This window comes from Denticeps clupeoides, chromosome 3 (genome assembly GCF_900700375.1).
Source record: "Denticeps clupeoides chromosome 3, fDenClu1.1, whole genome shotgun sequence".
Taxonomy (NCBI): domain Eukaryota; kingdom Metazoa; phylum Chordata; class Actinopteri; order Clupeiformes; family Denticipitidae; genus Denticeps; species Denticeps clupeoides.
Genome location: NC_041709.1, coordinates 31,195,115 through 31,264,256, shown reverse-complemented (window position 1 = coordinate 31,264,256; position 69,142 = coordinate 31,195,115). Strand labels below are relative to the sequence as shown.

At 40.8% G+C, this 69,142-nt stretch overlaps 7 protein-coding genes and 1 long non-coding RNA gene across 11 annotated transcripts; 5 read left to right on the top strand and 3 right to left on the bottom strand.

The window, feature by feature from the left end:
• Window positions 1-250: 250 nt before the first annotated feature.
• On the bottom strand, window positions 251-10,734 carry spast (spastin). Of its 3 annotated transcripts, none has more exons than XM_028972246.1 (17): window positions 10,213-10,734; window positions 7,928-8,011; window positions 7,438-7,521; window positions 6,198-6,266; window positions 5,900-6,048; window positions 5,122-5,258; window positions 4,675-4,768; window positions 4,515-4,589; window positions 3,164-3,235; window positions 3,002-3,077; window positions 2,836-2,927; window positions 2,676-2,755; window positions 2,542-2,584; window positions 2,374-2,453; window positions 2,181-2,251; window positions 2,063-2,103; window positions 251-1,605 (listed from the first exon to the last, which is right to left on the bottom strand). In XM_028972246.1, exons 1-17 carry the CDS (start codon window positions 10,550-10,552, stop codon window positions 1,480-1,482), a joined length of 1,713 nt encoding a protein of 570 aa, XP_028828079.1. In that variant the 5' UTR covers window positions 10,553-10,734; the 3' UTR covers window positions 251-1,479. The 3 variants fall into 3 exon arrangements, with proteins under 3 accessions (XP_028828079.1, XP_028828077.1, XP_028828080.1); XM_028972244.1 differs by having other exon boundaries at window positions 6,198-6,269; window positions 10,213-10,732; XM_028972247.1 differs by lacking the exon at window positions 6,198-6,266 and having other exon boundaries at window positions 10,213-10,732.
• dpy30 (dpy-30 histone methyltransferase complex regulatory subunit) lies at window positions 10,192-12,843 on the top strand. The gene is made up of 5 exons (XM_028972545.1): window positions 10,192-10,775; window positions 11,215-11,255; window positions 11,706-11,753; window positions 11,844-11,983; window positions 12,683-12,843. The coding sequence occupies exons 1-5, from the start codon at window positions 10,766-10,768 to the stop codon at window positions 12,753-12,755; spliced, it is 312 nt and encodes a 103-aa protein (XP_028828378.1). The 5' UTR covers window positions 10,192-10,765; the 3' UTR covers window positions 12,756-12,843.
• A 205-nt stretch (window positions 12,844-13,048) lies between these two features.
• Window positions 13,049-17,608, bottom strand: psen2 (presenilin 2). Its single transcript, XM_028972318.1, has 11 exons — window positions 17,476-17,608; window positions 16,370-16,508; window positions 16,084-16,301; window positions 15,854-15,995; window positions 15,690-15,757; window positions 15,200-15,420; window positions 14,843-14,941; window positions 14,691-14,759; window positions 14,438-14,554; window positions 14,236-14,351; window positions 13,049-13,934 (listed from the first exon to the last, which is right to left on the bottom strand). The coding sequence occupies exons 2-11, from the start codon at window positions 16,499-16,501 to the stop codon at window positions 13,779-13,781; spliced, it is 1,338 nt and encodes a 445-aa protein (XP_028828151.1). The 5' UTR covers window positions 16,502-16,508; window positions 17,476-17,608; the 3' UTR covers window positions 13,049-13,778.
• An 858-nt stretch (window positions 17,609-18,466) lies between these two features.
• On the top strand, window positions 18,467-20,874 carry srd5a2a (steroid-5-alpha-reductase, alpha polypeptide 2a). 2 transcript variants are annotated; one of them, XM_028972484.1, is made up of 6 exons: window positions 18,467-18,629; window positions 18,733-18,924; window positions 19,237-19,400; window positions 19,479-19,580; window positions 20,314-20,464; window positions 20,642-20,874. In XM_028972484.1, the coding sequence occupies exons 2-6, from the start codon at window positions 18,740-18,742 to the stop codon at window positions 20,706-20,708; spliced, it is 669 nt and encodes a 222-aa protein (XP_028828317.1). In that variant the 5' UTR covers window positions 18,467-18,629; window positions 18,733-18,739; the 3' UTR covers window positions 20,709-20,874. The 2 variants fall into 2 exon arrangements, with proteins under 2 accessions (XP_028828317.1, XP_028828316.1); XM_028972483.1 differs by having other exon boundaries at window positions 18,472-18,924.
• A 22,036-nt stretch (window positions 20,875-42,910) lies between these two features.
• On the top strand, window positions 42,911-45,043 carry LOC114785842 (microfibril-associated glycoprotein 4-like). Its single transcript, XM_028972475.1, has 6 exons — window positions 42,911-43,057; window positions 43,410-43,442; window positions 43,538-43,744; window positions 43,837-43,933; window positions 44,017-44,184; window positions 44,418-45,043. The coding sequence occupies exons 2-6, from the start codon at window positions 43,437-43,439 to the stop codon at window positions 44,729-44,731; spliced, it is 792 nt and encodes a 263-aa protein (XP_028828308.1). The 5' UTR covers window positions 42,911-43,057; window positions 43,410-43,436; the 3' UTR covers window positions 44,732-45,043.
• A 2,701-nt stretch (window positions 45,044-47,744) lies between these two features.
• On the top strand, window positions 47,745-49,402 carry LOC114785840 (microfibril-associated glycoprotein 4-like). Its single transcript, XM_028972474.1, has 6 exons — window positions 47,745-47,849; window positions 47,998-48,031; window positions 48,116-48,328; window positions 48,424-48,520; window positions 48,612-48,779; window positions 48,861-49,402. The coding sequence occupies exons 2-6, from the start codon at window positions 48,026-48,028 to the stop codon at window positions 49,166-49,168; spliced, it is 792 nt and encodes a 263-aa protein (XP_028828307.1). The 5' UTR covers window positions 47,745-47,849; window positions 47,998-48,025; the 3' UTR covers window positions 49,169-49,402.
• Window positions 49,403-54,192: 4,790 nt separating this feature from the next.
• Window positions 54,193-56,025, top strand: LOC114785844 (microfibril-associated glycoprotein 4-like). The gene is made up of 6 exons (XM_028972479.1): window positions 54,193-54,295; window positions 54,606-54,641; window positions 54,842-55,051; window positions 55,159-55,255; window positions 55,342-55,509; window positions 55,597-56,025. Exons 2-6 carry the CDS (start codon window positions 54,639-54,641, stop codon window positions 55,896-55,898), a joined length of 780 nt encoding a protein of 259 aa, XP_028828312.1. The 5' UTR covers window positions 54,193-54,295; window positions 54,606-54,638; the 3' UTR covers window positions 55,899-56,025.
• A 1,946-nt stretch (window positions 56,026-57,971) lies between these two features.
• LOC114785909 (uncharacterized) lies at window positions 57,972-62,106 on the bottom strand. Its single transcript, XR_003749105.1, has 3 exons — window positions 61,969-62,106; window positions 59,431-61,841; window positions 57,972-58,391 (listed from the first exon to the last, which is right to left on the bottom strand). It is a non-coding gene; the product is annotated as an uncharacterized LOC114785909 (long non-coding RNA).
• Between the last annotated feature and the right edge of the window lie 7,036 nt (window positions 62,107-69,142).

Below are 69,142 nucleotides of genomic sequence, written 5' to 3'. Positions count from 1 at the left end.
AGATTTATTAGACTACCATGCTTCAAAAATCAAAAATCTGCTTAAGGCTCTTCTGTACCTGTAACACATATTTTGGAGAACAAGACCTTTCAGCCCCAAAAAATACACTCATTACATATTTATGTATTATACGAACAGCGATGGTCAGACCACACCAGGTTGAGGCTTGATCTCAAAACCCTGTTACAGAGCTCACAGATAATTTGTGATAACTTGCAGCCTCAGAAACACAAATTCTACAGCCAGCCCACATATTTATTCAGATTTTATTGCAAACCAACACACATTTTCAGAAAAGAGCTGTTATGAAAGACAGTGTCTATATTCAGAGCATCGATTCATTCAAAACGCCGTCCACTACGCTGTGAATGAGCCTAAACAAAGTTCTGGCCAGTGAAGTACATCCATTGTGTTGTTCTTACTGCCCTCTTGTGGACACGACAGAGAAGTACATCCATTGTGGTGGTCTTACTGCCCTCTTGTGGACACGACAGAGAAATACATCCATTGTGTTGTTCTTACTGCCCTCTTGTGGACACGACAGAGAAGTACATCCATTGTGTTGTTCTTACTGCCCTCTTGTGGACACGCCAGAGAAGTACATCCATTGTGTTGTTCTTACTGCCCTCTTGTGGACACGCCAGAGAAGTACATCCATTGTGTTGTTCTTACTGCCCTCTTGTGGACACGCCAGAGAAGTACATCCATTTCTTACTTGCCTCTTGGATACTAGACTAAAAAGTATGTTCCATTACGTTCTTATTCATTCACCAATTAACATTTAGGGCTTGTCAGTCGGCACTGCAATTATTCAGCCCTCTTAAACAAACCACCAGCAATTCTGTACCCAAACTGCTCATCTTTCCAAAGCACTGCAATTTAATTTCATTTTTTCAAAACCCATTGACTTTACAGCCTGTTAGTCACAGCATTCATTGAAACGTTTGTCTGTGGTTTCTTTGGCACAATCCAGTTATGGGGACTATGAGGGCTTTTGACCAAATACCAAGGCACAGAGGCTGGTTCTATCATGCACACCCCAAGAACCTTCTTGTTCTGGTACTTCAACATAGACATGTATTGTTAACATGTATTTGTACACCGATATGTCCCTTGATTCTCAGCGGAGCTGCTACTGCAAGGTCAGACATGCCAAGGGTGGTGCTGTAAAACACCATATTGCTGTTACATGTTCACAAAACAGCTGCTTCATACACAGTCTGTATGAGAGTGTAGAAAACGGAGCACCTAAAATCTGAACCATGTTTGAGCTTACAGTTGGATAAAAATTCTGTTTGTGATCTCTCTCTCTCACACACACACACAAACACAAACAATTAAGAAAAAGAGAACAAAAGCCTGTCCTGTTGTTGTCGTCGTCTTCCTCTAATAGAACATGTTCCACACAATCCAAATAAACAGTTGCTCTGAGGTGTGGGCATGAAAGACAGGGTCCAGGAGGATCCAGGTCAGCAGGTTTCATATGGCTGCAGTGTCTCCGTATTCTTTGTTCCAGCGCATGTAAAGCTGCAGAGTCTGAGGGCTCACGCTACGTTTAATCTTCTTCAGCGACTCCACAAAGTCACTGAGCCTAATGTTCCTCATCTGCAACGGAACACAAGCACAGATGAAAGGTGTCACACAATATTACACATTGCAGGTTTTTATTTTTATTTTTTAGAAGTCAGATTATATTTTATATTATATATTTATATTATATGTAAGACATTCAGTGTGTTCATATGTTCAGTTTACAGAGCAGGACTCAAATGATCCCAATTAGTGGAAATGCCACAGGCCAGGGTTCCTGGTTTCATGCAGACCTTTTCCATAAATTGTCAACCCAATCCATATTCACTTTCCATATAGCTGAGCAACAACTCCTGAAAACTAGTGTGGTCATCCTATGGTTAGCTAGACTATAGGGCTTCTGAGATTTATAAAAAAAGTCCACGTCAGGCCTGGTTAAGGTTCACCAGAGCATAAGTGTAGTTTAATTTTGTGTTTTAAAAACCCCACGGCATAAACAATGATCCCCATTCAGAAGACCACATGTTCTCACCTCACTGGCAGCCATGTTCTTGACCTGTTCAGGGCGTAGCTCTGGAAGAAACAGACTTTGTGAAATGAAATATCTAATGACCCGAAAAGAACCAGAACCAGACCAGAAGCAAACCCACCTCTGATGGGGCTGAGGGCAGCATCTTTAGCCAATGAAGTCAGATCACTCCCCGAGTATCCATCAGTCATTCTGAACAAATCAAACCACAAACTTCAGCAAAAAACTTTGGGTAACAGACATTGTACGCCTAAAATGGCACTATAGACCATGAGCACAAGACCACACAAGCATCAGAGGCCACACGCTGTTACCTGGCGAGCTGGGACAGCTCTCGCTCAGTCAGCGGGTTCCCATGCTTCCCCAGCAGACTGCTCAGAAGTTTCAGTCGTGTCTATTTGGTTGAATGATTTAAGAACAAAATGTTCACACTGTGCAAAAACTCAAGATGTGATTAGGAACACTGGATCTGTTAAACACACCTCTTCTGTTGGCAAAGCCACATAAATTCTTTTTGCAAATCGCCTGCAAAAAAAAAAAAGAAAAAAAAAATCAATAATCTTCTAGGGCTGACTGTCATAAACAGAAAATATGAAAGATGGCGAACCATCAGTACCTGAGAACAGCTTCATCCAGCTCCTGAGGCCTGTTAGTGGCTCCCATCACCAGAACTCGGTCATCACCTCCAGACTGAACCTACACACAGACACACACAGTGTAATTATGTCAGTGTGGTGCCACCCTAACGTGAACCCACACACAGACGCGGACCTCACCCCATCAAACTCGATGAGGAACTCGGTCTTCAGCCGCCGGCTGGCGTCGTGTTCCCCCTCCCTCCTCTCACAGAGCAGACTGTCAACCTCATCTTGCTCAGCGAGACAATACAGACATGAGCAGCCGCACACAGAGACACGAGACCACGCCCAGGCAGACCCTCACCTATGAAGATGACGGAGGGCTGCAGCTCCCGGGCCACGGCGAACAGAGCGCGCACCAGCTTCTCCCCCTCACCCACCTGAAGCAAACTGCGAATCAGTCAGGGCGCACAGACGCCAACCACACAACGGGCAAAACAGACACGGGCCGTTTAAACTCCCTTACGTATTTGGATGTGAGGCTGGCAGCGCTGATGTTGAAAAAAGTGGCGTTGGACTCAGCAGCAACAGCTTTGGCCTTTAGAAATAAAACAGAAAATAGACATTTAGTTATGATGCATCACAAATTACATCAAATTTGCTAGAATATTCATCCTCTTGAGGGTCTTTAAATATATGTTTTGGGGGATTTTTACATGCCATTGCAAAAGACCTGGAAGGAAACGTCAGACTCACAAAAAAAGAGGTAAATACACATTTCTGTATGTAGATAACAGCTTACAATGATGCCATTATGTAACCTAACCAAACAGAACACACGAAAGAAAAAGAAAATTAAACAAATAAATAAAATAAATACACCCATGTCAATGCCAGTAATTAACGGATAAAAAAACCCCAACCATATCAAGCTGTGTACTCTCAAGGATTTTAGATTATCTTGAGGGTTTTACTGTACACCTGTTGGTGGGACATTGGTGGCCTTGCGGGTAACGAAGAGGACTCATAACTGAAAGGTTGTGGGTTCGAATTCTGAACAATCAAGGCGCCACTGAGGTCCCCTTGATCAAGGGACCGTCCCCACACACTGCCCCCTGGGCACCTTTCATGTCTGCCCACCAAAGATGATGGGTTAAAAGCAAGCGGACAAATTCCTTTTTGTCACCATGTGCTGTGCTTGCTGTACATCACAATGACAAGAACAATCACTTCCACTTTAATATTTATGTACAGCTGTTATAAATATAAAGACTTTCGAATCCCTAACCAAGAATGGTTGTTCCTAAGCAACACCCTTCAGGCAGCAGCTGGTTACACGAAACAAATGCATAAGGTGGAATTAAAGCCATGAGTCAAGAGTAACATTATGATAAGATCGTGTCACTCCCAGCTCGTCCGTTCATCTGGGTGTGAAGAGGTGAGTTCTGTCACCGTTCATCAACCTGGAGAGGGTGATCCATGCTTTTATAACCTCCTGGCTGGATTACTGCAATACATCATCATCGTGTGAGCCCCTCACTGCATAGCGTGACCATACATCTCCAGGATTGGCCTCCCTTCACTGTCTACCATTAAAAATGAAAACAATTGTCATTGTGAAACACTGCAGCACAGCACACGTTGACACACAACAAAATGTCCTCTGCATTTAACCATCACCCTTAGTGAGCAGTGGGCAGCCATAACAGGCACCCGGGGAGCAGTGTGTGGTGACGGTACCTTGAACAAGGGGACCTCGGTGACGTCTTGACAGTTCCAACCTCAGTTGTTTTTTTATTATCAGGTATAATTGATCAGGTATAATTGATGGCATGTAGCTCCAATTTCATATCCTTCCCATAGTATCCTTCACTCACCAGCATGGTCTTCCCATTACCAGGTGGACCAAAAAGTAGAAGGCCTCTGGCTGGAGACCTCAGACCTGTGAAGAGCTAGAGAGAAGAATAAAGCATGAAATCCCCACAGTTGGAACAAAGTTCTATTTTGTTCCCTTTTGTCTGTTGGGTGGCCGGTCACCTCCGGCCGCAGGGCGGGGAGGATCACTATCTCCTGCAGGGCCTGCTTAGCCAATTCCTGGCCGGCCACATCATCGAACCTGATGACAGACCCACTGACACAGAAAGAGGAAGAAATGTAATATTAATTAGAGATAAGGAGATAAGAAATCTATGTTCATACAGTCACCTATTTTTCTTTTTTTGTGCTAAAATGAATATTGCTTTGATTATTGCAATGTGGTTGAGTCATGTGGACTGAAAATCTGTAAATCAAATGACAAGGCCATTAGATTTGAAAAGAAATGTCTGAAAATGCTGCCAGATTATTTAAAACATTCAGACTAGAGGTGATAAAGATCTGAGTTGAGTGTGTGAAGCAATTCTACAATGTGGATGGATCCTGATGTTCCAAGCCGAGGTCCAATTAAAGGTTTCACTAGTACCTCATACAGTGCTGTCCTCTCACCTGTCCATAATCTCATTCAGAATCAGGCTGGCCAGCCTGCTGTCCACATTTTTAAAGTTCTTCATTTCCTTCTTCTTCGGGGCCGTAGATGTGGGCGTGGCAGCTTTACAGTTTCCACGGTTACCTGACTTTACGCCCTTTGAAAAAAATGTGTTTTTACCAAAAATGACGCACTGAACAACGGTAGGATAATTTTGACAGCCCTAAATATTTTATACATAGTTGTTTATCGGCTACAGCAGGGTTTCTGCAGGTTTAAGGAAGCCAAATTAAAGACTTATAGAGGACCTTTTTTATTTTTAAGGTCACCTTCAACAAATTTAAGACCCTGCACTGGTGTTGTCAACTACATTTATCCAAGGGTCAGAGTTTTTCTCAGCAGAGACTGTGAAGGTGCTCTTCTAAAATACAATATTAATTGAACTTTATCTTAAGTAATACATTTTTTTTTGATATATTAATTTTCCTCCCAGAGTTCTGTTATTATGTACAATGCACAGGCCACCAAACAGGCTAGAACGGCCCCTGGACATTTCCAAGGGGGACATTTAATCCATGACCAGCGGATTATTGACAGATTGAACGTTTGATTAATTTGATTTATTGGGTCTGCAGTATTTTTAAGACCTCTGGATTTAATGATTTGTAGTCATTTTTAATGAAGGTCTTAATTTTAAGGGTCTGCGGAAACCCTGTACAGATGTATATGAATAATTGCTTAAAAACCTATATGTATGTTTAATATATGTATGAGCGATGACAAACTGTTGGCTCCTACCTTGGGCTGAGAGGCTGGTCTGATGTTGGTGCCTGATGGGCCGCTGGGATTTGGGATGCGCTGGACGCCTGACTGGTTCCCTCTGGGCTGCTGCTTCGGCCTGCTGGTGTGTGCGAACGAGTCCCTCTTTTTGGGAACAGCTCCACTCACTGTAAACCAGACAATCGCCTTGATGACTTGCTATTCTGACATGTCTACAGCGTGTTTAGTGACTGAACGAGGTGTCCGAATTTAACTTTACAAGCAGGCAGGTATCTGTGATGCTCTCCCACCGGAACATGCCCCGAGCTGCACCCACCTGAGCGGAGATGGTCGTTAGAATAGTGCAGAGTCGACTTGTCTTTCTCAGAGGACCCTGAACACAGCTCTGCTGCACGATTACAAACACGACAGGGGAAAAACAAAAAAAGGAGAAGCAGATATTGGCCCAAAAGTAGGAAAGAGGGGAAAACTGCAGGTAACCAAACAGAAATGCACCAGAAACAAAGTTAAACACCCAAAATGAACTTGTGGAAAATGTGGAAAAATTAGCAACTGGATGACCAAGGAAATAAAGTTGAAAATTAAGTAAAAATCCAAGCACAGAGTCAGCACCACACAGGACACACACACCAGGGAAAGAAGTGACCTCGCAGCAAACTGTGACATGAGGACCACATGCTTCGGCACTCATTCAGTTCCAAAAACCAGTGCAGAAAACCATTTCACAACCATATGAACACAAAAATGTCACATTTTGCCTGGCTTGTTCACCAGCGATGCAGGGGTGGCCTAGGAAGGAAGTGCCCCGTAATCACAGGGTTGCCTGTCATGGCTGCCAACTGCTCACCAGAGGTGATGGTTAAAAGCAAAGGACACATTTTGTTGTGTCACCGTGTGCTGTAGTGTTTCACAATGACAATCACTTCATTTTCACTTTCAGTGTAAGGTAGCGTGGCGTCCTTATGATTTACATTAATAAATAAATGGAACAAGAAAGACACAATATTTAACTGATGATTGCACATGTGACGTACTGGCGGGCATCATTCAGAATGATGAAACATCACCAACCATAATCAATCAATTGCTTGGAGTATAGCACAACATTAAGAGTATTTAAAACCTACTCTGCACTGCCCAGTACCTCCAAACAGGGACAGATGCTCTATACTGTACTTTGGAGTTTTCCACCACTACAACTGTAGGACTTTTTCTCTTTTTAGACAAATAATCACCAACCCTGCACTGACCCCAATTGCAGGATCACTCTACCCTGGATGGGCGTCCCTGTCTGTATCACTCCTTCCTAAGGTTTCTTCCTTTCTTTTTTTCTCTCTCCTAGAGTTTAGTGGAGTTTTTCCTTGTGTGCAGAAGGGTCAACTGAAGGGTCTGTCACAGCCCACTGAGACATACTGTGATTACGGGCAATATAAGAAATAAATGTTGTTGTTATTTAGATGAATGCCTCAATCATTAGATGGATGAATTATGAAATAGTTTTCTGAAAATGTTATGCTACAAGACAATTTACATGAAGATGCGGAAGACAGACCAACCTAAGAGCTCCAGGCGTTCTTTCGCCATGTTGAGGTTAGCGGTCATCTTTCCCTGAAGTCGCCGGTCCTTCTCAGCTTTCTCCCCTGTACCACAAATCAAAAAGCATTTCAGGAAGAAGGCAACAGGCAATTAAATGAATCTAGAGATTGGATTGTATGTCACCTTGACTAAAACTACATGCTTAATGTCATTTTATTCTCACATATTGCGCCTAATACACATACCCCATGATCATTACTTCACTAGTGCGCCTGACAGAATTAGTTACCATTCAATTTGCTTTCACTACCTTTGCTTTTAAATCTAGGCTTAAAACTCAGTTTTCATCTTTAGCCTTCCCAGACTTGTAAAGTTAGGACTATGTATACTCTCTTTGTCCTTTTATGCTTTGTACTGCACTTTGGTTGAATTGCTGTAGAAATAAACTTGACCTGGTTTGACAGCAGCCAAGATTTTGATATACCCTGCGTACAACAAGAGAAAACAAACCTGTTCCTGCCACCTGTATGGCTATACCCTTCTCCAGCTCCGCTATGCCTCTCTTGTACCACTGGACCGCCTGGTCCTTGTGTCCTACAAGACCAGAGAAGGAACAAAACCACAAAGACGTCAGAAGAGGTTATCTGGTACCGACTATTACGTAACAGGCAGTGACCAGGTCAGCAGGACGTTTTTTTGGTGAGATGGCAGGAGGTTTCCTGCAGACAGCTGGTGCCTTCAGAACCGATTTTTACATCAGAATCAGTTTGGATAAGACTCAGACGGCAAGCACCCTGTCTGCAGTCAGAGTCTTGGGTGGAACCAACATGTCCAGCAGAAGCAGCATTTTTCGGATCATTATATTGAGCTTTATTGTCTCTTAGCCTATTTACATTTACATTTACAGCATTTATCAGACGTCTCACACCAACTCAAAATTGCACCATTTTGCATTGTTTTGTTTGCACGTCGTCTATTGTCAAAAATCCAGTTGTTCTATGCCCTGATATCATTTAGAAGCCACGTTGGCATGAAATTTAACACAACAGTACATAAATAAAAAAATATCTGGTCTGCCAGGTGTTCGTCTCATTGAACCAATTTATTTACCTTAAAGAATTCACCCTACTCAAGGTAAGTATCCCACTTACTACCATTGTGTCCCTGAGCAAGACACTTAACCTTAAGTTGCTCCAGGGAGACTGTCCCTGTAACTACTGATTGTAAGTCACTCTGGATAAGGGCGTCTGATAAATGCTGTAAATGTAAATGTAAAATGTCAGTACTATAAATACTCCACAACCAAAAATTCTCAATCGACAGTGCATTTCTCTGGATCTGCTACAGGTCCAGGCAATACAATATTGGTCAATTTCATTCTGTCAGGTAAAGGTTTTAAACAAAAACACTGCTCCCCGGGTGCCTGTCATGACTGCCCACTGCTCACCAAGGGTGATGGTTAAAAGCAGAGGACACATTTCGTTGTGGCACCGTGTGCTGTGCTGCAGTGTATCTCAAAGACAATCTCTTTCACCTTCACCAGGGAGGTGTGGAATGAAGAGGAGTGAAGTACTTATTTCAATAAGTTTGTTTCAGTTTCAAATGGCCCTCACTTCTCATGTCATGAAGACACAGCTTACACTGTGGGGGCACAGCCGAGGAGATCCTGGACGTATAACCCTGCGCCTGGGGGTCCAGAGACTATCCGCACATGGCAGCCAGAGGCAGAGGCAAGCACAGTGGACCAAGGACTGCTGCTTTATTTTTTCCGTCTCGCTCCTGTATTTGTAAGAAGTGTGCCGTAGAGTGGACGTAGAAATATTTTACAGTGCGCAACCTTCAGATTACGGGGCCGCTTACTTAACTGCTAGGCCACCACTGTTTGTTGGTAAGCTGTGTTGTATTGTTGTGAATAAGTTGTGACTTTTCCTCGGCCACCTGTGCCTGCTGGAGGAACCTTGGCTGGATCCACTACAGTTTTGTATAGATGTGGAAGATGCCATTATATACCTGCTGCATGAAGCCTATTCTCACCTGGACATCACAAGAATCATGTTTTTATTACTTCTCCACTGCCTTAAAGACCAAAGGCACATCAGAGCTGGAGGACATGCTGACGGAAATGCAGGTAGATTCTTCCCTCACCACCATTATGGATCGCTAGCCAGGACGACCACATCTTGCTCGGCTGAAGAGCTGCTGCTCAGACATCATACTCAGCAGCACAGGGGACTGTCCCACCACCATTCCATCAGATTTCAGGTACAGATCAGTCATGCCATGTCCAGAGATTTTGTGGCATGTGTTACTGATGGGCAGGGGGAGGAGTGTAGAGGGGTACTGTACTTTAGATGCACTTAATATTACTTGTGCTATTTTTGTCATTTAAAAAAATCTTAACTATAGTGTTTTTGTTTCAGCTCTGTTTTCAATCTTTGTTGCACATGTTGAATTCATGTTAAATGTATATTCTTATACACATTCTATATTTAATTTACACTAAAGTAGATGAGCACAAATGATACCGAATATTTGTTGCACTGGGACAGAATTGCAAACCCCAGACCTGATGCTGATGGTCCCTCCTCCACAATGATTTAGTTCTAAACCCTGTTCAGTGTCATTAATTGGTGGTGTCAGGGTGGGTCCCCTGCCAAAGTAAGGACAAGGCCACTGAAACCGACATCGGTGTCTGTTTAAAGTTTATATTAGTCCACGATCAAGCGCTTATTTTCTTCGTGACATCACGTGATATTCGTGTCGTGCGTTTGGGCCTAGGGTAAATGGACTCATACCGGTCTCGTCCTCGTCGATCCGCAGGGCTACGGAGATGTACTCGAAGGCCTGTTTGTGGTGGTTCCGGATGCGCTCCCCGGTGTCATCGAACCCACTTCTGCTAAAATCCTCGACTCGGTCCGGTCTCGCCGCCATGGTCCCGGAAATGCGCCCACAGAGCCAGGCTAACAAGAACCAGAAGCTCAAAGCGACGACTCGGGGCAGAGCGACAAGCTGGCAGACGGAGTAGCGCAGGGTCCGCTTATGAAGCGCCACCTGGGCGCAGGTGTTTCGGTCCGGCGAGGGTCCGGTTTCGGCTGCGCCGCTTCCTTTCTTCCCTCTTCCGCCCGCACAACTCATTCACCTGAGTCTCGCCGGCCTCCATAACATAACTGCGCTCGACGCACGGCTGTGTTTCGTCCCCGAACCCGCTTCGCGAACCCCAAGCGCCGAAGACGACGAGCGACGCGACGCGCCCTTTGCGACCGGGCGGTGACGTAGCAGCTACGTAAGGGACGCACGTCGAGCGTCGAGCCGCCATCGGCGTAACTTGCGTACGAACCAACAACAAACATGGCGGACGGTGCGTGGCAGCTGCGTCTCCGTTGTTGTTATAATGAAATTAATTCGTGTACGAATACGTGGCTACGCGTGCATTCGCGGTTTGTGTGTTTGAAGGTAGCATTAATGTTCGGACTTTGCGAGGTGTATCATCCGATTCTTGGCGTTTATTTTTGCGCTAGCTAATGCGGCTAACGCTAGCCCATTGAATCCATCCGCCTTACAGACAAGACTTTCAGACTTAAAACCAAGTGGTTGAGCCGGTAGATATTCCAACAACTTCTCGTTATTATTTATGCATCGCAGTTAAATAGCAAAGTACAATACTTTGCATTGGTCGGGGTTCGATTTTAGCCAGTAGCAGGAGGTGCAGTGTATTTGCGGGTTTGTTGCGATAAGTAAATGTTCATGCACTAGGACCGGGCGGTGAGTGAAATGTAACGTTGTACTCTGTTGTTCAGATCACACGGATGCTGATCAAAGCATGGAGGGGCACACACCGGCAAGTCTGGCATTCATTTTTTTCCCGGCGTGAAAAATTACCTAACTGAAAAAAAGTTAACTATGTGATTTATACAGTAATTATAAACCGGGCATTTAGGGGCTTAAAGTAGAGATGTCAGGTGCACAATTATTATTTAGAGCCACTTAGACTCTCAGGTTTAAGTTTCTTGCTAACACCCATAACATGCTGCCTAATGCAAAAGTAACACTCATGAATACTACAGATGTGTGATTAGTAGTAGTACTTTTTGCAGTGGACATCAGCCCACTGACTAGCTAACCACTCAACCCCACTCTCCTGGCTACTCTTAGAGGCAGGCACATGCAAATGAACTTGGGCCTATTGGATGCAAACGCTACAGTGTGTGTGTGTGTGTGTGTGTGTGTGTGTGTGTCCCTCTGTATATGGGTCAGATGAGTTTAAACTCTTTTGCGTAAACATTCTCAGGTTGCTGAAAACCCTCATGCAGACTATGGCCTAACAGAAAACATCCAGGTATGGGATTTCCCTTCATATACTCACAAATAAATAAAACGTATTTGTATTCTTAACTGTGCTTCTTAAAGATGCACTGTTTCATTTCAGAGAATAGTCGATGAGAAAGCGAATGTGGAGAAAGTCGCTAAACAGAAGGTGGACCTGCAGTCGCTTCCAACGCGAGCCTATCTGGATCAGACGGTGGTGCCAATTCTTCTACAGGGTCTGTCTGTGCTAGCCAAGGAGAGGTGCGTTCAGTCCAGACTCAAGTGTATTTGATGGGATTATTTACATTCAGTTCTATTATTTGAATATTGTGACACATTCTAAACAGTTTTTTTCCGTTCCTAGTAATGGACCATTCACATCAAGTATCTATCTTTATTCCTGTGTTCTTCATTTTCATGACCATTTACATTGGTACAATTAAAACTATGAATGAACACGTGGAGTTATGTACTAAAAGGTGAAATAACTGAAAACATGTTTTATATTCTAGTTTCATCAAAATAGCCACCCTTTGTTCTGATTACTGCTTTGCACACTCTTGGCATTCTCTCGACGAGCTTCAAGAGGTCGTCACCTGAAATGGTTTTTCCAAAAGTCTTGAAGGTCTTCAAGAGGTGTTTAGCACTTGTTGGCCCCTTTGCCTTCACTCGGCGGTCCAGCTCACCCCAAACCATCTTGATTGGGTTCAGGTCCGGTGACTGTGGAGGCCAGGTCTCCACTTTTTGTTAAGTACACAATTCCACATGTGTTCATTCATAGTTTTGATGCCTTCAGTGAGAATCTACCAATGTACATGGTCATGAAAATAAAGAAAACACATTGAATGAGAAGGTGTGTCCAAACTTTTGGCCTTTACTGTATATGAATTAATTCAGAATTAATTCAAAAATTTCGTGGTTTGTGTAATGATATATTTCCCCTCGCTGCTTCCTTTGTAGACCTCCAAATCCAATTGAGTTTTTAGCTACGTTCCTCTTGAAGAACAAGTCACAATTTGAAGATCGGAATTAATCCCTGGGATTACAGCCACAGTACACAGACACAGTATGCTGTTATGATTTACACACAAGCCTCACAAATTAAATTTCTTTGCAAACTATATGCTTTTGTATTATTCTTGCCATTTGATTTTTCGTCCCGTTATACTACCTATTTTATACTCATTCAACAAACATTAGTATATTGACTAGTGCATGTCAAAAGCTTTGACCACTCTGTATAGGTTTATCAGTCAAGTCATTAATGACTTTAAGCCTCATCTCATCTGACCTACAAAAAGCTGTTTAATTAAAGTTCATGTGTAATTAGATGTAGTAAGGATTTATTTTACATGACACTGACATCAGCACAACACCCTCTCATCAGTGGTTAAATAAAAAAAATAATTTAAATATTACACTTTAATTCTATAAAATACTGTATATATTTCCTCTTGAATAGAAAGCCTACTATCTATTAAACTATATATTGTTCTACCTTTAAAGTATTCCTCATGAGCAGATTCCAGTCTTCATTGTAGGGTAATGTAGAGCCATGTTTTGAAGATAATAAACTCACAGAAAAGTAAAGTTTAAAAAGAAATCTGAGGTTTGTAATGTGAACAGAATTCCACTGAATACAACAGTCAGTAAAATTTCCCATCAAACGCACTTAAATCCAATACTCATGGTTAAATCTATAATAAAAAGAATGCTTGAACTAGATTGCAGGCACTGTGCAGCTGAAACATGAACGCAGGACTAGAGACCTCAGGAACTGACTTCATCACACTGTATTTACAGTAGCATTGGCAGGGATGGACATAGTGGCAACGGCTGTAGTCAAAATCCTGGTACAGAGACTCATTGACAGTGGCAGGCGTGCGCTGTTGCCTTGTGGCAGTGGGAGTAGATCACTTGTCTGCAAACAAGACAAATGGCAAATAAACAAAACTGAGGCATTGTCAAAGTCAGTTTCCTCATGTCCCAGATCACAAAAACCACAAGTCGTAAAACAACACTGCCTCATCCAAGCTTGGACCTCCTTCACTTTGTGTCAGATGTAAAACTGGTGTCCAGCAAGGTTGTCCATGAATGGGCGGACTAGGTTGTCGGTGGAGAAGTAGAAGACGAGCCCAAAAGTGATGGATATGGGCAGTGCTGGCAGGGCCTTCTTAAAAATGGCAAGCAGCAGGAGAGTGAGGCAGAGTCCCTGAAAATGTACAAATATATCCTTGTTAAGTACAAATGCAATGCCTGTCCAATGCAACCCAAGGTCACATAAGGTCATAAGTCAAATAATGGGGCAGTGGTTGGGCTAGTGGGTAAGGAAACGGACCCGTAATCCAAGGTTTGCACTTTTATATAACCTGGCCATTTCATTCTAATGGCTTTTGCAAGAATAACTGTGGAGTTAATGAGTAGAAAGAACATAATCTTCCACAGCGTGGCTATTCATTCTATTCTCATGTGACTGTAAGATGACCCTATACTCAGCTGAACATCACACTCACTATGAGGATGGCCACAAAGCAGGCAAGTGTGGTGTTCCAGTCCCCGCCTGTAGCTGCAGCTTTGCCCACCAGTACACTGTAGAAGATGAAATCTCCCAGGCCGAGCTTCACACCTCCTATAAACACAAGGGTCTGATGAATTAATAAACCGTTGTTTATTAAAACGGAGAAACTAAATTCTAACTAGTAAAGAGTCACTGACTGTCCTCGTCTTGCTCCTCTTCAGCTGAAGTGTTTCTTATACTCCTGTGTGCTTGATGGACTGACTCCACCCCATCTCGCTCAATGGCTCCTCTGTCATTCTGATCGAGCTCCTCATCTGACAGAGGACAATTAAAACAGCTTAGACTAATGCCAATTCAAATTAAGGGTGCTCATGTGTTATGAAGAAATATTTGTCAGGTAGTAGAATCTGAATAGATGCACGTGATAGAGAAAATGCTGTGAGATGGTACCAGTTTCCTGGCTCAATGGCTCAGCTGCACTCAGTGGACTTGCCATCCCAACCAACCACACCATAGCAGCTGAAAAAAGGGGGACATCTGTTATGGTCCATGGTAATTCTAGGCTTGTTAAACATGTGGAACAGATTCATGAAGAAACGTACAGGAGTATATGAGCGCAGGGAAGATGGGTTCGTTCCGCTCCTGTGCGGTTTCCACCAGCATCCTCAACGGGCCCTTTGGACTCAGCACTGCTATCAAATCTGGCAACCACAAACACATCTTACTTACACAATTATGATCCTAATAGATTCAGAGCAACGGTGTCTAAAAATGATCAGTTTTCATCTGGTCAAACACTAAATTAAATTATGCTGCAAAGAAGCCTAAATTCACTGAAGAACACAATATTTAACACAATACCAATATTTCAGAAATGACTGATGTCATCTCTTCTTTTCTAAACCAAACAACCACAACAATTCAAATATATCTCAAAAAACCATGTGAGATCTGCCTACCATAGATGGAAATGGCTCCTAGAATGACCCAGGCTGTCCACTCGGGCAGAAACTTAATGAAGATGAGGGCCATGAGGGCGCTGATGACTATCAGGTAGGCCTGCTGGAGGTGTAGGGGTCCTTTCCAGTGGATGCAGATCATTCCCACCACCCCAAAGTTCCAGATGATCATCACCAGCGTGGGGTAGTCCATTGCGATGTTGTATGTCTTCAGCACCTCCCTGTCAGATGTTGAGTGACAGACAAAACATGAGTTCTTTTTTTTTTTTTTAGTAAAGTGTCATTTTGAAGCACAGCACACGATGCACGCAATGAAATGCGTCCTCGCGTTTAACCCATCACCTTGGTGAGCAGTGATCACAATGGTCTGCTTCCTTACACGTTAGGTCAGCACTGCCCCTTACCGGTCCATACAGACTAAAATGATCATGATTAAATGGATGCAGAGTCTGTGCTGCCTGCGCCATGTTATGGAATTCCAGCAACTCACCCGAGATACATGAAGCTGAACCAGAAGAGCAGCAGGAGTGAGGAGAACATCAGCCAGCCATGGATAAACTGCAGAGAAAGCAGACATCAGCACAGTGCACATGTCTGACGGTCATCACAAACTGGCCATAGGTAAAAGCGAGCGGCGTATTTAGCATGATGCACCTTATAGCAACGGTATTTATACAGCACCACCAGGAAAACAGTCATCACAACGATCACACTGATCATGATCATGGTGTTCAGGACTGAGTTCAGCAGTCGCTGCCCAACAGATGTGGTATCCTCTGAGAAGGGGGTGTAAATCCTGTGGAGAGTGAGAGAGAGGCCTGACCTTATGAAAACAGTCTTTCTACAAGATGCCAGCAACCGAGGGAAACATCTCAGAGACTTACAGATGCTGCCCATTGTTCTCCGTGTAGAAGCTGACAGATTTAATTGTTGCCACGACGACCACCATGCACAGCGTGACGGGCACAAAGAGCATGATGACATGCTTGGCACCATATTTCAGCGTGAGCTCCTCATCCTCAGCATCTGCCGTCGCCTGGCTCTCCAACAGGACACGTGCCGGTTGGCCCGACGAGCTGGCCTCGCCTGCACCATGGTGATGCTGTGCAGAAACAAGCTGCGTGAGCTGCATCAGCAACATGAAGTATATCAGCACCATACATCACTAACCCGACTGAGCTCTCTTTCCCGAGGCTGCTTCAGGGACTGGTTTCGGGTGTAGGCAGGAATGGAGGGACTTTCTGACTGGACCAAAGCGGTTCGCTCATTGCAGGAATCATCGTCGCTGTCTGAGGTATTCATGAATGCACTGTTCAGGACAAAAACGCACTATCATTGTTTTTGGTGGCCTGTCTTAATTTTAGTTTTAGTCTAGTCTTTGAGTCAAGCTGTCATTTTAGTCTTTATTAGTACTAGTCACGTCCACACTCATTGCAGTCGTCAAGTTTCAGTCAACTAAAAGCATTTTAGTTAGAAATATCCATTTCAGTTTCAGTGAAAATTTTATTTTAGTAATGCAATTCCATTTTCCAGTCAGTATAGTACAAGTACCTAGTAAAACAGACAAAAACTAAATTTTAGTCAAACCCATTTCATAATGAAAACAAGGTTATCTTATAGGCTCACGAATACTCTACATCCATTCAAGACACAGAAGATGCTCTTGATTTGTTCCATGTTTTTCGACCCCACATTTTGTTACTTTTCCACTTCATTATAAAGAAAGTGCGTCCAAAGATCGCTTAGTCTTTTTCTCATAGCCATCTGCTAAACCACCACAACTATCCTGAAATAACGTCTCGTCAACGAAAATTTAGACATTTGCGTATACTTTTATTTTGTAAACTATATTTAATCTAGAGGACTAGACTAGACCAGCATGTACGTCTAGTCCTCATCACTTAAAAAAAAGGTTCGTTGACGAAAACAATACTACAACGCAAGTGCAACAGCAAAAAGGGCAGTAAAAGAACTACGTGCACTACGCACATGCTTTTATACGTTTGAAAGCATGGGTAAAACGCGACAGAATTCTCCAGCTGTTAAAATCCTGATCCTTCTATCATCCAGCATCACAGTTGCAGGCCTGGTGGACATGCAGATTCTTATTTAATTATCCAATTACAAATTTTACATGATTACATTCCCCTTCGTTTTACACGCTGAGGTTCATCTCATTCGGAGCAGCGCAGTGACGGATGAAGAACTCCCATCACCTTGTTTGCGTAAAGTGAGAGTAAAAGTCTCGCGTGGAACCGGGCGTGAAAGAAACTCACCTTCACCAGCCGCAACCTGACATCAACACAAACGCAAAAGAATACGCAGCAACGACGCGCGTCTCCGTAAACAAACAGATGGAAGTAAAAAATAGGAAGTAAGCTGCTCAGCTGATCGGCCCTGAACCACGTGACAATCACATGACCACTGGGCGGGTTGAGGAAAATGACGTCACCGACGTCTTTTTAATAGTCTTTTTAATTCTTAAAAAACAGACATTTCTGGGATAAAGAATATTTTGCATAGATGAGGCGCAATTGTTTTTACTATTTAAAGGACCTGAAAAATTTGGAATAGTAATTGTATTGTATATGAGAAGGTTTATATTCACAAATCCAAATGATTCTTTCATGAACAAATACATAATTTTAAATCATTTAGCCCATTTGTCAAAACAATTTGGACAAACTCATGCCTACATACATACATACCGATAAATCATTCAAGATACACACTACAATTGTCATTATAGTAAATTATTCATTTTAGATTAAAACAACAGGTTTTAAGATGAAATTGTGCATAAACAAGTCTGATGCCAATAATCCTTTTTTCTATTTTTTTGTGAAACTGTTCCTTCTTGTGATTTATTTTATTTTGATTTAACTTTATTTTTTTTATTCAAACCTATATTAGGCTGTTTATTTTTACTATTGTCGTTATCAAAATTTTTCTGCTGTCTTGTGTCTCTCTGTTTCTGTGTATTCCTCTGGGATAAATAAAGTTTTTCTGATTTTGTAGTCAGAAAGTTTTTCTGATTTTGGGGCAGTGATGGCCTAGAGGTTGAGGAAGTGGCCCCATAATCAGAAGGTTGCTGGTTCAAATCCTGATCCAGGCTGTCATGGCTGCCCACTGCTCACTAAGGGTGATGCATTTTGTTGTGTCACTGTGTGCTGTGCTGCAGTGTATCACAATGACAATCACTGTTTGCACTGCAGTGATAGTTTCATCCACCTGTCCATCTGTGCAAGTTGAGTGATAAAGTTCCAGGTGTTAGGTAACATGCTTTTGAGGCGGGACAGAGAGAAGGAGGAGCAACAGGGTTGGACATAAAAGCCCTTTTGAAATCCGAGTCCCATCAAGATCAGAGTGAAAGAAAGGATGCATAGAGCAAAGCATTCTCAGTTCTTCTAAGGAAGGTAAGAGAAGGAAGGTAAGAGAATAAAAATGGAGAACATGATGTGCTGGGAGAATACCATAAACTGTATCAGCTGGAGCTTCATCCTGGGAGGAACAGCGTTTTTCTTCGGTGATAGGGAAACCATGGGTCCCTATGGACGCTACATGACTGGAGGATTCCCTGGGATGACATGTCCTGCAAAGGTTGGCTGGTTCTTTCAGGAACTGCCTGCTTTCTTGGTGCCTGTTCTCTTGTTCCTCACCACAGAAAGCAACCCTGGCCTGGGAAGATATCTTCTCGGCACATACTGTCTACACTATTTTCAGAGGTACAGTCTCCTTTGTTTTTTTTCTGAGAAAGAGGTGCTTAAAGCAAATGTTTTATACTCTTTATGCTTCTTTATGCTGTTCATTCAGCAAAATGTTTTTTTTCTGAATGAACTCAAAGTGATATGCTTTGAGGACAGTTAATTTGGTAATGAGATGTTGAAATGCTTTGGACGAAATGTTGAGAAACTGTCTTTCTCAAAGCTTCTCTTTTTTTCTAGGCGTTTGACCATATTCAGGTCTAAACCTGTCGGTAGTTTTTGTCTATACAAATCTAGTCAAACTAGGTCTAACATTTGATCCTTGTCATTAAGGACGTTCATCTATGCTTTACTGACAAGAGGTCGGCCCATGCCTGTATCGACAGTCATCTCGGCTATCATTTTCTGCTCCATGTGCGGTTGGCTACAGGCTCACTATCTCCTACACTGTAGACAGTATGATGAGACCTGGCTGATGGACATCCGCCTGACAGCAGGTTAGTCTCATAAACAAATGTTGAAAATACAAAAAAAAAAAAGACGTATTTGTGTTGTACATTTGTTGTATTTTGTAGGGCTGTTGATATTCCTCCTGGGAATGGGAATTAACATCCATAGTGACCATATACTTCGAAATTTAAGGAAATCAGGAGAGAACACTTACAAAATTCCAAGAGGTATTTATTGAGTTTATATTTTGTGCTTCTACAAATATGGTGGCAAAAAAATATTTTCTAGTATACAAGGCATTCATGTAATTATAACTGTAAATGTCTGTTTGATACATCTTACAAAATAATTCAACATAACAGAAAAGTGAACAGAAAAACTTCATCACAATGTGTCGTGAATGTTTCCTTGAAAGAGGTACATTTACATTTACATTTAAGGCATTTATCAGACGCTCTTATCCAGAGCGACTTACAATCAGTAGTGACAGGGACAGTCCCCCTGGAGCAACTCAGGGTTAAGTGTCTTGCTCAGGGACACGATGGTAGTAAGTGGGATTTGAACCTGTGACTCTGTAGTCTTCTGGTTCATAGGCAAGTGTGTTACCCACTAGGCTACTACCATCCTGGTACCCCAGGAGCAAGGGTTGGACATGAGAGGCCCTATAAGACATTATCCATAATTGATCTCACACACACAATAATTTACTCACACACACAGTACTAATGCTGCCCTTCATTTACTATTATACTATCTTACAAAGAGCATACCACTGTAAAAAGAACTATGATATTGAATGTAAGATAGAATAATAGTAAATGTAAGACAGAATGACTGTCAATGTAAGAGAGAATGATGGTTAATTTAAGACAAAATAATAGTAAATATAAGACGGAATGAAGCTTTCCTGTTTCTTTGTTGGACTCTTTGTTGAATATGTGTGGTTTTGCATGTCATTAGGTGGAATGTTTGAGTATGTGTCGGGAGCTAACTTCTTTGGGGAGATTCTGGAGTGGAGCGGTTATGCAATTGCGACGTGGTCCCTCCCCACGTTCGCTTTTGCCTACTTCACCATGTGTTCCATTGGACCTCGAGCTTACTACCACCACAGGTAAAACAGACACAGCCTGTTCTGGCTGGACGTCCAGCAGCAGTGACATGTATGTGGGATAAATACAAAGAGGGGGGCAAAGAGACAGGATATATGTAAAGATAATTTATGTACATAAAGTAGTGCATACACAACGTTTGGTTTACAAAATCAATGAATTTCATCATTCTCTCCAAGGTTTTACATTGAAAAATTCAGTGACTACCCAAAGTCAAGAAGAGCAGTGATTCCATTTCTTCTCTGAGAGACAAAGTTTCACCAACTCAGGGCTGAAAGGTGATGAGAATGAATGCATAGGTGGAAGACAGCCTCAGGCTAGAAATTTTCTTCTGTATGTTGAAAGTATACTCTGCACAGTGGCTGTTTTTGTGCTTAAAGAACATTGTATTAATAAAGATATGTGAAACATCTGCCTTTTTTCGAATAATTTTTTTTTATTTTTAAATGTAACACCTCGCTGCTACCATGAAGATGGTGAAATTAGCTAAATTAATTTGGTAATGGAATGCACCATTGCATTCATCTATAGAAAATATATAACAGTACGAAACATATTTGTATGAGAACAATAAAAACAAGAACAAAAATAGGATTAATATAAAGTGGAGGAAGCTCTTGTCTTTGGACAAGGACTAGACACAACAGGAAAACATTTATACTCCGATAAAAAGTTGCATACAATAAGATAAGCAGGGACGCACACAATGTACACAAAACTCTGGTCTGGAAAACAGGACCAGAGCATTCCAGAAAAGGAGCATATGACAGCATTGTAAATGGCAGGTCTGAACACATGCTCTCACACCATACGCCATATCTATCTGATCTAGGCTGCCTCTTGCATCAGACTAATCAATTACAGAGCAAAAGACATTTTATAAGCGCTTTATTTTACATAGTAAACAGCAAGAGCAGCCGATTGTCAATGGTTGTCAAGGCCGAGGAAATGTTGACAGACATGCCATGGGCATGGTTTCACTGACAGTTTCCGAGGAGGTGTTTGGTAAAGATCTCCAAGCTCAGAACGAAGCCTAGTTAAATGAATCCTGGCAACAAATGTAAGAATGTGGTAAATTGAGACCGACACAACTTAACATGGGCGTGTCCCTATAGAACATAACCAGCAGGTAAACCTGCAGCAAGAACCCCCCCAAATGATGTAGAATTGTTTAATTCCTTGTCGGCCAGTCTTCAGCATAGTGGGTCCTGCTGCATTTGAAATAACCTCAATCGCACAAAACCTATTATTTAGGAAGTTATCTTGCTTTTCCAACACTGTTCTAATGCAGTTTCTTGATTAGGCATATCTGCTTACTGTTTAAGCACATCATTTGTTCATTTGTTTGCTGTTTCCATAAATATTCTGCTAACTTCTTGTATTCTGTTCTGTGGCGTGACAAGGCCTGAGATGATAATGGTTGGTTTGGGTGAGTGTCAGGAGTTCAAAAGAAGAACAGCTTCAGGAACAAAGGTGACCCTCCTCCTCTGTGTCCTGCAGCCGGGGCATTGGAGCGTTTGGAGGGGAGCCACGCAAACATAGAATTCAGTGGATGTGAAGGGTCTTTAATGACCTTCAGTGCTACACTCAGTGCAGCGACGCACTCTATGACTGAGTAGTAAAATTGTCATGGCCAACGCGCCTCCAGCCCGCTAGAGGGCGCCTCACCAGCCTGGGAGACGACGACCCGGAAGAGGAAATGGAAGAGGGCGGTGGCAAGTATAAAAGTGAGGTAACCCCAAGGAGACACGCCCGCTCTTTGTATGAGTTTACTCGACAGAGACGCTAGCTCTCTCACCCACGACCTAAGATAATTGTGATCCCTGAAATACGACCTTCGCCTGCCCACGACTTCGAGAATTGCCTGATCCCCTGGAAACCACGAAAAGAACCCCGACCGGAACTTCCTGGCTACAACCTTGAACCTACCTGGCCCATCGGGATTCCCCAAGACGGGATTCCATGCTCCCCTACCTTCCTGCCGCCCAAGACCTACTCCCGTCTAATCCAAGATCCCGGACAATCCTGAAACCCGCCGTCTTCCGGTTCTCCTCTGCCCCGGTCCTTCCCAAAGATCCCGAACTGACTCCCCGCTGCGTGGCAGCGCGTCCATTGCTTCCTCATTCCTCGCCGGCCAGGCGCCCCCGGTCCTCCTGCCCCGCTCGCCCAGTGTCCTCTACCGGTACGACGGCTGATTCCCACGTCCAAAGTATGTCTGCAAGTACGTCATCGAATTCCCCCTGTGACAAATGTCTTTCCTGACTCCAAAGGAATTGAGCTTCTTATATTTTTGCAGCTGATGACACATCCTGAGAATCCCCTCTGTGTTGGAGGGGAATTGCAGCAGGTGATTGAAGGTGGTGCCCAGGTATTTATGTATATCCTGCAACTAGCTTCACTGACTTCCCATGGATGAAGGTGGTAACTGCTGCAGCCAGGTCCCTCTAGGTGTTGGTGAAGATCACCACCGTCTCCTTGGTTTTGCTGACACTCAATTCAAATCACAAGGTGTCACACCATTCCACAAACCCCATGCAGAATAAAAGTAAAAAACAATATATACAGTGTTATCTTATCCTATCAAAAAGAATTTGCAGCTCCTAGTGCTTTCTCTTTTGTGGAAACTGGGTCCAAATGGCTCTTTCAGTGTTAAAGGTTGCCGACCCCTCTTTTATCTGAAAGACTGAGATTCCTGTTTTCTTTTTGTGAATTTTGGTTTTTGCACTGGAGACAGTGGCATCTGGCATTTTTATTCCAAGTTTGTGACGAGTTTGGGAGTGGTCATGTTGGTCATAACTGCATGGTTATGTTCTGAAAGGTATATGGTTACATCTGAAAGGTGAAACTGTCACGACGGCGAGCTGGCGGGGGAAGGAAGCGCAGAGGCGGGACATAAGGGAAACAATGATTTATTAATAAATAGAAAGAAATCCGGCGCCAAAAACAGTGAAACAAAAGGGAAAAACACAAACTACCCCGCAGGCGTGTGGCGATTGCCAGAACTCAAAACCTCTTCACTCAAACCGGAGCAGTGTCCACTAAGAGCTCACGAGAGAGTTCACAAAAGAGGTTCACAAATATGTAGGAGCCGGCGAATGGTGGAACCACGGTGCCTCTTATCCGCCCTCTGAATTGGCTTCAGCTGGAGACAGCACCTGTGGCCAATCCTGACAGAAAGATGCGTTAGATCTGTCTGGCAAAAATAAAGCATGTAAATGGTTTTAAAAGTAATGAGTTAAATGCCCATAGTGGCGAAGTAAGAGTTTCTTATTCACAAATGCACTCAAGTAAAAGTATTGCGTTTTTTTCTTCAAATTTTACTCAAACAAGTGACTATAATTCACTCAAGAATATAAATATTTGTTACTACCCACCTTTGGTCATAACATATCATAAGACTGCAGCAGGTCTGGCAATAAGAAAGTCCTTCTGGGCAAAATTATTCAGAATTTTACAACTAAAGATGTTATTTTCCGCAGGCCATGACACTTTTGCTCAAACACATGCGACTGGAACAATAATTGTAAATATTATATCATTGTAGACTTGATCAGTGGGATTCTATATGAACAGATTCAAAAATATTATTTCCGTTATTACTGGCAGGTAGAATTAGTCCACCACCTTAGTGCATAATTTCTGTGCAGTAAAACCTTCTGCCAGTGTTGAGGGCAGTGAGATGTTTGCTGCTGGGATGGAAGGAGACCTGCAGCATTGCTTTCAGGTACACGTAGTTCCCATCCTGTCCACCATCTCATACCTTTTCATGGTCACAATATTCCTCCTTATCAGCAGACACTGGGTTCACAGAATCAACATTTAGAACATTCTCTGCCTTATCACCACAGGAACAAAGAAGGCAGAAGGAATTGAAAACACAATAAAGTAATAAATATATCCTCTAACAATTATCTGCATCTGGCCAAAGCCTCAGTCTGTTACAGGGTGAAAACACACAAACTAACCCACCTGGGCAAACTTGTTGTGACTGGTTCACCTGCATCTACTCCGGAATGCAGAGGAAAAGAATCATATGAAACCTTGTGTTGCTGTGGATGTTTTGGCATAAGGTTACTTCAGGCACATTAGGTGAAATCAGACGACTAAAGTTTGGGAAGAAATCAGAGAATGTATGGAATGTGTATGGTCTACATCAGTTTGAAGCATGGTTAAACATGAAATGGTTTGCATTTACATTTACATTTACAGCATTTATCAGACGCCCTTATCCAGAGCGACTTACAATCAGTAGTTACAGGGACAGTCTCCCTGGAGCAACTTAGGGTTAAGTGTCTTGCTCAGGGACACAATGGTAGTAAGCGGGATTCGAACCCAGGTCTTCTGGTTCATAGGCGAGTGTGTTACCCACTGGGCTACTACCACCCTAGTACCCATGGAACTGACATCTTCAATAAAGAATCAAGTGTAGGGGACATGCAGGCTGGTTGAATTTGATCATAAGTCTGCACAACTTTGTGCATTCTTTGTTCAGAAAACCTTACACCTGGAATAACACCCCTTATAATTCCCCCTCCAGAGCATCTAATACCTAAAACAAACAATTCTAAAGGACTCTACACCGTAAAACATCTACACTGATAAGAGAAGTTCACAGATGCACCCCCCCTTCAGCAGATAGGCTGGCGCCAAAGCCAGCATACCTCTGTGCATCTCCTCACACTGGAATCATACAGAAGGATCATTCTGATGTGATTCCGAAACTTGTCACAGACTCAGCAACTAAGCAAATGTATCAGTGCTGGAGCACCATCCCTCATCCATGTAATTATATATATATATATTTTTTTATTTAAGTGTATCAGTATAAATTGTGTACAAAACACTAGATAGGCCATTCACGTTCATACTTTGAGATATATGGGGCAGTGGTGGTTTAGCGGGTAAGGAAGTTGACCCATTATAAGAAGGTTGCACACACTGCTCTGCGGGTGCCTTTCATGGCTGCCCACTGCTCCCTCATTACAGGGATGGGTTAAATGCAGAGGACACCCTTCCCTGTGTGCACTGGGTCTGCGTTGTGGTGTGTCACATGTGACAACTCATCACTTTCATTAGATGCGAGATAACTTTCGGAATTTAGGAATTTTTTTTACTCAGCGTAGTTAAAGGGGGACTCAAGTCTTCTGCCAGCAAATGGACCATATACAAAATGAATCAAACTGCCAAAACATCTCACCATAGGACAAACCCAAATGCGCTGACCAATACTGAAGATAAAAAAGACTGACACCCCCAAGTCCTTTGTCTTCCTCCATGTCTTCTTCTTCCATTCCACTCTTTCAAGTCTTCCTCTTCCATCCTTTCAAACGTCCTTCAAGCTTCAAGTCAATTGCTGGTAATTCTTCATATTTCAGTGTATGTCCATGTTTGAGGATTGGCTAGGCCAACTGATTTATTCCTGTGAGCGCTGGTTATTTTCCGTACACAAAACTGAGTGACAATAATTGCATGAGAAATCATGGCCATGGTGGTAACATGGAAACTCATTACAAGACCCAGGCTGATTCCTCCTACAGAAGATCACCTTGATTTCTTTTGTTCTTACAGGTGTTTTTCAGACTGTCTTCTTACTTAGAGAACATGGGCCATAAAGGGAGGAAAGGAACTGGGACTGAAACTTTGTCCTGTTTTGGATGTTTCTGGTCATCTGAGGACAGTGTCCATAGAGCAGCCTACATGCTGGTCCACAGCTGACCAATGAACACATCTTACAAAACCAAGAAACCACGATGTCCACACTAGGGGTGTTGAAATGAACCTCATAATCAAAGCATTATGATACAGATGTGCCATGGAAGAGAAGAACACTTCACATCATTGATGGAAACTTGAAAGCACGTTTTAAGTCGCTCTGGATAAGGGCATCTGCCAAATGCCTTAAATGTAAGAACAAAGTTGCAGACTTAGTTTGCTCATTCTCTTGAGCTGCCTAATGACCTGTCTGAAAGAGTAATGTACCACTGCTCATCTTGGTCCAGTGAAGGGCATGACATCTTCAGGGGTTGGAAGACGTTTAGCATGTTATTAGGAGGAAATCAATTGAAGCCATTTGTACAAGTTCAGGGTTGGGTTGTGTAACACTGGGAAAAGGTGGAGCCGGGTCTCTAGTACGCACCACATTCTTACACTAGATGGCAGGATTGCATTGTGGATTGCAGGAATTGCAGGATTGTATTAATTTCAACACCACATAATCACATAATAAGATAATACACTTTCCCAACACTTCTAATGCATCTAACTGCATTTGTCAAGAAATAAAATAGAATAACACATTAATAATATGTTAACCAAAAAAAATTATCCGAACAGAATCAGGTAAAAAAGTTTGTGATAGAAATCTCTCACTTTCTCACTACACATAAATGCTTTACTCAATAAACTGCAAAGAGTAATTGGAATGAAGAAGGGTAATTTGGAATAAATATTAAAAAAAAAACTCCCCAACAGAGTGTGGATGAAATTAAATGAATGAGAAATGTGCAAAAAAATATAGTCTAGCTCTCAGTCCTAATAAAAAAACAACAACAAAAAGTTTTTAGCCTTCCAGAGACAGGATGCTTGAGAACAAACATCTCTTTGTCTCATCTTTCAAGAGGACAATGGCAGACTGCCATTTAACCTGACAATCTGGCTTTCACAAGAAGTATGTTCCTCTTTGTACTTTTCACTCTTCGTTTGTACCTTCACATGAGAAGTTGGAGCTGAATTTAGATTCTTCTTCCTGGTGCAGCTTTTAATGAAGGTACAGACACAATGGACAGTGGCACCTCAGCAAGGCAGCGTTCCCACACATTCCTCCCCGGGCACCTTTCATGGCTGCCCACTGCTCACCAAGGGTGATGGGTTAAAAGCAGAGGACACATTTTGTTGTGTCATCGTGTGCTGTGCTGCGGTGTTTTACACTGACAATCACTTCACCAGGCTCTATAAATCACCAGTGCTATTGAGGAGCATTTAGTTGGAGGTATTTTCACTGTTTTCTTGCCCGGTGATCCCAGATGCAAATGTGGGTTCCTCAGCTTCATTTGGGGAAGCCTTGTGTGATGGTGTTGTTGGGTTTAATTGTGTTATAGATTTTTTTGTTTTGTTTTTTTCAAGTTAGCTGCCAGACTTAAAGTTACAGTTGTATTTCACTGTCAACAGGTACCACATATGAAAAACACTCTCAATTCATTATCTTTGGTGTCTTTGGTGCAAGAAGCCTCTGTTACGGCCACACAACAGAGAAGACTCAAGACTAACTGGGTCTAACATTCACCTCTAAAGCTAAAGGTGTTCCTCTTTCGGAAAATTGCACCTTTTCAATTTCATTCATCCAAGACTGTGGGCCATATACGGATGACTCAGATTCCAGAGGATGCTCTAAGCCACATTGTGACTTAGGGGTGATTTTAATTGTTATTTGGATTCATATTTGGATAGATTGTCCTCTTGCGGTACAAAAAATTAACAATCTGATGAAGTCAAAGAAGGTGGTAGATATCTGAAGACTGCAGCATCCATCTGACCGTGACTATTCATTTTACTCACATGTTTACAGATCACAGATTGACTATTTATCTTGTAGATTACAGATTGATATCTTGCATCAATCATGCTAAATATATCTAATCACAGTCCTGTCAGTCTTCAATCCTAATCTTCTCGAAGATCAAGCCATTAAAAATGCATCACCACACACATTTTTTTACCAAATCAAAATAAAAAGAAGTTCACTAAACTTACAAAAAGTAGTTGGAAAATGTTGACTTAAGTGTTTTGAGTTGAATCTAAGCAACAGTTTTAACAGTGAACGTTTCAGGGAATTCTATTCATATATCTATACTTCTAACTCAATCGTTACAGAGAAAGATTTCAATCAGTTTTTTGATTCGCTTCAACTTCCTAAATTAGATGTGGCTTTCAGAGAAAGTCTGGACTTAATTTAAGAGTTAATTTATGCTCTTAACAGACCAAATCACTGAATATTTCCTGACAAAATAGCCTTTTAGAGTTCAGAAACAATGTTTCACTTACCTGGGTCTTAAACTGACTACATTTACATTTACATTTACGGCATTTATCAGACGCCCTTATCCAGAGCGACTTACAATCAGTAGTTACAGGGACAGTCCCCCTGGAGCAACTTAGGGTTAAGTGTCTTGCTCAGGGACACAATGGTAGTAAGCGGGACTTGAACCCGGGTCTTCTGGCTCATAGGCGAGTGTGTTACCCCTAGGCCACTACCATCCCATACCATGACTAAAAATCCCAAACATCTATTCAAATTTCACAAATTTCTGAAACCTTTTAAATCAATGTAGAATTTTGGAGAATATTGCCTCTGTCTATGATTGGGTAAATGCTATAAAGATGGTGAGCCTACACATGTTTCTGTACCTTTCAGAGTTTTGTACCATTTATCTGAATGCATCTTTCTTTAAGAAGCTCAGTTCTATTATTTTGCCTTTTGTGTGGGGCTACAAAGTACATAGGATATCCAAGATGCATCTTCACAAATCTTCAGAAGAGGGGGGGCTTTGGCTTGCCAATTATCAAACATTACTACTGGGCAAAACCACTCACTTTTGCCATCATGGTTAGATGGGGTGTTTGCAATCTGGAGAGAGAGGGGTATCAGAATGTTTTTGAATTTGTACATTAATGACCAATTCACATCTTTTACCCAGGCAAGTGCTAAATTCTTCCAAACTCTCACTTTTTTCACTACATACAAGTCAGGCACTATGTTAAGGAAAATTTCAAACATTTTAATTTCGTATCTCCCACCCATCCTTTTCTTGAGAACCTCCTGCGGCCTCCTGACTCTAAGCAGTTAATATCGAGGTTTGTGGGCTCTTTCAGGAATACGGTTTGTTCAGATTCTTTTTGAGTATCTTGGACCAGAGATTTGAAATATCACCAGATCTTTGGGAGGAGTCACTGTTGAAGATTCATAGTTGCTCTAGTAATTCTCGTTGCAGGTTAATTCAGTACAAGGTGCTGCATAGATTACATTAATCAAAAACAAAGCTGTACCGTATCTTTCCATCTGTGAGGGTTCATTGGCACATCTTTTCTGCTTTTGTCCTAACTTGTAAAATTTTTGGTCAGCTATTTTTAAACAACTGTCAAGAGCCTACTCCAGAGACATTGAACCATGTGACAATCTGGCCATCCCTGGGTGTTCAGCAGAGACCATGGATTTACCACGCAACACACACGTCGCCCTGACTGTAGGGATGGTGGTGGCCAAGAAGCTTATTCTGCTAACCTGGAAGTCAGCTACTCCACCCACCCTTTGCTCATTGGCTCAGCGAAATGCTGCTCGTTAAACAAATGGAAAGACTACAATCTAAGGAACAGAACAAATTTGAGATAATATGGAGACAATTTCTAAAACAATGCAAAATCATTCCATATGCATCATGAACCTTGATGCGTGACCTTGAGTATGAAGCAGGTTGCAGGTTCACACATGTACTTTATTTAAACAACAGTGTAAGTTCATTATTTCTTTTTTTTCTTCTTGTGTAAAGTTGTCTGGCAGCCTTCCTATTTTTCCTTTTTTATTATTATTATTATTTATATATATAATGTTAAAACTATAAATAAAATATTATAAAGAACTCATCTGTAAAAAGGTTAGCCAATGTGAAAAGTTAACGTGCCCCTGACAAAACATGCCATACTGATGACTAGAGGTATGATGACAGATCCCGGCACAGTGATCTTACCAGCTCCACCTATGACAGGCCAAGGTATGGTGAGTCAAAACACTTTGAAATTCAGTAGTACAGATGCACCCCTAATAATTTCAGATTTATTATTTATCTTGTAATGCTGCCCTAATCTGTTAAAATTTGTCATTTGATCATTTCTAAATGAATGTTTCTTTGGTGAAGATGCAGTGACAGATGGAAGATATACATTCCCATTTCCCTGGGATGGTATAATTTGATCTATTGGCAGAATGAGTACACTGAGCGAGAGGGAGAGAAAGGCTTAATATTACAATTTTATTAGTAATATCACAATAATATTATTAACATTCTCTCTTAATCTACTATTCGCTCTGACCACACAATATGCTTTTCAAATATAGCAGAGGCTTGTTTTTGTACCGTCAATTGTCACACGTCATAAAGCCTTTATTTTGATTGATGCAGTTTCTACATATATCATTCACCTTGATTAAAGGCTCTTCACTAAAATTCAATATGAAGGGGAAAGGGGGAAAGGGCAAGAAACCTTTGAAGAACATTTACATTTACATTTACAGCATTTATCAGACGCCCTTATCCAGAGCGACTTACAAGCAGTAGTTACAGGGACAGTCCCCCTGGAGCAACTTAGGGTTAAGTGTCTCTCTCAGGGACACAATGGTAGTAAGTGGGTTCACAGGCGAGTGTGTTACCCACTAGGCTACTTTCATTTACAGCATTTACATTTTACATTTACAGCATTTACTTTCATTTCATTCACCCATTCTGAACACAAAGGTTTACAGAGCATTACAAGGTTAACACATATTTCATGTTGGCTAAGGCAAGAACATTTGCTCTTGCCAATCTCTAATTTGATAACAATCAAAGTTGACTTGATTAATAACTTGAATGACTTGATTTCCTCTCTTTACTTTATTTGGCAGACGCTTTTATCCAAAGCGACTTACAATGGGAAGACACCAGCAATTCTCGTTCGATTTCTATAGAATATCAAGTATACAAACTAAGAGCCCTGATAAGGCTTAGACTTGTCATTGAAGAACATGCTCGGAGAGTGTTGGGTGCTAGACTAAGAAAAATTATAATGTATTTATACATTTTGTATTTGTTTGTTAAATGTGTATGCATGTGTATGTGTTAAATTTGTCTGTAATATTTTTGGAATAAGAGGGTTTTCACCTTCTTCTTAAAAGTGGTGATAGTCTCGGCTAGTCGTGTGGAGGAGGGCAGGTTGTTCCACCAGCCAGGGACAACAACGGAGAACAGACATGATTGGAATCGGAGACCCCGTGAAGAAGGAATTTTTAGTCTCCTTTCGTTTGCCGATCTGAGAGAGCGTGTAGGAGTGTATCTAGGTAGTAGTGTGTTGATGTAGGAGGGCGCAGTTCCATTTACAGCCCTGTAGGCAAGCATCAAGGATTTGAACTCAATGCGAGCAGCTACCGGGAGCCAGTGGAGGGAGGTAAGGAGAGGTGTAACATGGGTGTATTTTGGCTGATTGAAGATGAGGCGGGCTGCCATATTTTGGACCATCTGGAGTGGTTTTATGGTGACTGCAGAGGCTCCAGCCAGGAGAGAGTTACAGTAGTCGAGTTTGGAGATTACCATTGCCTGGACGAGGAGCTGCGTAGCCTGTTGTGAGAGAAAAGGCCGAATCTTGCGAATGTTGTAGAGAGTGAACCTGCAGGATCTGGAGATCGCAGCAACATGATGGTTCAAACTCAGTTTGTTATCTATCCAAACCCACTCCTACAGAAGTTGTGGCACATTTGCATTTTTTACTCAGAATAGCTCATATCCAAGGCAGGCCAAACCTCTGTGTATGACATGGAAAGCGTCACAAAAGTCTGACATGTCTATACAAAATATACCACACACTGACTGACCTGCAAATATGAAAGACACACATTCACAAATATACAGACTCACAAGTCTGTTTTATTTACAAAAAAATTTATTTAAAACTTTGCAGCATTTGCAGACCCAGTGACCATCATCCTGCAAGTGAGTTGTAACACTTTGCACAGGTAAACCTGCTGCAATTTCTGTTGCAGGTCTCTTGTACCTGTCACTGAGTTGTCCATACAAGTCCTGGCACAGTAGCAGCCTTCCTCTCTGTCTCCATTGCGTTTTTGTTGCATAAATCGGCAATGGAGATCCTTGGCAAGAATACTCAGAATCTTCTTTTGCCTTCCCACCCTGTACATACCTTGTACAGAACAATTTGCCACCACCAGGTCCAGCATGTTGTAAAATACAGCTACTGGCCCACTGTTGTAAAAAAACAGTTAATGACAAACACCTCGGGACTCTCACCAGAAAATTAAAACTCTGTAAATCTAGTGCTAAAGTACTTCATTCATGGGTGTGGTATGGTTACGGGTACGATCAAGCCGCAGAGTTGCCAAGAGATGCCGAGGCTGCTGCCGAGGCTTTGGCTCTGCTGCAAAACATGGACTCCTGTGACTCGGATGGCGGGGAAGTATCCATTCACTTGCAAGAGAGTTCAGACTCTGACATGTCTTCAGGTGAGGAGATGTGTTCCTGGTTAGAGAGTAGAACTCCTCCTCCGAAGAAAGGTCGGCTGCAGACCTAGTACTGCAGACCACACTCCTGATAGCTTTGAAGGGGCGGTGGTGGCCTAGCGGTTAAGGAAGCAGCCCGTAATCTGAAGGTTGCCAGTTTGAATCCCGATCTGCCAAGGTGCCACTGAGCAAAGCACTGTCCCCACACACTGCTCCCCGGGTGCCTGTCATGGCTGCCCACTGCTCACTCAGGGTGATGGGTTAAATGCAGAGGACACATTTCACTGTGTGCACCGTGTGCTGTGTATCACATGTGACAATAACGTCACTTTATTATTATTATTATTAGTATGAGACGGCAATTGATGGCACAGTGTGGGTTGAAGTAGAAGTAGTGAGGCCGCTCCCTCACAGCCAATTAGAAACATATACATGTGATGGAGAGCCAACAGAAGAAGTCAGAAGAACTGTCAAAAATTGCTTGCAGAGCTTCTTGTTTTTGATTAGTCATAGTGTGATAGTATAGTGTGTGTGATATCCTTCACACTATAAAACAATGTACAGTTGAGCATGGCTGCAAGATGGAAGCAGATTAAGACATGTCTGTCTATGAACTGATGGCCTGCAAATTGCCACATTTGCAGAACAAAGGCAACCGTTCACATGTGATTAAGGATATTAGTTAAAAACAACCGGGCCAAAATGGCCCCTCTCTGGTAGAGCTAGGGGGATAGGACCAAATGGCCCCTCTCTGGGAGTTCTAGTGTTAATGCATTTGGCCGACTCCCTTATCCAGAGTGACTTCCAACATGCTTTCATGTTACCATCGATGAAGTGATCTAATCTGGTTCACTAGGACCAATAAGGGCTGTGAGGTAGGATGGTGCTACTCCATGTTTGGCTTTGTAGGCCAGCATCAGTATTGTGAATCTGATGCGTGCAGCTACTGGGAGCCAGTGGAGGGGACATAGCAGAGGGGTGGTGTGGGAGAATTTGGGAAGGTTGAAGATCAGTCGTTCTGCTGCATTTTGTATTAGTTGTAGAGATCGGATGGTACATAGAGGTAGACCAGGTAGAAGGGAGTAACAATAATCCAGTTATGAGATTAATAAGGACTGAACCAGTCATCCAAGATGAGATGTCAGTCAGACATGCAGAGATTTTGGAAGCAGCATGTAGATCTGAGGGAGGAAAAGAGAAGATGAGGTGTGTTGTCGGCATAGCAGTGGTAGAATAACCCATGTGAGGAAATAACCTCACCAAGTGATCTTGTGTAGAGGGAGAAAAAGAAGGCGAGTACTGAGCCTTGAGGGATGCCAGTGTAGAGTCTACATGAGGCAGAGATGGATGCTTTCCAAGTCACTTGGTAAGATCGCTCATCAAGGTAGGAAGCAAACAACTGCCATGCTGATCCCCAAATTCCTTCAGGATAGACAAAAGAGTCTTGTGGTTAACTATGTCAAAAGAGAGGTCAAGGAAAATAAGTCCAGATGAATGTTTTGCCAATCTGGCCACATGTAGCTTCTCAGAAACAGCCAGAAGGGCCATCTTAGTAGAATGAGCTGTTCTGAAGCCAGCCTGGTTAGGATCCAGGAGGTTGTTCTGTGAGAGATGAAGTGATAACTGATTGTAGACACACCGCTCAAGGATTTTAGAAAGAAATGGAGAGAAACTGGTCGGTAATTGTTGAAATCTGTATGATCAGCTGTGACTTTCTTTAGGATTGGATGAACCCTGGCTGTTTTAAAGGCAGATGGTACATGGCCGGATGTGATTGAGCTGTTCATGATATAAGAAATGAAAGGGATGAGGTAAGGAGAGATGGTTTGGAGCATTGTGGAAGGGATTGGATCTAGTGGACAGGTGGCTGGATTGTCTGTAGATTTGATCTGAATGATTTCATCTGATGTGAGCTTAGAAAACTGATTTGGAGCAGTTGTAGAAGTTGTAGAGGGCAGAGTAGGATTTGTGGTGGAGAATGTCTTGCAGATTTGTTCAATCTTCCCTGTGAAGAATTTGGGAAAATTCTGGGATTGCTACATAATGTATCAGAGAGCCAGGGCGCAGGGGGAGAAGTCTTTTTGGGTTTAGAAGATAGAGGACAGTGGTGATCCATAGAAAGGAAAAGTGAGGTGAGGAAAGAGTTAGTGGCTGTCTCTAGTAGGAGAAGAATGAATCAGAGGTTGGGTGATGTGAAAGAATGCAGGAAGATACAGATGAAGGTGAGACAGTGAGAAGGTTGTGTCGAATGAAGGAAGGATGGGGGACAGTCATGGATCATGTAGGAAGAGTAAGTGTGAAGGTCAGGAAGTGGTTGTCAGAGATGTGAAAGTGGAGTGGAAGAAAGTTGGAAGTTGGAGATGGGTGACTGAAGACCAGGTCCAGGATATTCCCTTATTTGTGTGTGGGAGAGATGTTGCTGTTGGTCAAGAAAAAAGAGTGGAGAAGGGGAAGAAGGCAAGACGATTGGAGTTTGGCTAGTGAAAGGTTGAAGTCAATGAGGAGAGTTAGGGGGGTGCCTGAGGAAAAAATTCTGAGAAGAGTTTTCAATTCATCAATAAATGTCCCAACTGACCCTGGAGTGACAAGAGAAGAAACTGAGACTGCATGGAAACAAAGAGATGTTAAGATGTGGGAGAAGCAGTGGTGTGAAGGAACAATTTTCATGATATTAAAAGGCCAGTACCCCCTCCTCTCCCGGATTTTCTAGGAGTGTGGGAGAAAGTGAAAGTGATTGTCACATGTGATACACAGCAGCACAGCACACGGTGCACACAGTGAAATTTATCCCATCACCCGGAGTGAGCAGTGGGCAGCCATGACAGGCGCCCGGGGAGCAGTGTGTGGGTACGGTGCTTTGCTCAGTGGCACCTCGGTGGCACCTTGGCGGATCGGGATTCGAACCAGTAACCTTCTGATTACAGGGCCACTTCCTTAACCGCTAGGCCACCACTGGCCCTATACAAATTAGCAGAGGATGGTTGTAGGCAGAAGTATGTGTAGGCAGAAGAGAGGGCAGCAGGAAGTCTAGGGAGTGGACAGTAGTGAGGCCAGAGATGAAGTCAGCTTTTATAACAGCAGATTGGCAGTTCCAGAGCCAACCTACCACACTTGTTTGAGAACAAGTAGATGAGGTTGCTGGTAATAGAGCCTCTGCAGCATGTGTATATTTTCCTAAGCCTGTAAGAGATAGTTACTGGAATAGGTTTCAGACACATTATTGCTGTGAAGTAACAGGCTAAGATGGAGGATGAAGGAAAGATACAAGGTTTGGATTGACGGCTGTTGCTTTGTGACCTTCACTATAAATCCCTAAGCCCTGCCACTAATTCACACCTCAGGGGAACCCGAACTATCACTGATTGACCACCTGAGTAAGACAATGATGACACAACACTTGATGCTGCTTAAACACAATCTCACAGGGCTAAATCTCTCAACTGTTCTTTTGAATGATATAGATATAGATATAGTTGGTGGATGGAAGTACTAAAAACCAAAAGAAATGAGTGGTGCATGGATTTTTTGCATGATGTGCAAATGTGTAGCATGATGTGTATAATAATAACGTGTTTAACTGTAGTTCTGGAAGGTGTACTGTTTAAAAAAAAGTACACATACAAAGATGAAAATAATTTTCAGTTCAAATATGCTGCTGAGACAATCAAATGAATCTATAGGAGAATTAACTTGAACAGAACACCTCCTGAAATGCCAGAAACAGTAGACCTGTAAAAATGAATTTCAATAATTAGTTAGTAGAAACGACATTCACCACCCCAGTCCAGACATCTTTCATGTTGTAAATGACAACATGGTACCTGGAGGTGTCAGTTAACGATGGAATATATGCATACAAGTACAGAGAAGATCTTTATTAGCAACAATTAGTCCTGTTATGTTCATTAACTGAAGTGTGTCACTAAACTGATAAACTAATCAGTTACACTGATTAAAGAATCAATAAAACAAACCAAATTCAAAATAGTATAGTATTTATTTCAGCTAATGTGGGCTAATCATTCATTTAAACTGTCAATGGTTTGAATTAATGTGTGTTACCCACTAGGCCACTACCACCCTAGCAAGATATTAGTATTTTTGTAGACAGTTCTTATTATGGCAGAAGGATTAAAGGTTTACCTGTTTTGAAATAAATGTTAAAAGCCTTTTCACCATATTCAAATTTCTTTGAGCTGCAATAGTACTGGTCTCTATAGTGGACAGGTAATTCCATTCTGTGGTCATAATGTTATGGGTGAAGAGACTGTATAACTATGACTTTCTCTTCAAAAAGTGTAATTAAACATGAGCAATAAATCATAACCTTTTACCATTTGCAATTGCATGTAAGTCAGAGACACACCCATGAAGTCTGAGAGTGCACTGTGTTGACCTGCTGCAACTCATCATTCACATGTTATCCTTAGAAAATGAATACCAATTATTGCAATACAAAGCTTTTATTCTATGCTTGCAAATTATGTCAGGCTTTCTTCTTTTCTGTTCTGCTTTCTTGTCAGGCTTTCTTCTTTTCTGTTTCTCTAAATCACATTATGACTAAAGCTGTTCGTAGCAGCTGCATTTCAACAAAGCAAACAAAGCAAAATAAAAGTAGAAATAGCTGAGCTTGAATGTGTCTTTTGGTTTAAACAATTTAATTACACTGTCACAAGGCTGCTACATACAGACACGTTCACATGCAAACATGCAGGATTTTGAGCTGAACTTTAGTTCTTTGTCCTTTAATTATTATTTCTCACTATTTGTACATTGGTTGAATGTTTAAGTACTATGACTGACGTGGATGATGGGCACCTCCCCTAGTGATCCAATACTATTACATTACCAGTGATAAAAAAAACTGGTGTACTAAATATCCCTCAGTATTATAAAGTGCAGAGCATTCTGCTGTTGATGTTGAGTAGAACGCATTTCCATGAGCACCAAAAGGTTAAACTGTCATACCATGTTCTCTTACTATCGTTGCGCCTTTGCTGATACTACCAATGCTTTTGTTGGATATAATAAAAAGCAACATTGGACCCAAAGTTTCTGGAATGCAACTCAATGCCCATGCCCATGCTCAATGCGATGCAAGAAGGGTGGTAGTAGCCTTGTGGGTAACACACAATATTCACAAGATCAGCATACAGTCATGGAAAGGTCAACCTTTAAATTGGGCAATTATAAGTCTGATCTGTTCTACTGATAATGCTTACAAGAATGTCCAGCAGTGAGTCTGATTCAATTAAGATATTGGCAAGATATTAATTTCAGTAAATGACAGGTGGTAAAAGGAGGTAGTCAAGAAGGTGTTTTTTTTACAATTATTCCAACCATCTACACAATAGGCAGTGAATCAAGACATCGTTCCTTCAGAACTATTGTGCCAAAATGCAATAACACAAATGATCATAAACTCCTACACCGCTGCTGGGAAATTAGTGTTTCCTGTAATGCAGCCACAAGTGAATTTATAATGACCTGATTCATTCATTCAAAACTGATTCATTTAAACAGCCGTTTTCTGTGTCTGATCTTGAGTATCACAAGATCTTTCTTTAAATAGCATTGAGTTGGGTGTGACCGTAGCTGCCATTGAGAACACCAAGGTCATGTCTTTTGAATTTTTTCATCAAGTTTAATTTAATTTATTCATGAAAAAGAATATCCAGCATTATTAACACTGCTGGTTTAAAAAAATTGCTATTTTTTTGCAGTGATTGCCTCAAAAAGTTGTGCAATCAAATGTTTCCTGTAACTGCCAATGAGATTTCTGCAATTCCCAGCAGGTATTTTGGTTCACTCCTCATGAGCAAACTGCTTGAGTTGTTTCAGGTTTGAAGGGCGCCTTTTCCAGACGGCATGTTTCAGCTCATTCCAAAGATGCTCAATAGGATTGAGGTCAGGGCTCATAGAAGGCAACTTTAGAATAGCACCCACTATTGGGTGCTTTTAGCTGTGTGTTTTGGGTCATTGTCCTGTTGCAAGACCCATGACATGTGACTGAAACCAAGCACATTTCTCTCTAGAATCCCTTGATATTTCATTGTACCCTGCACAGATTCAAGACACCCTATGCCAGGTGCAGCAAAGCAGCCCCAGAACATAACAGAGTTATTTTCTTGACATGCTTAATTTTCCAATCTGTGTACATAGACCTGATGTGCCTTGGCAAAAAGTTCAATTTTTTTCTCATCTGTCCAAAGGACATTACCCCAGAAGCTTTGTGTCATGGCTGAGTGCAGCTGGGGACACAGCTGGCACCAATCAGCTTGACAGCAGGGCTCCAGCCATGGACAGATGTGGCTGATTTGGCGTACATGGCTGGAGCCCTGTTACAAGAACCTATTGGGCAGCAGAACAACCCTGAGACATTTATGTGGTTACTTCCCCTACCTTTGTGTGTTTGGTGTATGAACCTGGTGTATGAACCACACGGCTGTGGGTTGGTTTTTGTTCTCCCCTTTGTTTCCCCTGTTTTTCGCCCTTGTGCTGTTTTATTTGTGTTTAATAAATCCCATTTGCAAGATGTCCCGTCTCTGCGATCAGCCCGTGAACATGATCTTTGTGGCTTGTCAACATGTACTTTGGCATATTCTAGTCTGGCTTTTTTATGATTTGTGTCTCCCATGTAGTCCATTTTGACTCAATCAATGACGGATGGTGCGATCTGACAATGTTCCTTGAGCATGAAGTTCGCCTCGGATCTCCTTAGAAGTTTTCTGGGCTCTTTTGTTACCATTCAGAAAAGTGGACACACGTTGAATTAACATGTCCCTTTGAGTACATTATTTTCAGTCTTTCCTGGGGGTGCCATCACTTTTGTCCAGGCCATGAGTATATTTTTTAAATAATTTTGTTGAAGCATGGTTGAAAAGCAATGTCTGACTTTCATTAGTTAACATTAATAGAATTTCTATCTAGTATTACTTTTATCAGATCAAAGTTATTTCTGTGACCATTGTTAGTTTTTCTTTCATTTACTGAAGGGTACCAACAATTTAGTCTGTATAGTGGAATGGACATGGTTGAAGAGAAACAATCCAATTCAAAGAACATTCACCTCTATAGAGAGAGGTAACACGTACTTCTAAAAGAATGAATAGCTCCATTGTGTTATTCTGCAGCCTGTTTTTCCTCTGTCCACTTTCAGTTGATACAAAAAAAACAAACATCATCCAAGGCATTCAGTTTTACTTGTTGATTATGACCAGTTAATCTGTCTGTAAAAGGATTTTTAAAATGAAAAGAGTGGACTTGTTATTGTGGAAGTGTAAGAATGTCACAGGATGTTTGTAATTTCAAAATCCATACCACCTCAAAGAAAATGTTGATTAAACATCACCAGGGGTCTCCAAGAAAATATTTTGCAACATTTAGCTTTGTGGCAGGTGAAGAATTCTTCTTGTAGATTTCCAAACGTTTTCCCAAATGTAAACAGAACCTTTTTTTTTTTTTTTTTTTACATCTAATGAGCTACATAAATGTAAATAATAAAGACTCAATAGTCTCCACTACATTTTGGTACAAATACAAATCCCACCCATTGTGTGTCATTCGTGTGTCTTGTTGCTTTGTGTGATAGACCCCTTTGTTGTTAGCATGTGTTAGCTTTATGAACCCTTTTTGTTAACTTATGCGTCTTTCTGAGTTATCCCCGCTGGACTGTGTTGGGAAGGTTACTTTTAAAATGTATTCCACAACAGAATACATGCCCCAAAATGTAGTTTGTAATGTATTCCGTTAAGTTACTTAATGTGAGTAACATATTCGGAATATTTTGGATTACTTAATATATTGTCATGCTTTTTACAACTACTTTTTTATTATCTGTGTAGCAATCACAGATAATAAAAAAGCCCTGTTTTTCCTTGACCATTTCTTAATTTATAAAGCTCAAAGTAGAAGAGTATTTAGAGAAACAAAAAATATGCCATTGAAAAGGATTTACTGTTATGGTCACCAACATATTCCATCACTTAGTTAAAATAAAAAGTAGCCTTGCACAAGGAAATAAAAACAGCATTTTCAATTACCCTCTTCCTGATTAGGACAAAAAAGGTAATATATAAAACAATTCTCAAAAATTAAAAATATACTTTTTTGGCATTTACTGACAATATTATTCTTCCACAAATAATTTCAAAATACTAAAGATCCTTCAATACAAATCAGATATTCAAACTTGATGTGACAATGACAAAATGCACTTTAAACCTTGCCAACAGATATAACTAGGCATACAACAAGAACCATCTAAGGTGTCAGTGCTGAACTCTTTGGTTGAAAAATTTAAATCCCCCTCTAAAAATACAATAATTGGCTAACAATTGCCGTAAACAAATGAGGTGTTGATTTTCTAATGCTTGCAAAAAAAAAACACTAAGTTTACAAAATAATGAGGTTACGAGCCTTTTTTACATTTACGGAATTTATCAGACGCCCTTATCCAGAGCGACTTACAATCAGTATTTACAGGGACAGTCTCCCTGGAGCAACTTAGGGTTAAGTGTCTTGCTCAGGGACACAATGGTAGTAAGTGGGATTTGAACCCGGGTCTTCTGGTTCATAGGCGAGTGTGTTACCCACTAGGCTACTACCACACTTTTCAGTGAACAATACCAAGATATTTTCAGCAACCTAGCTACCTAGTCTACATTCCAGTAAAGGCGGTTGTAACGCAGCAAGAGCACCTGTTCAATGTGTTTGTCTGTCATGCGGTCACGATGTGGGGTGAAAAAAAAGTCCTCCATGGCTAAAGAGACGTTCAACTGGAGTCGTAGAAGAGGGCTCTGATCACTGGATATGCCTTTAATGAGGTATAGTGTGTTTTTTGGGTCTTGAAGACACCTCTGCACCTGATCCTCCGCTGTAGAACAGGTCACCCGCTGACTCTGAAAACTGAAGAAGTTGTCATCATCATCTTCTGGCTTATATTGGTGGTAGTAGCCTAGTGGGTAACACACTCGCCTATGAACCAGAAGACCCAGGTTCAAACCCCACTTACAACCATTGTGTCCCTGAGCAGGACACTTAACCCTAAGTTGCTCCAGGGCGACTGTCCCTGTAACTACTGATTGTAAGTCGCTCTGGATAGGGGGTGTCTGATAAATGCCGTAAATGAGGCATGTACAGTGGTGCTGGTATCATTATAAGGTTCTGTGTTAAGGAGATGAGCCTCTTGGACAGATGGCACATATCTAACACATTTTACAGCCAAAAGCACGTTGCTGCTCACTGTTGACTTAAGAGTGAAACTCTCCACGTCACAGCAACCAGTAAAAAACACACATACACACAGAATCGAAACTTACGATTATAAAAATGCATGAATTAATTATTCCTCGCAGTCATACTGTACTTGGAGAAAATGGAACATTTGGCGGAAATGTTTGCCACTATTACGCGCAGTGTTACGCACACTAGTGCTTGCTCTGGAACGGGCAGATGGCTTTTGTCATCCTGGTCGCACGCGTGTCCTGGGGCGGTGAGGGCGCGGATCAGACCACCGAGTAATCCATTTAAGTAACTGTATTGTGATTATCACTCATTAAAATTGTAACTGTAATGAAATACAGTTGCTCATATTTTGTATTCTAAATACGTAACAACGGTACATTTATTTCGTTACTCCCCAACACTGCCGCTGGAACATTCCTTCCTATAGGCTGTTTTAATGTTGGTTAGCTGTGCTGAGTCTGCTGTTTATTGTACCTGTTAGCTCACTGTTAAAATGCACTGTTTGTATGCTTTGTTTGGTTGTGTTTCTAAGACCCCTAGCTCAGGGTAAGAACGTGACACAGTCCCTTTAACACTTACATACTTAAATGCTTATTTGATGCAGTGCTAATGTCATGTCCATGTCCATCTTCAGCAGCTGACATCTAAATCTATCTACATGCATGTAAAATGGGACTGAGAACCTCATCCATCGCAGTGATACAGAGAGAGAAAAATTATGTGAGTCCTGGAGTTGTCTTTTAAAGATACTTGCAAGATTTTGTGTCATCATGCATTGCAAATGTCAACACTGTGAATGACAAAATGAATATCTGGAAATACAGATGAACAAGACCAGTGTTTGTGCTGCGTTAAGCCTCATGCCCTCCGGTAAATCTATAAAGATTGTACAAAACATTGTAATACATTCTTGGAAAGACAACTCCCAGCAATGCATTTTCAAAGCTGCAGGGATTGTTCTATTATGCAGCACTATGCAGTTGGACCAGCTTGATCGGACTCCTCTGAAACTTATTTCATGCAGCCATTTAAAAGAGGCATTGTTGCCTCCTGACACCAACACACCCTACACACAACCACCAGCTCCTGCAAGGTAAGATACTGCAAATCTTTTCAAATGACCGTATCTTCAGATATTACCTGGGAACTGACACAACAGATGAATACAACATATATTCAACATACATGTTAACAAACTCATCAGTTTTGCTTTGTAATGGTTCTCAGCTCAAATCAAATTACTTTCAGTTTCATTTTGTACTAGTCTAACAATATTTAATATGTCTTGAGTAAAGTGTCTTGAATAACAATTGCCCAGTAGATAAGATGATAATTCAATATACTGCAAAATATTCATACCTCAAGAAATTGAAGAAAACACAAACAGAACATGTTTTAATACAGATCTAATACATAATAATGGAATAATGATATTTCTTTTTCAGCAAAGAATTTAATCTGTAATCATCACCATGGCAGTAAGTCTGTTCTTTTGTATCAGCAGTACAGAACATGCTGTGTTGTAAATTATGTCATTACAGCTGTGAATTTCTTGTTATTCTGTTTACTTCAGATCTTCTTGGGCTTCTGTTTCCTTGCACTTGTGAGCCCTCTCCTCTGCCATGTGCATTTGCCCATCGATTGTGACGATGTCTATAACAATGGCTCCACAAGTAGTGGGGTCTACACCATCTATCCTGTAGGATTAGACGCTCCTATTCAGGTGTACTGTGACATGGGTTGTCCAGCGGATGAAAGCACTTTTGATGGCCACTGGATGGTAAGTCTTTTTGTTAGAAGGCAGCTTTATTGCGCTCCTAGATTCTTATAAACACAACTTAATAGACTTTCATCATCATTGTGATCTTTTAGGTGATTCAGCGGAGAATGAATGGCACAGTAAACTTCTACAGACCCTGGAATGATTACAAGGATGGCTTCGGAGACCTGGAAGGAGAATACTGGTTGGGTGAGATGATCAGTTGGGTATTTGCATTTGTTGGATACTTTTACAAGTGTATTACTGAAACATATTCTATTACCTTTCCGTAGGACTTGAAAACATGTTCCTGATCACCTGGAGCGCAAAGTATGAACTAAAAGTGGACATGGAGGACTTTGAACATTCTAAGGTTTATGCCCAGTACTCGTCCTTCTCTGTTGATTCAGAGACAAATGGCTACAAGCTCCATGCGGATGGCTTCATTAATGGAGGAGCAGGTGAGACCAATGAGCTCAGCAATGGGTGTTGTTTCCCTTTGGCTTCTCCCATTGGGAGTTGCCACAGCAGATGCCTTCCTGATACAATCAGTTGGCTTTGGACTTGTCACCCCTGGGGCTAAGCCACTGGTGTCTCCTTGTGATTATTGGTTATAAATAACTAATTTGGAAAGCGTTGTTACATTAACATCATTGGGAAGAATCATTATCCCACTCTTACACTCTTGTTTCAGGTGATTCTCTGTACTTTCACAATGGAATGAATTTCTCAACATTCGACAATGACCAGGACATGAGCACCTACTACTACTGGTATAACTACTACAACTATTACTACTACGGCTACAACAACAACTGTGCAGAACTTCAGGAGGGAGGGTTTTGGTATCAAAATTGCTTCACTGCTAGCCCCAATGGTGTCTACAAATGGGGAGCCAACACTGAATCAAATGGAGTGATCTGGTCAACCTGGAAAGGGAACAATTACTCTCTGAAAAAGATGGTCATGAAGATCAAAAGAGTGTCTTTGTCTGAAATTGAAGAATAATTACACATTCTTCTAACTTGATCATGATTACTTTCCAGTTAAGTTTAATGACAATATATATGCTGATATATCGAGTCAATTTGGAGAAAATTAATGGTTTTACTCAATCAACTAGTTCTGCAAGAATATAAGAGCTTATTTAATTCAATTCATTGTTATATATTCTAAAAACAAATAACTGAAACCAATCAATAAAAGTCTCAAATAATCTGAGTCTGAGTACCTGCTCTCTTGGGTCTTGTAATCAACAGATATACTATGCATTGTGTAAAATGGAACAGTGATCTATGCAATAAACTACACCTAGACAAAGGTCCTGTGTCTTCCAAGTATGACCAATGAAGTGAGGTACAATCATGCTGACCAGAGTACAGACAAACACCAAATGAAAATTAGCTAGTTTACAGTACGTTTCTTATTTTTCACAGTTCCAACAAATAGTTCTTCTTTAATAATAAAATTTTAGTCTGAGTGTCACATCGGCGAGCTGATGGGGGAAGGAAGCGCCGAGACGTGACATTCTGGGAACAAGGATTTATTTACAAACGCAAAAGAAAACGGCGCGAGGGCCGAAAACGGGAGCTAAAGGGGAGAAACAAAAACTAGCCCGCAGGCGTGTGGTGATTGCCAGAACTCAAATGGTTGTCAGGTCCACAAAGAAGGTCAAGCTCACAAACGAGTTCACGAAAATGTCGGAGTCATGAAGGGCGGAGCCCCGGGTCCTCTTATCCTCCTGTCTGGATTGGCTACAGGTGATGTCTCCAGCTGATGCCAATCCTGACACTGAGTAGGCATCTGGGTGTGCCTGATGAGAAGAAAGCTTTTTATTGTTTCATGGTGACTGTAGCTGGGGGGATTTTAGAGGAAATCCACTGCACAGATCTCCTCAGTTACTAATTGTCAGCGCTGGCATTGACATTTGCTGGTGTGAGAAAAAGTGCTTTTCCTGTCACAACTGAATCAGGGAGAATTGTATACAAATGAACAAATGCTCTGCCTTGTGTCATTTCTGGCTCCTTGCAGTAGACAAGTCCACAACTTAATCCCAGTCTTGCTCAAGTCCTATACCAGATCACTGGGTGACCTCAATGCTCTAGGGGAACCCTGAGAGTGGAGCACAAGCCTGTAGACACGAACATGTGAAGAACCCCAAATAATCTGCCTAAATGAACACAGAGGAAGAAGTAAACGGGAAGACGACTCTGTAGTACTGCAGATCAGGCGCGTTTAAACAAGAAGCCAATAAGACAAGACAAGCCTGACACCCATTAGACAGTGAGGAGTTGTAATCGTGAAGAAAGGAAGTGCCAAAGTCCTTACCTTAGTGTACGTGTGGGTAAAATTCATGAACGAGTTCTGCTCTTAATGATGCAACGCCACAACCGCCTTTTCATAATATAGAAAATAAATTCAAAATACAATTTAAATACAGTAGATTTTTTTAATAGAACTAGATTTAGAATTTGGTGTTCCTAACAGATCAGTCATCAGAGATGCAGATCATTGTTCAGCTGCCAGTGCTCGTAAAAAAAAAAAAAAAAAAAAAGAACAATCATGTGCATCTGCAGAAACAAAGCATCTGGGAGAAACAAAGCATCTTTATCTAAAAGAATGCTTTGTGTATCAGACTTCCCAGAAATGAGCCAGAGAGTTGAGCCAGAGAATGCTGTCGCTAGAATGTTGTTGGTGCAATTGGGATGTTCCCTCTTACAGAAAATGATCAGAAATTAAACATTTGCTAAAAACAAATAATTGATGTGGAAATTTTAACAAATTCATCTGGATAGATTTATATGAATGTACTTGTTTTCCTTTAATCTTCCTGAAGTATTTATGAAAACATTTAAATTAGATTTTTGTCAACACTAATACATGTAGACCTTTGTATAAATATTTCATTTTATTTATTCATGTTAATAATTTAATACTATTGCATATTTTTTATTTAAAATATAGTCATGCACATACAAGTTCCTTCAGCAAAATCTTAGCCCAATTTGCATCACGTAATGTCACATTATATGCTATCAGGGAAAAATTTATAGCTCAGAAGATATTTATATTATGTTATTTTTAACGACCTGTTATCAAAGAACTATTACATATTTTATCACATCTGATCATTGTTTTGCCCTGGGATGAAAGTTTATTCAGGTTGTTATTTAAGACACTTCAATCACATCAAATGCAAATGTTCGTAACAGTCAGTCTGTGATAGTTCATGAAGTTATCATGAAGACAGACCAAATAAAACAGTTGTTTTGTAACAGGATACAGCTGTGAAAATGGAGTCAGACAATATCAAATTTCACTGTTTGACAAGCACCCAGTTAAAGGGGATTATATGTTCTTCTCAGGTTTACAGTCTTTTAAAAATTTATTTGTTTATAATAGAAAACCATTATTTAATTACTTCAAATAAATACAGTGCAAATAAATCAAATTACATCAAATAAATACAGTCCAAACCATGTTTATGTAGTTCAATGACTCTGGTAGCTGGAAATGTCTTTTAATTAAAGAATTAATACATGTAGAGAGGACAATTAGAAATTCCTGTGAAATTCTATGTTCATTAATGCAAGTCTGTTGCTTTAAAAGCTTCATTGATTTTTAGTATTAACTCAAAACATCAAGATCTAGAATGAGTAATATCTACTATGCTGCAGTTGTTGCAAATGGAAGATTATTTGTAATGTAAAATACAAAGCAGATAATTATTATTTCAAATAAAAATTGACTTTTTTCATAGTTTTTTTAGTAGTAGTGGGATTAAAGTTAAACCTGCACTAAGTTGTAGTTTCAAACCTGTTTAATCATAATATCTCACTGCTGGCTTACTAAGTGAGGCAAAAACATATATACATTTATTTATTGATAATTACACAACAATTGCTGCCAGTGACTGGCAAACGTGACAGAATTCTTCTTCTTATTATTATTATCTTTAGATATAACTTCCTCATTTCATGGACATGTTAGGTATTTTGTTCTTCAAAAAGCCTTCTTCTCGGAAAACCACACCCAAGTCAAATTCTTCCCTTGTTCCGTATTGAGCTTCACCTATAAATAAGAAAGACAATGCCATACAGTTTCGTGGTGAAGAAACATTACGAAGGTATCCACATCTTGTATTATATTTAAAACTGAGGTTGTCAGGCAATTAAGAATGTGTTTTTTCTGTCATAGATGAAAGTATTGAGTTACTCCAAGAGTGATACCTTACTGTTGACGTTTTTGGTCCTAATTTTTTTTTTTTTTTGCAGATTATCATCAGTCACAGAAGTGGTAAACATGATGGTAAGACTGCATTTGACATCAGACTTTAATAAAAATTATGGATATTGTCAATATCCATACTGATGTTGAGCAAATGTTCTGCAGAAATTCTTTGCCCTTGTGCTCATGCTTCCCATGCTGGTGCATTGTGCGACTGATGAGGACTGCGTACCAGTAGACTGTGAAGATCTCTACAAAAATGGGACCACTCAGAATGGGATCTACACCATTTACCCTGTAGGCCCTGACACACCAATTGACGTGTACTGTGACATGGGCTGCACTGAGGACGCAGGCAGTTCTGATGGCCAGTGGACAGTAAGTTAATAATGGGTCATGGGGACAATTCAATTTTAATGCTTGCCATGGCAAACGCCCCCCCAACGAACAGTTAGTACAAAATCCTCTTGTAGGTAATTCAGAGAAGGATGGATGGCTCAGTGAACTTCTACCGGCCATGGGATCAATACAAGGCAGGTTTCGGAGACAAGAATGGAGAACACTGGCTGGGTGAGATGCTTGTTGGTGGATGCTAGTAGGAATGAAGATGCCTTTTTGTGGCATCTGAGCTTTGTAACATTTCAATGTTATTTCAATCCAGGACTCCAAAACATGTTCCTGATTACATGGAGCGCAAAGTATGAACTAAAGGTAGAAATGGAGGACTTTGAGCATGCCAAGGTCTACGCCAAGTACTCTACCTTCTCTGTGGATCCAGAAACAGACGGCTACAAGCTCCATGTGGACGGCTTCATTAACGGAGGAGCAGGTGGGTTTTCTGAACAAAGCAATCAGCTCAGTGTTTTTCCCTTCTGGAAATGTTGTTAATAAATTCCGATATTCTTTTTAGGTGACTCCCTGTCCTACCACAATAGCATGAATTTCTCAACGTTTGATAAGGACCAGGACCTGATGTATTACCAGTACTGGTACTATTACTGGTACTACTACTACAACTACTACAACTACAACTGTGCTGAAAATCAGGAGGGAGGCTTCTGGTACAACAGCTGCTTCTCTGCCAGCCCCAATGGCATCTACAAATGGGGAGGCACCAGTCTTACCAATGGGGTGATCTGGTCAACATGGAAGGGCCAAACCTATTCACTGAAAAGCATTGTTATGAAGATCAAAAGAGTGTCGTTGGATGAACTATAAGTTTAATTACAGACTCGCCAACAGGCCCCAGACAGTAATCTGTTCTATAGACAGCTGTCTGCATTGCTAATCTCACTGCATTATTCACAATCATTATTTCAGTTGCAAATAATTTCTGATGCATTTCTAAACAAATCAATGAATATTAATGTGAATGCATATCACAAAACCACATTTTGTTCATTTTTAATGTTGATTATTTTGTGATGTAACCAATAAAAACTTTTAAATGTATAGTTTGTAATGTTTTGAACACTACCTGTACGCTGATGCCTTCACATTTTCTTCTGAGTTTTAAAGATCATTTGTATCCTATTACTGTGCAAGGATGAACAGTTTATGTTGGCCATTTTCTTCTGTGGTCATGTTTGGAACACAGGGCAACTGCACAAAACCCCTTTATATTCTTACAAACTAGGCAGCAATTGGCACTGCTCTGTTAAGAATGGTTCCCAGTGACTGAACAATAACCAGGCTTCTGATAATAGAGAACATTCAGCAACATGTGTCACCTGAACAAATTCAACCTCTGAAAAAAAATCTACAAATCCTCATCAAAAAATTGTTCACTATCTTGTGCACTTCTCAACTGTAGTAATAATAGAAAATCCATTTGCAGAATTTAGATTTTACACTGAGTTTAATTAATTTTTAAAACTTGTTTTAACTTGGTATAACAAATTTCAGCTCAGAATGTTTTAATATACAGGGGAACTAAGCTACGATGAAAATTTCCCTAAAGGCTTTTTTGTTGTAGATTTAATTTAATATAAATAAAGTTTCCTGAAACAAAATAATAATAGTATAAATATTACATTTCCATCACCACTAATTAACACACATTAACCTGCTGTGCACTCGCATCTATGTGTGTGCATGTAGCGTCCCCTAAAACCTACTTTGTCCTTTGAACCCACTGAACCAGGCCATGATGTTCCCATCAGCAGGTCAAAATTGACATTGCACCTTCAAATGGTGATAAGATCCAGAAAGAAAAACAGCTCAATAGCAAATTCCACATTTCAGTCAAAACTGAAATGTGAAAGTCAGAAAAGTGTTGACAGATTTACTGAAAAGACAAAGAACATTGAAAGACGGCCAGCAATGATGAGTATAAAAGCAAGGAGGGAGTCATGATGTGTGTTTGAATGTGCTGTTACAATTGTACATACAACATCTTACATTATGTTAATAATAAGAATGCAAACTCATGGCTGCCCACTTCTCACCAAGGGTGGTGGTTAAAAGCAGAGCACACATTTCATTGTGTTACCGTGTGCTGTGCTGCAGTGTTTCACAATGACAATCACTTCACTTACCCTTAAAAAAAGTTAAAGAGAATTGATTGTCATTGTTAAACACAATTACAGGAGCCTGGGGAGCAGTGTGTGGAGACGGTGCTTTGCTCAGTGGCTCGGGATTCGAACCGGCAACTGTCTGATTATGAGGCCACTTCCTTAACCGCTAGGCCACCACTGCCCACTTACTGCAGATAGGTAGAATACTCTGGATATCTTCTTACTAATCTTCTTACTAATACTCATTCTGGATGTCTGAAATAGACAGCCCAAGACATGATTAGGAACATGAATGGGAAACGTGATGTCATATCTCCTAGGAAGAATAATAGTGGATGTCTGAAAGAGAAAGTGTGGATAGAAAAAGTTTCATTGTGGATATCTGAAATGTTCATTTTGGCTACTAAGAATTAAGTTATGGATTTCTGCAATACATATCCATTCTAGCTGTTAAAGTCTGGGGTTTTGGTATGCTATTTCACTGTGTTTCAGTTGTGATCCACATGAGCGAGTCGACCTTCCCTTTCACCGTTTCCAATTTTCTTCTGTCCCAAGCTGATTCCTGAGTGGTAGTGGTGTGTGTGTGTATTTGCAAAAAAATGTCTTTTTGTGTCATGACAGTCTACCTTACAATGTGGATGATTCTTGAATTTTTGGTCTTGTTTTTCATTAGCTTGTCATTTGCGCCCTTGCAGTGATAACAAGCTAGTGAAACAAGACCATCCATTTATAGTTAAGATATCAAAATTAAGAATTTGTTGAATTTGTAACCCTCTGTAATCACCTGTACCACTTTTCTTTTCCACAGCCTCAGAATTGCCAACATTCTTCTGAACAGGCAGATATAATTTCCCAGACCCATTTGATTAGATGCAGATTGTCGATTTATGAATTAATAAAATGCAATTAGAACAGTCTTAGTTCCTTTCGAACACCCTGATGGTTTCTCACTCTCACCTGGAAAGTTTATCCATCTGTTCTGTTTGATGGCCATGTTTGTAACTCATTTCAGTAAGTACTACATTCTACATTTTCAAGCATTGAACATACAAATATGTGCATTCTCCATCCAACATAAATTATTGGATGATAATTGAATTATTTTTTAAATTCAGCTGTCCCTTCAGAATGAGAGAATTCAGCCAGCAATGGAATTTAATATGACCTCAATTTAATCTCAATTGAATCAGAAACCTTAGTTAAAAACTGCAGCGAACAAAATGAAAGTAAGACCAAATGGGAATGTTAGAACATGTATGTGCATAAAGAATAGCATGAGGAAATGTTCAGGGTAAAAAGGTTACGGAAGAATCAATTCACCTTCTTCGGCACTTCTTTTGAGGAACTCACAACGTCTGAAACACGATTACGCATCTTCAAAGTACAGGAAGAAGACAAAGGTTTCATCATGCATTGCACTGTTTGTTATGCTTCTTCTGTTTTTATTCCAGGCTTATGTGGATCAGTTATGGTTAAGATTAAACAATGTAAGCCCCAACAATATAAAAAATGTTCTTTTGTTCTCCAACTTTAAAAGTAAACCCTGTATTGTGAAGTTGAGCATATGCTTGTTGCCAGCACCATGACACATACCCATTACTATGATTATCCTGTGAAGTATGTGTAGTTAATATAGTTCATTGCCCTTTTGTATTTTTAATTTTCTTTCTATGAAACTTGCTTGTCTAGATTTGTGATGCACAGGAATCCTCAAATGTTTCTTTGTGTTAGATTCAGTAAATGGCAGTACTAATAGTATGGCAGTTTGCAACTCTGATTGATTAAATGACCAGCAAATTATATTTAAAAAAGCAATAGTGGTGCCAAATTAATGGAATTGTTTTCTACAAGAGCATGAAAGTTACTTAAGCAATTAGTGCCTCTTCATGACAGTGGTTAGATTTCTTATCTGAAAGACTGATCTCTCTACTGGTTTCCCTTAGGGCTCAGTACTCTGCTGTATTTTTTTCATACCAAATCTCTTAATCTCCTCCGTCATCAGACGTAGACGTGTCCTCCAAGATCTCTGTTTGCCTGCCTGATATCTTATTCTGGATGAGAGCACATCACCTGAAACTCAACCCCAGCAAAACTAAACTGGTGCTCATCCCAGTTGATTCCTCATAACAACAGGGTGACTAAATATGCAATTTTTTCTGACAAATGAAATGAATAAAGAAAACAAACAGTCATGCAAGATAATTCATATATTTATTAATCCAAATTATGTGATTATATTGTCTGGATCTGATTTTTGCAGGTCCATTAAGCCCTATTACGCCTATGCTCAGATCTGTAATCACTCCTCAGATCACCCCGATCCTCCAGCACCGCTCAACTGGTACCACCATCGCCCAAGCTACTAGGAAAGCATTCGTCTAGACTCTTCTTTGCCTTGGCTCCTAGATACTAGATGTTTGAACAGCTAAAGAAAACCTTTTTAGGACATACTTTTCACGTATATGTATCTAAAATGTATCTTATGGAATTTACAGATCTGACTTTTGTGAACAAAATGAGGGATTTATATGATGGAAATTGTAAAATTGCTTTAGATTTAATTGACTGATAAATAAATGTATGTCAAATAAAAAAAAAAGGTAGAAAAAATGCATATGTACAACATTTGCCTTTTAATTGTAACCCTTATTCTTTTATCCCAAAAAATCCAGAATGTTTGAAATGTTTGTGTCCTTTCCGCATAACGCATTCTCTTTGTGGTGTTACTGGAACTCGATGCTATGACACTAAGATATTTCAAAACATGCTTCATTCAAAGGTGTTCAAGCCTGTCAAGCACATGCTTACGCAGTGATTAGTGAGGATATACGTTCCGTGCATTGTTCCATCTTTTCATAGACAACAGTTTAATCTGATTTTAGTGACATTTAAATTGAATTTGCCTGTAATTTGTTCTGATGACAAAACAATATCACGAAATGAATAATTTGTTAAGAACACACAGACACACACTTTTCATCTGGAGTCTATGAGGGTACCTCTTTTGATCAGTTTTACTAATTATATCCAACAAGCATCACTAATAATGGCACTATAATATATTTATATAGTTTTTTTTCTGTAACAAAATTTTTTCTGGGGCAGTGGTGGGCTATTGGTTAAGGAAGCGGCCCCGTAATCAGAAGGTTGCCAGTTCGAATCCCGACCCGCCGAGGTGTCACTGAGCAAAGCACCGTCCCCACACACTGCTCCCCGAGTGCCTGTCATGGCTGCCCACTGCTCACTAAGGGTGATGGTTAAAAGCAGAGGACACATTTCACTGTGTGCACCGTGTGCTGTGCTGCTGTATATCACAATGACGATCACTTCACTTTCACTTTGTTAATAACCCAATACAAGTGTATTGGGTTATTACTAATCCCCCCTTACTAATCCCCCTCTACGAAATATATTCAAATCCCTGTTCCCTGTTCCCTGATCACTGAGCTATCCACTGAGCAAGTAGACACTTTCATAAAGCTCCATATAAAACATGACAGTAAGAGGGGAGTAGACTTGCACTGTCTTCTGCTTCATGTCCACAGTGCTCTCTACTGTTAAATATTTGAACTGGGGACAGGATGAAATCTCACGTTTTGTTATGTTTAAACAACAACAATTATTAGTAATGCCTCTAAGATACATTCTTGACATTCACCCAAATCTCTAGCATGCAGACCAACTAGTTTAACATGGCATGTTAATAAAACCGGCTCCTTTTAGTCATGAGCCAATCGTTTGACTCGATTTGTTTTGCACACACTATAAAAGCAGGTGAGAAGTGTATGAGCCTAGATAGATCTCCAGCACAGGAAATAGTATAACAAAGGTACAGTGTCATGCTTTCAGTGCTCTATTATTAATTATTGATGAGAAGGGAGATAATAATAATAATAACTCTATATCCTTGACCACTACTGCATTTAATTCATTATTGCATTGGTACTTTTCTCAAATGTCTTAAAAACATGGTGAATTACTGACAAACTACAATTAAAATGCTTGCTGTTTTTCTTCTTGATTGCAATGTGAATGTGTGAATGTGGTAATACATATCTTTTAAAAAATTCTTTTTTTTAATTATTTGTTTTAAGTTATATTATATTTCTTATATTTCTTTTTGTTTTTTTTGGCTGCAGCATCTCAACAACTGAGTGCATCTCATTTTCATAATGGTAATTAAAGACACATTCTTTTCATATTGTTGAATGGTACAAACTAAATGTAAAATGCAAAAACAAATGTAAAAATACTTTTAAAATGCCAACTCTTGTGTGTGTGTGTGCTGGTTGGAGCTTAAGCTTTACACCAAATATAAAGAGTTGGCATTTTTAATGTATTATGTGTTATTAATTTTAGTTTTTTCTTGTTGCAGATTGCCTGGTGTCTTGCTGCTTTGCTATCTTTGCTGGTACAACCAGGCCTCACCTGTGATGAACTCCCAATCGACTGTGAAGAGATCTACAACAACGGAACCACAGAAAATGGGGTGTACACCATCTTCCCTGCAGGACCTGAGAAGCCTATTGAGGTCTACTGTGACATGGCCTGTGCTGAAGATGAAAGCAGCTCTGGACAGTGGATTGTAAGTACGAGATGTTTTATTATGAACAGAATTCCAGCCAATGTGACTGATTCCCTTCAAAATCACTTTTACTGGCCGATCAGCTTCATCCTCTCCTTGTTTTCTAGGTGCTTCTCAGGAGAATGGATGGCTCAGTGAACTTCTACAGGCCCTGGCAGGATTACAAGGATGGGTTTGGAAACAAAGAAGGAGAATTCTGGCTGGGTACGATATTGAGAGCTAATGTTTAAATTAAACTTATCTTAAGATTTCAATTCACATTTAACAATGTGCTTTCTTTTTGAACATAGGGCTTCAGAACATGGTCCTGATCACATTTAGTGAAAAGTATGAGCTGAAAGTGGAAATGGAGGACTTTGAGAAAAACAAAGCCTATGCCCAGTACAGCTCATTCTCTGTCGACCCCGAGGTGGATGGATACAAGCTCCATGTGAGTGGCTTCACTAATGGAGGAGCAGGTGAGTGTCTAAAAATCCAGACAGTTCCTCAAGATGTAAACGTCTCATTGCTACTGCTGTTTTCACTTATAAATCGCTTCTCCTCAGGTGACTCCCTGTCTTACCACAATGGGATGAACTTCTCCACTTTTGATAAGGACCAGGACCTAAACTCTCCGTACTGGTACTACTACTGGTACTACTACAACAACTACAACTGTGCCGAAAATCAGGAGGGAGGCTTCTGGTACAACAGCTGCTTCTCTGCCAGCCCCACTGGCATCTACAAATGGGGGTCCAACACCATGACAGATGGCATGCTGTGGACTGCATGGAAGGGCCAAAACTACTCACTGAAAAAATTTGTCATGAAGATCAAAAGGCTGTCTTTGGCAGAGGTTGAAGGCTAGTTGCATGCTCAGTGTATTGAAGACTCCCTGGTCTTACTTCCTTGTAGTCCAGGTTCTTCACATATAAAACTATATTCAATAAACTAAAAATATGGATTACTTTGTTTCTACAAAATGATGAACACAACATCTGCATTGTGTACGTTTGGACTGATTTCTGCACAATAGGCTTCTTTATATAAATAATTTGCGTGTATGATTACAATAAAAATGGAAGTCGTTTTTGTGGCTTGATCTACCGAAAAAATACAAAATAAAAAAAAGAACAGAATAGAATAGACATGAAGGAATCAGCCCAGATGCTGATGAAAATTTGTCTCACTATCTAGAAACCACTGGCAATGAACAGAATTTGCCATTTCTATAACAATCATAATTTTTAAACTGCATCAAATGAAAATAATGACAACAATCAGTCAGCTGTTAGCCTGAGCTGCTACATGGACAAAGATCTATAAATTATAACAAACATCTTCTAAATAATGTGCATAGCCTACTAGTTTATTTGAATAAAGTGACAAAGGAATCATTTCTGCTGTAGGCCCACTGAAACAATGCATTCAATTTACAGGGAGTGCAGAATTATTAGGCAAGTTGTATTTGTGAGGAATAATTTTATTCTTGAACAACATCCATGTTCTCAATTAACCCAAAAAACGCATTAATATCAAAGCTGAATGTTTTTGGAAGTAGTTTTTATTTTTAGCTATTTTAGGGGGATATCTGTGTGTGCAGGTGACTATTACTGTGCATAATTATTAGGCAACTTAACAAAAAACAAATATATACCCATTTCAATTATTTATTTTTACCAGTGAAACCAATATAACATCTCCACATTCACAAATATACATTTCTGACATTCAAAAACAAATCAGCGACCTTTCTTGGTAAGGACACTCAAAAGCCTGCCATCCATGGATTCTGTCAGTGTTTTGATCTGTTCACCATCAATATTGCGTGCAGCAGCAACCACAGCCTCCCAGACACTGTTCAGAGAGGTGTACTGTTTTCCCTCCTTGTAAATCTCACATTTGATGATGGATCACAGGTTCTCAATGGGGTTCAGATCAGGTGAACAAGGAGGCCATGTCATTAGTTTTTCTTCTTTTATACCCTTTCTTGCCAGCCACGCTGTGGAGTACTTGGACGCATTGTCCTGCATGAAAATCATGTTTTTCTTGAAGGATGCAGACTTCTTCCTGTACCACTGCTTGAAGAAGGTGTCTTCCAGAAACTGGCAGTAGGACTGAGAGATGAGCTTGACTCCATCCTCAATCCGAAAAGGCCCCACAAGCTCATCTTTGATGATACCAGCCCAAACCAGTACTCCACCTCCACCTTGCTGGCGTCTGAGTCGGACTGGAGCTCTCTACCCTTTACCAATCCAGCCACGGACCCATCCATCTGGCTCATCAAGACTCTCTCATTTCATCAGTCCATAAAACCTTAGAAAAATCAGTCTTGAGATATTTCTTGGCCCAGTCTGGACGTTTCAGCTTGTGTGTCTTGTTCAGTGGTGGTCGTCATTCAGCCTTTCTTACCTTGGCCATGTCTCTGAGTATTGCACACCTTGTGCTTTTGGGCACTCCAGTGATGTTGCAGCTCTGAAATATGGCCAAACTGGTGGCAAGTGGCATCTTGGCAGCTGCACGCTTGACTTTTCTCAGTTCATGGGCAGTTATTTTGCGCCTTGGCTTTTCCAAACGCTTCTTGCGACCCTGTTGACTATTTTGAATGAAACGCTTGATTGTTCGATGATCACGCTTCAGAAGCTTTGCAATTTTAAGAGTGCTGCATCCCTCTGCAAGATATCTCACTATTTTTTTACTTTTCTGAGCCTGTCAAGTCCTTCTTTTGACCCATTTTGCCAAAGGAAAGGAAGTTGCCTAATAATTATGCACACCTGATATAGGGTGTTGATGTCATTAGACCACACCCCTTCTCATTACAGAGATGCACATCACCTAATATGCTTAATTGGTAGTAGGCTTTCAAGCCTATCCAGCTTGGAGTAGGACAACATGCATGAAGAGGATGATGTGGACAAAATATTCATTCAAAATACTCTTATAACAATAACTTTTTTTTTTTTATTCTTTCCAAGACCTCAGTAAAATGATGAGGCACTGGTCTCAATTCCACTTATTATAGCTTCACAGAATATACCTTTAACACACTACAGACAATGCAGACTGGGTTTATTCTATATTCAGCATTTGCTATGAATGTGCTGTTGAGGCCATATCATAAATGAAAGTTTTTCAGGGCAGTGGTGGGTCATCAGTGCTACTCTCCTTCGTCCTTCTGTTTCAGTTGCATCTCTGTCCGCACAGAGCTCTTCATTGCCTTCTGCATGAGCCAGGTTACTAAATGGATGCCCAAAAAAGAGCCGCCGGCCACCCAGAGCCAGTTTTTCCTTATCCAGCTCTGGTTCTTCATTGTCACGTTACAAAGTGTGACTATCTATGCAGAAACCGGATTGTTATTAATCTGTTAAAAAAATGAAATTATTTGACATTAATTTGAATCATGGAATTAACTATAAAAGATAACAATAGCACATTATCAGGTTGTGTATGTTAAAGGTCCCATGACATGAATATTAACATGAGTTCCCCTTGCCTGTCTATGTTCCTACAGTGGCTAGAAATGGCGATAGGTGTAAAGAGTGCTTTGGTCGTTCTGCTCAACCGGTAGCTCAGACGGTCGGATCTGGAATTTGTCCCCTTATGTAGTCATAAGGGGAAAGGTTACCTCCCATTTCTCACCCAGACACTTTCCCACCCCTCCCCTAAAACATTATCTCCACGGACCATCATGGCTTCCAGATGTGCAAAGCATTGCAGCTGCTCGATGAATGGGTGTAAAAATGTATGTGTGTTTTTAGTTCCATCACACAAGACTGAAAAACCAGAGGCTACAAAAACACGTGACATCCTGTATGAGCCAAACATCGTGGTTGGTAAATGCCGTTGATGACATCATTTCCACAAATGACAGCTAACTTCTATAGGCCGCTATCCTCCTCATTAGCATTTAAAGCTACAGATGCTGAAAAGGCCTGGGGGAAACTGGGGAGTGGCTCAAATTGGCTGTAATTCTGAATCAAGGCTGAATTTCGGAGAGAGACTAAGACCTATATATATGCAAAAAATAATAATAATTAATGTCAGGGGACCTTTAAAGCATAAGCAGTGGACTCGATTTTAACCAGTACCAGCCCCAGTGAACCAGCCCCAGAGCCGAGCCCATCACAATCACAACTTTATAATTGCGCCACAAAGTCTTAAGCCCTGCCATGGCTGGAAGAACAAAACCAATAATGGGAGTTAAGGTCGCCGGTTTAATATTATAGCTGTCGTTCACGACAGGGGACATAATTCATTAGCACTAAAGTATCTGGCCTGCCGCCGTACAAGCGCCGTAATAGTAATGATTTTTGTTACAGAGCTAACAACATGCAACTCGGATAAAACCAAAAAAATGCTATATATAAATGTTTAAATAAAAAAATCGTTGTTAGACTCACCTTCACACATAAACTGTACACATGGAGAGAGCCATTTTTTTCTGAAAGGCCCCCCTTCACAGCATTTAGAAGGCCAACGGATGCCAGTCCAAAAACAAATATTCATACAGATGTACACCGAAATTTAACACCTCATAATAATCACACAAATACCGTAGTCTATCGTACAGTTAATGAAACCAGATGTGCAAATAATAATCAAATGCTATGTTTTACAACAGGCTTTTAATTGAGCTACCAATCCCATGTCTCGCCTTTGTGAGATGCCAACAAAGAAAATTAAACTAACTTGAAAACTAGACTAATTGGATAGCCCACAACCGAAATCGTTACTATTAAACTCATATCAATACAAAATATACTGTTAAACGGCATTCGAAAAGTATTTGCTAGAACACAGTTTATGTGGCCAACAGAGGGAGACATTTATCACACTAAAGAGAGTATACTTTCTCTTACAAGGGGGCATTTTCTGTTGGAAAGATAATTAATATATTGTCAGCTTAATAATATTTTATTTATGCTACTCACTATGTATTTATTTAAATAAAAAAATCCTGAAAACAATAACGAAAGAAATAAAAAGGAATCTTGCTGTTTAGTGTCAGTCATTGTTTTCTCATTTATATATGCCCCAAATAAAGTAACTATTGTTGAAGTGACCGGTCCAATATAATATAATGGGCTATTATATGAGCTGAGCAACAAGATCTGAAAATAAGGTTTAATTTAGTATAAATATGTAAAGAACTTCTAAAGGGTTTATTTTAAAGATGGACTACTTAAAACTTACAGAAACTCTCAAGTGATCAGCACACATTCCTATGATAAAGGAAAATAAGTTAATTTTCACATTCTTGTGAAATATGGTCAATCATGTTTTCAGGGAGATTATATGAAATGCGTGACCAATTTGATATATTTATGCATTAAAAACAACTATAAAACCCTTCAATATGTCAAATCAGTCCTATCAACAATGGCAATATTCTTTAGTTTTCTTGTTTGCATGCGTGAGTGTTTCGTGGTTACAGTCAGCATACATCAACATTGCACAAATTAAATAGTATTTAGCGAACATGAATAAAAAAATATTTTATGTTTCAGTTTCACAGCTGGTGCAGAGTGCAAATCATGGGGTTTGATGGTCCAAGACAGGTCTATCAGGACAATGATGCATCATAGTTTCATAATATCTAAAGAAGAAGCTTTTCACATTTCACATTGAAAACAGTGACCCCAGCTCAGCAATGTCATCATGATGTACAAACAGAACATAGCATCATTCAGTTAGATACTGATAAGGTCACCAATAGACATCAGTATCATCCATGTATTACAATCAGTTTTGATTAAATTAATAACTGGATAATCATCCTTATTCAATAAGAATGCCTTTTTGGTTGGTCACTTGTGGTTGGTCAGTCACTGGTTTAGAGTGGTGAGCTTGGACAGTTCCATTTGGAATACATGTTACAGTACATACATTATTCATACACACACACACACATATAGGTACAAATATATAATTGTATTTTCTTGGTGTCCACCCGGAACTTTTAATGAATAAAATGTGTATATATATTCAACGCAGTCACAGTGCACCCATCAACTATTTGCTTATGTGTTAAACATTTGGTCTTTCTATAAACTACTTGAAGCTGAGACCTTTTTTAGCATTTAACACTGAAATGCATGGGGGGGGGGTGTCCTTGATTCTCTTTGCATTGTGATTCAGAGGTGAAGAAATGGTATTGAACGTATCCACACAAATATGATGCCAGCAAGCTTTACACTGCTTCCTCTGGATTTTCTTCTTTGCCATTTACCTGATGCTCAGTTACCTGGCCATCAGTATTGCCCAAAAGAAAATTAGTTTCATCAAACCACTCCACATTCTTCCAGTTCTCCATGGTCCAGTTTTGCTGCTCAGGCACACACCGCAGGAGCTTTGGAGGGTGTAGAGAGGACAGAATAGTCGGCCCGATAGGCCTTCGGCGACGCATGCCCATGAGCAGCAAGGTTCGATGCACTGTGTGTTCCGAAACCTTTTTGTCATAGCCAGTATTAAGTTTTTCAGCAATTTGTGCTACTGTGTCCTTACTGTGTGACTGGACCAGATGGACCAGCCTTCGCTCCGTGAACTCATCAATGAGCCTGGGTCGCCCATGACCCTGTCGCTGGTTCACTGGCCTTCCTTCCTTGGACCACTTCTGGAAGGTATTTACCACTGCAGACCGGGAGCAGCCCACAAGCATCCCAGGCGTCTTGCCATCACAATTTTGCCCTTGTCAAAGTCGCTCAAATCCTTACCCTTGCCCATTTGCACTGCGTACTGCCTTTTTTAATTTTTAGGGCGCTTGTAGCTGTGGACTTTCAGCATAAAATCACAGCAAAAAAAGCCACCACGTCTGGAGAAACAAAGCAATAGTAAACGTTATTCAGTATACAATCACAGTAAAATGTCTTAAAACCTACAAAGATTGGCATCGCACTGTCCAATAAGATTACACAGATAATATGATGCGTCTCACTAACCTTCCAATTTCCATGACAGCGTGAACAAATAACATGTTTAGCATTTAAGAATTACTAGTAAAAAAAAGAAGTCATGAATCCGCTAGTGCGCTCACATTCAGCCCGTAAATTGTCGCTCACTTCCAGACAGACGTTTCTCTGGTAGGGAAAAAAAAATGTTGGCTAAAAGAAGGCCAGCAGATCCAGTTCAAATGTACATTTTGAAAAATTTTGCTAGAAATTTGGAACGCAAATTTTCAACATTTAAGAATAATAGAAACACCGCGGCATAGCGTAAAATTTAGAAAAATCAATGTTAAATGTATGAATAACAAGACATGTTTAACATTTTAAAACGGCGATTATTTAGTCGCCCATACAGGGTCCGACATTTCACCGTGAAAGACCTCAGAGTAAAGGATTGTAGTTCATTACGAGAGTTTCATTACAATGTAATATTTAGCAGCGATTTTATTAAATATTCGTTTATTAACATTTTTTAAGATCAGTATTAACGTAATGATAAAATTGTTAAAAATGTAATTGCACGAAATATTAACGTTGTAGCCAACAGAGGGAGCAATTTAGCCGCATATTACGAGCCTGCCTCCATAGCGAACTGACGCATCGATAAAAAAAGGTATTTATATATTATTATATGTTGTTGTTTTTTTTGTTATATTTCAAAAATACACACGCAATTGAAATCTGCATTTCCTGCGGGGCAATGAAAACACTAGACTTTGATTTTTAATATTTTTGACATATATATTTATTTATTACTTTTCATTCATTTTTAGTGGCATGAGGTGCATTGGGGCAGTGGTTGCCTAGCGGGTAAGGAATTGGACCCGTAATTGGAAGGTTGCCGGTTCGAATCCTGAGCCATCAAGCTGCCACTGAGCAAAGTACCGTCCCCACACACTCCCCACTGCTCACTAAGGGTTTAATGTGTGCTGTGGTGCAGTGTTTCACACTGACAATGCCTTCACTACTTTAAAAATACATTTGATGCATTTATTATGTCCTGCCTGGCACAAGGAGTCAGTTGCTAAATGTTTAAAGCCAGAAAGTTATTTGATATGGTAAGTCACTGGGTCAACGTCCTCCCTAGAATGCTGTGAAGGGGACCAGCTGTTTCTGGCCACTCTCTGGCAGGCACATCTGTGTAAGTCAACATCTGCAGCCCTGGTCCAGAGGCTGAAATAGAGAGTCCACATAAACACATAGCTTTTTTTACAACATTGAGTTGTAAAAAAAAAAAAAATAACATGAAATTGTGATCTTAAAAGCACAGATTTCCTTCCACTTTACCTCAGTTGCACATAAATATATTTAAAGACCCACTGGAGGTGCATGTGACAATGTTTGTTGGTGCTGGTCTCAAGTTCAGGAAGGGACTTTTTATAGGAAGGGAAATTTTATAAATGAGCAGTGCCTGGTTTTCTCCACTCATACAATTTAGAATAAAGTTCCAAACATTCTATCTATGTCTCATCAGATCAGAGGATCTGATTTCTCACAATCTTGGAGCACTTCAGGTGTTTTTTTAGGAAACTCCATGCGGGCTTTCATGTGTCTTGCACTGAGGAGAGGCTTCCATTTGGCCATTCTGCCATAAAACCCCAACTGGTGGAGGGTTGCAGTGATGGTTGACTTTCTACAACTTTATAAATAATAATAATAATAATAAAGTGAAGTGATTGTCACATGTGATACACAACAGCACAGCACAAGGTGCACACAGTGAAATTTGTCCTCTGCATTTAACCCATCACCCTGAGTGAGCAGTGGGCAGTGGGAGCAGTGTGTGGGGACGGTGCTTTGCTCAGTGGCACCTCAGTGGCTCGGGATTCGAACCGGCAACCTTCTGATTACGGGGCCGCTTCCTTAACCGCTAGGCCACCACTGCCCCAACTTTCTCCCATCTCCCGACTGCATCTCAGCCACAGGGATCTTTGGGTTCTTCTTTACCTCTCTCACCAAGGCTCTTCTCTCTTGGCTGGACGGTCAGCTCTAGGAATGGTTCTGGCCGTCCCAAACGTCTTCCATTTAAGTGTTATGGAGGTCACTGTGCTCTTAGGAACCTTAGGTGCAGCAGAATTTTTTGTAACCTTGGCCAAGGTTGGCCAACATTGTAACCAGTGTAAGCAAAGGGTCTGAATACTTAGGACCATGTGATATTTCAGTTTTTCTTTGTTAATAAACAGCAAAAATATGGGATGCTGTGTATACATTAATGTGGAAAAAATTAACTTAAATGATTTTAGCAAATGGTTGCAATATAAAAAAGAGTGAAAATTTAAGGGGGTTTGAAGACTTTCTGTACCATCTGTGTCTGTGTGTGTATGTATATATATATATATATATATATATATATATGTGTGTAAATAAATGTATTTTTTTTCTCTTGCAAATGCCCTTCCTTTCACAATACATGTATAAGACTTAATAGTTGATGTTCATCAACCAAACACATTTATTTGTACAGACTTTTAGCACCATTAGACCTTTTTTGTAATTTTATTTAGCAAACAATCTGCTGCGCGTTCACTATAATGTGCATTTGTCTCTTCTCCCCCTTTACTCTCTGTTACGCAGAGGTTTAATTAAATAAAGCAAGATATTCCAAGCATGGCCATTTGGATTGCCACCAATGCTGAGCAATGCTTGACCTCTCAAGCCTGCTGTTCTCACTTCTGTGCTACGCAAGAACAGAAGATGTGTCCCAGTGGCTCACCAAACATCTTAAGTGCATTTTGTATTGGCAACACTCTAGACATCAATTTATCATGCACAATAATTTCAGCAGAGACATCTGTCAGCCATCACTGAAGATCTGTTTAGTGTTGAATAATAAATGTGGGTAATAACTTCAGCCCTTCAAAAAGAAGTTTAATGAGCATTTGTAATAAATGAATGAATTACGGTCACTGCAGCAATGATAGTGAAGGAAGTTTTGGTGATCTGGAACAAGATGAATTTGAGCACAACTAAGGGAGAATTAAATTAAGTAAGACCAGGGGCGTAATTTCCATGGGGTTTAGAGAGAGAGAGAGAGAGATATATATATGTCAGAAGGTTGCTAGTTCAAATCCCGATCCGTCAAGGTGCCACTGAGCGTCCCCACACACTGCTCCCCGGGCGCCTGTCATGGCTGCCCACTGCTCACTAAGGGTGATGGGTTAGATGCAGAGGATACATTTCACTGTGTGCACTTCACTTATGGGGCCACTTCCTTAACCATTAGGCCAACGCTGCCCCATATTCCTGTATTGACCGCATTTTAAAAGGCCAAACCCGACATTATAGTGGTGCCGGATGTTGGCCAACATGACTGTACAAACATGTGTTGCGAGGCATTTATAAGTTTTTAAATATCCATTTTTCATGGTCAAAGTTGTATTTTCCACACCTCAGACACTGTTTTATCGCCTCAGCTTCAATTTCAGCGCTAATTAAAATACATGACCGCGCATTTACCGCCCTGTACTGTATGTGTGTGCTCACATTGAACCTCATTATTAAGAATTAAAACTGTGCTGCATTGCACTTCACTTTAATTTCAACGTTTTCTTTTCTCTGTTTCATCCAACATCGCATTTGTTCTTGAAGGATCGCAGAATATTCTCTTTGCATGTCCCAGAGCAGCGAGGCAGTAATGATAAGCCATTAAGAAGCAGCAGAGGGAAAGCAACATAAAGTAGCTCAAGGAATGTAATTATTAATGCCTTAATAATTTGATTAATAATGCAACACATTATTGCAAGGTGAATAATGCCACACTGTTCTTTTTTAAATCAGTAGGAAAGAAACAGGGTAACAACGAACATGAAGATGAGATACAAGAAAGATGAGCATTTGAAAGGAGCAGTCATTAACAGATATTGTTCATTAATGACTACAACAGTAGTGGAATTTGTAAACTCAATCGAAATCACCCTTCTCCAGCAGTTCTGGTCATTTCTGCTCCAAGAACTTTGCATGAGTAACACACTAAAAGCCAGAAAGCTGGGAATGAAGGGGATGATGGACAGGTTACATCACGCAGAAACAAATTAGGGCTTTCAAGAAAATTCATGTGAGATGAAAGTGACTCAAATGAAATGGGATCGAGCGAACCCTGACAATGCGAGGCAGTGAGCGTGTAGGCGACGCACCTTTCTCAGAGGGATATTTCACAAATATGCGTGTGCGTAGTGGCCACAGGTGCCGGAACCGATTTTAAGGGCGGCGCCTGACGCTTTCTCTCCCACTCTCTCTGCGCCATTCCCAGGCTACTGGACGACCGGTCACTAATATCCGTGGGAGTCAGGGCAGGACTGGGCTGTGGCACTGCAGCAGTTTGGCAACCCCAGAGGGAGATTAAGCAGTTCCTTGGCTCTAACCCGGCTGAAGCTCTTCACACACACACATGCACACACAGACACGCACATTTGTGACTTAATTAAGCTTTCTTGAGATAAGACAAAAATATTTTGTAGTAACACCTCACATCGGACTCGTTCCGCCTCAGTCGGCAAAGCAGAAAGCCAATCCAGTTCCTCACTGGAACTGGCTTAACAGAATCACCTTGTTTCAAACATGAGCTTTTCACCAGCATTTTCACCAGCATTTTACAGAACAAGGAATAACTGATGGTGGCAAGACATTGATCAGAAAATGTGCTCATGTAAAATGCATAGCTCCACACAGCTGTTTGGTGAATTATGCATGTATTCAATCATTTAGCCAGACAGGCTCTCGTTGTTTATTTAGTGCAGTGGTTTTATTAGCCAAGTTCTCGTCCTTTTCACAGCTGCTTCACAGGGCCACACCCTACCGTGCTACCTGTGTCAGCAGGTCTTCTGTCTTTCCAGCTCATCCATGTGAGGGTGTGTTTGTGTGTCGGCGAGGCACATCTTGATGGTTACGTTCACACAGCCACACCTCATTCCAGAAAATGTGCTTATGTGATGTTCTGCCAGAAAAAGCCATTGAGTCAATGGGGGAGTGAGGCTGATGACACCTTTAGGTGCAGAAGCAGACGGAACGTTCTGTTTTTTTTTTTTTTAAAGAAAATAAAAAAAAAAACGTTGCAAAGATTCAGAGTCTGGAAGACGATGATTCTTCAGGATTCCCAGAATTGGTAGCACAAGATGAGGCAGGTCACTCTTTCTCTTACTGTAAGAGGGCAGGGCATGTGTGTGTTTTGTTTGTTGTGAAGGGAAGTGAAGTTCACATGAAGAGCTGCTACACCTGGTATTTCACACACTCAGCCTTCTGTTCTCCCATCACGCCTGGTCAGATGTCCTCTGGCTTTTCATTTATTTTACGAGGTAATACTTTCTAATGGTCTTCAAGATGAAAGAGATTGTGTGTGTCACCTCTTAGACGCCATTCAGCACAATTTTTGATAAAATAATCATCAAAAGGTACCATTTTAGCTTGCTACGTTGAATCAGCCAGTCTGGATGGCTTTCCTGATGCAACCCTCCCCTTTTACCCGGGCTTGGGACCGACACCAAGAAACACATTGTGATGTGCGTCCTAAGTGGCTGGGATAGAGCCGCCATTCGATATGTTTTTTAAAAGTGCAATCAAACATTTGCAAAGAACTAAGAGTAGAGCAAATACTTTTATTAAACTTTTACAAAGGCAAGTGCTGGGAGGAGGAGAAAGCACCAGGTTAGATTAGATGTTAAAGAAGGAAGCTGTATGAGGATATCATGCATCCAACAAAAAAAGAGGGACGGTATAGAGTTCAGCAGCAGAAGTCAACATATCTGATCATGAGTTTATTTTGCAAACCCTGTTTCAGAACAAGTTGCTTGCATAAGATCTCATTTAAAATAGCCATTGAAAATGAATGAGACTGTAAGAACAATGCTTGTGATGTATAGATCCCAGTTTGCAGGGTGGGGCTTATAGATGAGAGCTTTTTCGACAGCTCTCTCCAGAACATTTTCCACCGAAATTTCATGTGCCAAATAACTTGTTCCATAATGTCTTTGAGGGAGGAGGCCGAAACAGTGCCATAATTTGTAAACACAATGATGTGCTTCTTTAAAAATGAAATTATATGCTAAGATGTTTAACAAATCCTCATTTTCACACAGCTGCTGCCTTATACCTGACATTTCTTCTATTGAAGCTGCCCCCCAACAACTAATCTGTATCGTGTAGCGTTTCTGTCTCTGCTCAGTGCACCTGAGTGCGTTTTTGACACACCAGTGTGCGCTGCGCTGTCTTCAGTGGAAGGGAGGAGCAGGGGGTTCACATGGAACCTGCATGCAGCCCCACCCGATGGCACCGTCGGGAGGCGCCGCTCGCCTGACGAGATTTCTGCACTCACTTCTGTGCACCAGACACAGCGTTATCATCGCTGGCTCACACTCCCCGTCTTTTACCGGTCAGTCACTCTCCTGCGGGAGAGTTGACATCGTTGCTCCGTGCACAGGCTGGTGAGTCCCACAGGCTTCCTGAGTCAGACTTGTGTGCTGCTCACAGGGCGTGTCTGGAAGAGCAGGACTGTAGGACAGGAGAAATTGGTCTTGAGCCGAGCGCACTTGTCTTTATTCGTGCCCTGCACACGTACAGACGACTCCGAGAACATCTCCAACGTTGTCCCTCACTCCGAGAGCTCCTGGGGCTTTGCTTGCAGCGGTGGCCTCGGGTTACCGTGACAGATTCATTAATGTGCCTGCGACCATTACAGTTTGATGGCGTGCCAGATTACAGGTCATAACTGTGGCAAAAAACCTGCCTTCTCTGTTCAACGCGCTTTGATGTAACAGTGGATTTCCTAACCTGATCGCCTTTAAGGATTTCCCAAGCTGTCTTTGGAATGCAGTCTGCGCTGGTGTTTTTACAGCACAGTAACAATAGATGTGGGAGCTGTTTTTCCCACATTTTTCCGTTTTCATGTACAGCCTACTCTTAAGCACAATTTGTACAATGTAATGATGCCTGAGTCCTTGGTAGACATGAAATACAGGGAAGCTCCTTACTGCAGCCACAGTTAAGTAACAACGGACAATATCAACAACGTCATATGGTCATAACTCCATAAACCTTCTTCCCTGAAGCCAATGCCGGCATTGGGATTACACTCTCATATAAAACCCCAAATTAGTGCAGCAGCCTCACATGCTTAAAGCAGAGAGAAACCCACTGACACAGGAACTCTTTCAGCAGCCTCTTCCGGTATGTGTCA

What these genes read in the sequence shown, in the direction of transcription:
- spast (XM_028972244.1), bottom strand. Translation starts at nt 10,552, where the DNA reads ATGAGTTGTGCGGGCGGAAGAGGGAAGAAAGGAAGCGGCGCAGCCGAA. An exon ending in GATCGACGAGGACGAGACCG is followed by an intron (nt 8,012 to 10,212) that starts GTATGAGTCCAT and finishes CTGGTCTTGTAG; the next exon opens with GACACAAGGACCAGGCGGTC. An exon ending in AGAACATGGCTGCCAGTGAG is followed by an intron (nt 1,606 to 2,062) that starts GTGAGAACATGT and finishes GTTCCGTTGCAG; the next exon opens with ATGAGGAACATTAGGCTCAG.
- dpy30 (XM_028972545.1), top strand. An exon ending in GCATGGAGGGGCACACACCG is followed by an intron (nt 11,256 to 11,705) that starts GCAAGTCTGGCA and finishes AAACATTCTCAG; the next exon opens with GTTGCTGAAAACCCTCATGC. An exon ending in TCTGTGCTAGCCAAGGAGAG is followed by an intron (nt 11,984 to 12,682) that starts GTGCGTTCAGTC and finishes CTTCCTTTGTAG; the next exon opens with ACCTCCAAATCCAATTGAGT.
- psen2 (XM_028972318.1), bottom strand. Translation starts at nt 16,501, where the DNA reads ATGAATACCTCAGACAGCGACGATGATTCCTGCAATGAGCGAACCGCT. An exon ending in ATAAATACCGTTGCTATAAG is followed by an intron (nt 15,758 to 15,853) that starts GTGCATCATGCT and finishes CTTTCTCTGCAG; the next exon opens with TTTATCCATGGCTGGCTGAT. An exon ending in TTCAGCTTCATGTATCTCGG is followed by an intron (nt 15,421 to 15,689) that starts GTGAGTTGCTGG and finishes AACATCTGACAG; the next exon opens with GGAGGTGCTGAAGACATACA.
- srd5a2a (XM_028972483.1), top strand. Translation starts at nt 18,644, where the DNA reads ATGGAGAACATGATGTGCTGGGAGAATACCATAAACTGTATCAGCTGG. An exon ending in GGACATCCGCCTGACAGCAG is followed by an intron (nt 19,401 to 19,478) that starts GTTAGTCTCATA and finishes TGTATTTTGTAG; the next exon opens with GGCTGTTGATATTCCTCCTG. An exon ending in CACTTACAAAATTCCAAGAG is followed by an intron (nt 19,581 to 20,313) that starts GTATTTATTGAG and finishes GCATGTCATTAG; the next exon opens with GTGGAATGTTTGAGTATGTG.
- LOC114785842 (XM_028972475.1), top strand. An exon ending in CTTTTGATGGCCACTGGATG is followed by an intron (nt 43,745 to 43,836) that starts GTAAGTCTTTTT and finishes GTGATCTTTTAG; the next exon opens with GTGATTCAGCGGAGAATGAA. An exon ending in GGAAGGAGAATACTGGTTGG is followed by an intron (nt 43,934 to 44,016) that starts GTGAGATGATCA and finishes ACCTTTCCGTAG; the next exon opens with GACTTGAAAACATGTTCCTG.
- LOC114785840 (XM_028972474.1), top strand. An exon ending in GTTCTGATGGCCAGTGGACA is followed by an intron (nt 48,329 to 48,423) that starts GTAAGTTAATAA and finishes ATCCTCTTGTAG; the next exon opens with GTAATTCAGAGAAGGATGGA. An exon ending in GAATGGAGAACACTGGCTGG is followed by an intron (nt 48,521 to 48,611) that starts GTGAGATGCTTG and finishes ATTTCAATCCAG; the next exon opens with GACTCCAAAACATGTTCCTG.
- LOC114785844 (XM_028972479.1), top strand. An exon ending in AGAAGGAGAATTCTGGCTGG is followed by an intron (nt 55,256 to 55,341) that starts GTACGATATTGA and finishes TTTTGAACATAG; the next exon opens with GGCTTCAGAACATGGTCCTG. An exon ending in CTTCACTAATGGAGGAGCAG is followed by an intron (nt 55,510 to 55,596) that starts GTGAGTGTCTAA and finishes GCTTCTCCTCAG; the next exon opens with GTGACTCCCTGTCTTACCAC.